The sequence below is a fragment of the Coffea arabica genome, chromosome 9e, assembly GCF_036785885.1.
Source record: "Coffea arabica cultivar ET-39 chromosome 9e, Coffea Arabica ET-39 HiFi, whole genome shotgun sequence".
Lineage (NCBI taxonomy): Eukaryota > Viridiplantae > Streptophyta > Magnoliopsida > Gentianales > Rubiaceae > Coffea > Coffea arabica.
In genome coordinates this window covers 14,919,750-14,991,838 of record NC_092327.1, presented here as the reverse complement: position 1 = coordinate 14,991,838, position 72,089 = coordinate 14,919,750, and the positions used below count along the sequence as shown (strand labels likewise).

Sequence of the window (72,089 nt, the reverse complement as noted above, 5' to 3'; positions counted from 1 at the left end):
AATTCGATACCCTAATGTGGTACTACACCTATCTTGACACTTTCGATTATCAAAAAAAGGAATTTTGGTTGGCAGATGGGACGCTATAACAGCATAATATTCCTGACACATTTGAATGCTACGAGCCTATCCCCACATTGAAAGGGACGACACTCATCCGAGGTGTGAGGAAAGGTAAAGTGTCAGTTTAGATTATCTATACTGACATCTTTAAATGCCGTTAAAGGTCATTTTTGTTGTAGTGTGGCGCTCAATGATCAGTAGATTGTTTGTAGATACAATTATGCTTTCTCAGCATCAATCTCATGGGTTACATGTTCTTTCAACTACCATAGATTGGTGCTTGTACGATGATAGTCTGCAATTGTCTTTCCCATAGAGTGTAGGTGGGAATTGATAATTTGAAACACTTTGATTCGCACAAATTGAGGTCTTGATCTTTCTCACTGTATATTCTCAGATAAGAAATCCTCGAATTTAAGCCATAATTTTTGTGGATTTTTTACGTAGCAATGAACCAAAATTGCTGCAAAAAATGGCACAAAAACTCAGCATTTAATACACTATCACTTCTTGAAAGCATGACTCAGCTGCATTGTCAGATTGCAATAGACTGAGCATGTTTGCTACTTCCTAATAAGTTTTGCATACATAGCCATTAACAATCCTTCAGTCTTTGAAAGAGGCTTGTTTCCTGACATGTATCAATAACATTCTCAGGTCATATCAGTCTTTTCAAAATATGACCAATAACCCATTTTCTTCTTTGTTGTGCCTAGTGCTTTGATTGTGGGTACGATGTCAAACGTTTCGAGATTTCAACATATAAGCAACTCAAAACTTTTGCATCATCATCATGCTTATTCATGGCAAAAAATTCTATAAGCATTGTTTTTTTCAGCTGCTAGGTTATTAACAACAATTTGCAGCGATCTGCTGTCGGAGAACATTACTGATTGTTTTTTCTCTAAGTGAAATGGAAATGGCATTACTGATAGGTGTATTTCCTTCAAATCAAATGTATAGGTTCTCCATATTGTTTCAAGTGCAAAGACCTATCGTGCACTAACAAAGCTTTTGATTTCGTCAATTACTTCATAAGGTTGGTTGTTTGTCAATTTCTACATGCCTGATTCTATCATAACCTTTATAAATGTGTTTCAGTACCGGCACTGTTGAGTATATTTCCACATTAATATGGAAGTTGAATTTTAACAATAAATAAGGACTGTAAGGGACTACCCACTGTTGTCAAGATGATGGTTATGTCACAGTTATTAATTGCTATCATCTCAGTAGCGATACACAGGAAATGAATTATTACCATAGATTGTAACTCCTGCAAGCTATTTTGAGTAACTAGCTGTAATATCCTGTATTTTTCTATATGTGTTATTCATTATGGAGATTTAACAGAATAAGCAATTATTAAGTATTTTAATGCCATTAATTAATTGGTACTCTGTAATAATAAAGTTAGTAGGGAGACTGCTGTTAAATGTTTCATCTCACCTAATTTGTCTACTTGTCATGATTGTATATGAATTAAATTGATTACTATATTAGCTAGTCACAAGAATCAACTCTATACATATGTATTATAACCTACCATAATAATTAGTGAAAGAATGTAATTACAAGCTAATTTATATTGATTATAATTTTTCCTTCTATTCAGGCTAGACAAATGTGGTCACCAAGTTCAATAACATTCATCTTCCTTCTTTAAAAAAGATGAATAGGGATACAAACTGGACTACATACCATCTTCACCCATTAATTTCCTTAGTTCAATTTAGTTGATTATTTTGGAAACATGTAGATATACTCCACGAATCAACACAATTATGTCTTCTAATCTAATATAGTTTTCCTTAGAATTGATTGTAGTAAAACTTTATTTGGTGGAGAATGTGTATATAAGCATTTATGTAGGAACCAGATACCATTTTCATTTTACTTGTCTTGCAAACCTACAATCAAAAGGAGAGAGTGGGTAAAAGAATGAGAGTTCAGTAAAGAGAGAGGATGCAAAAGGAGAGATGAGATCTGCTATCATGATAATCTATATATATAAAAAAAGATTACAATCTTGCAAATTTAAGTTCTTTTATAAATGATAGTGGATTTTGAAATGTTGTAAATTTAACTTCTTTTATGCAAGTCATAAACGGTAGTGGATTTTGATACGCTTTTCTAGAACAAATCTGGTCATAATAATTGTTAAATGTAGCAATTATAATATATTCTAGTTATATAAAAGCATCAAACTCTATGAATTCATCGTTTAATGTTTGTATTCATGATTCCTCAAATGACACTGGCTGGTTGAAACGACAAATATTAGTGGTGCAGGTCTTATATGAGTTTGGGCATTTAGACATGAACTTCTCATTGTATTCGTGATTAGCCAAATTAGTTTTGGAACGTTATCATAGCTTTGGTTAGAAAAAAAAACATTTGTTCATGAAATGTCTACATAAATTCCAAAATGCATGATTAATGTGAATATGAAAGCTCCTATAGATCACTTCATTTGATCAAAAGTACACATTATGCAAGTGATATTTTGTTCTCTCTAAGTAAAGAGATTGTTGGACTACAGCCTCATGTTTTTAGTCTGTTATCTTGTAAAAAGCGGGAAGGAATTAACATGAATAATTGGTGGTTTAGGGAAACTTTTGGGGCTGCTTTTGCCATAGTTTGACTCCATTCTTTCCAAACTGATTTAGAATGAAAAGGGATTGAACTATCATGGTTAGTGACCGATTTTCAGTCCTTAGGCTACTAGTATTGCAGTGGTTTAAGGTTATTTTTATCTACCCATGCTAGATTAATGGTGGTGGTGGTTGTGCCCTACAGAGAAAAATGAGTTTTAGTATATTATTCTAAGATTTTTTGAAAGGCACAACACTATTGAAAAGAAAAGAGTATCATAATGACACTGACGACCATACATGGTTTATGTCATTTAGGAAGTCACACTAAGTTGTTTAGGTTTTCAAAGAGAAGCACCAAAATGATATGGCATCTATGGAAACAACATTCGATGATATTTTGGGAATTTTCCAAACATAAATGTTCCCCAAATTAAGTGACTTTCTACTCTTATTGATTTTCTCAAATTTAGGACTTTCTTAAGAAATGACTTTCTTAAAACGGTAGCTTTCCTAATTTCAATTAGTAAATTTCAAAAAATAAGGACTTTTCTAAATGAGATTTATTTCAAAAGTTAAGAAATTCTTCTTTTTTCTTTTGAAAAATGGTAACATTCTATTGTAAGAAACTTACCTACAAGGGATATTTTAAACATGAAGACTTCACTTGTTTAGGAATGTTTTAATATCTAAGTCATCTCTAGAGGATGCTTTATGAAATAAGAAAATGTTCTTTTATATTAATAAATGATTAATATATATAATGCAATAACGTTATATGACTTTTTCTAGGGTTCGAAGGCCAGGATGAAAAACCCCACTAGGGTTTCGTATTATGCTAGTTGAGGTGGGTGGAATTTACGTATTTGCATTTTCTTAAATATGCTTTTGAAATGTTTAATAAAGTGCTACTGTCCTCGTGAAAATGAACATTGTATAGCTATATTTGTGGCACCTAAATGCGGTGTTTTGGAACTTGGACCGCAACAGTCAATTGAACCGGTTGAACCATGAATCGGGTGGGCATTTGGTCCGAATTATCCTAAAAAACTGTCAAACAAAAACTCGGTCAAAAATCGGGTTTGACTAGAAACTGGAAGAATCGCTTGGAATCGGGTTTTTTTTCCATCTTTTCCTTTTTTACTTTTTTGGTTTCCTTTTTTGATTCTTTCTTTTAACTAATCTCAAATCTCTTCTCATATCCTACAATAAATCTCTCTCAGATAAGTCCAATGGAAGATCTAAGTTCAAAAAGGGATAAAATGTAAAAAAAAAGAAAGTAAAAAATTCATCTCTTAAAAGATTTCAGAAGAAATTTAACACAAAACAAAGAATCCAAATTCATTAACCACAAGACTATAAATTCTTCATGATTCACACCTAAGCTTTCTTGAATACAAAAACAAATAGATTATCACTCAAAGCAAGCAATTTTTTCCCATTTTCAATAAACACGCCAATGTCCACACCCAACTTCGCATAAACTACAAACTCCAGGACAATATACAATCTTGTATCCATTCACACTTGTGTATCTCTCTATTTTGAACCAATTGCTCAAAGTATCAGCTCCAGGATGGCCAATTACCCCATTGCTCATCACATCTCTCCGCCCTATATTTTTATCAATTGCTCCAAGTTTCCAGACTGTTGATTGCACACAAATGGTTGCTGCATTGAAGACAATACTGAGATAAGAAGACAAACTTATGCTCTATTGTCTGTTGTCTATAGGCAATAAACTTAGTGGAAGACCATTTGAGGCTTCAAAACTTTTCTTGCATGACATAAAACGGGACAGATGCATGAACTTATCAGAGGTGACAACTCAAAAGAAAAATTCATGCTATTGTAGAGAAGTTGGAATATGAAGAAGAAACTAGGGAGATGAGGGAGGCGGCACCATATGAGAGAAAACGAGGGAGAAAAATAGGAAAAGTAGGTTTAGGGTTAAAAGTTTTATCAATTTTACGGTTTGATTTCTAGAGTACTAGAAAACTATTAATACATCTGGAGACATTCTAGAACATCTAGCTACAGCCCTAAATTCTTGTATTACTTTTCAAATAAGCCCTCAAATTTGGTTCTAAACTTGTTGAATATGCATAAAATAGTAAATTGCATAAATTGCTACTTAATTATACTACCTTATTTGTATTTTCTTGTAAAGTATCTTAGAAATATCAAACATACATTGAACCTACCTGTCTTAGTATCAATATGTTTTTAGAAATTTTACATAATATATTAATTTTTAAAATTAAATATATTTATGATATCATGATAATGTTATCCGTTTCTTAGATGGGTTCGACCATTGACCCCTGATCTCGACCCAGTTGATGGCTGGTCCGAATTTCAAAACATTGCATAAATGTTTCTTGTTATGAAACATATAGGAGTATGAAATGTTCATGCTCATACAATATTACTTGATTTTGTTTGATTAAATATGAATGTCAATGTAAGAACTCTAATGATCACCGTATAATTGGTAGGGGCTATAGTTCTGCTAATGTCAATGAAAGTAAGGTACAATATAAAGTAAAGTAAAGTAAAGTAAAGGGTATTTTGAATGTCCCTTTGACAACCCATTCTAGTAGGGTCAATCATAGACTGAGTACTCAGTGCCAATGAAGGTGTATAGCTATTAAGAGTTGGTAAATGTTTAATGAATATATGTTATACCAATGTGCGAAGAATTGTTTCTCTTAATATAATCTATATGCTTACTACATATCTATTTGCAGATATGTGAATATGTATGTGTGTGTGTAGCATATTTGGTCTAACAAGAACGATATGTTTTATTCACTGAGCATAGTGATGCTCACCCCACAACTTTAACATTTTTATGCAGAGAAAGAGTACGTTTTTGAGTTTTTTGAGGCTGATGGTGATTAGGAGAGCCGGATTACTATTAGAAAAGTCGAATAGATATTTGTCTCTGGATTATTTATACTAATGATGAGCATGTATGGTTCACTAGATAGGTTATTTGTCATTTTATTTTATTTTTTTTGCTAAGTTGTTAGAAATAAGCTCTGCACTAGACTACTTACTACTTCCGCAATTAAAATGTAATGGTTAATGATGCCTTGTATCTTCAGGAGCTATTTCTTAGAGACATGATAGCTGTTGCATTCCAAGTAAGGCAGGGGCTCAGGGTCTGGCAATTTTAATATACATAATCCTACGATAATATCAATTCAATCACTATCAAGCACATCGAAAAGGTAAAATGCTAAGCCCATCCCACACGCCACATTAAAAAAGTAGGGTGCTATAGACCAATACTTAACTTGAGTTTAAGCACTCAAGTCCAACTTGGGATATCCATTTAGGATTAGCAAGGAAGAAACCCAAATAGTTGGCCTTGATTGCTGAGACTCTGGTCTCGTTGTAGGCCTACAAGCACAAGGTATGACACAATCTTTGCAACAATATGCTTGAGCATGCACAAGCAATTCAGATTTATAGCATCACAAAGACCATGTATCATGTATCTTACAACAAGGCCATGTAGGTACTTGCAACGATTAATATCCGGTAACTTAGCAGGGACTACTCCATCATAGGGTTCAGGAGATTACATTTTCCAACTTTGATCCAAGATAATGAGAAAATGAGCATGAGAAAGGTCTCTTTATTTGAATTCAATCACTTATGTATACGCAACAACTTTTTCAAATATATTTTTCTTGAAAAGCTCATCCTTAAATTCTTCAAGTTTTACACTAAAGATTCATGAGATTAAATCTAATCGATTTTCAATATCATTAGTCGATAATAGTTCATTCTTGATTTTAGCCCAATTCTTATTGCAAGTTATAGTTAAGAAAATGTCAGGCTTTTCATATCGTTGTACCAATGTCATTGCATTCATATATCTCTGTCGCATGTCCCGATTTTCATTGATGACTGATGTTGGAAGGATGATGCATTTTCCAACATTAGAAGATGAGAATTCACCTTGGGAGAGGATGTCAAGAAATCCCTGGTAAAATTTCGACTGCAGGCAAGCCTAATTGCCATCATTCCTATGAAAATCCAATCTCGATTATTTTATATTGATATACATATCAACAAAATATTATTGTAGGAGCCTTCCTACACGTAACAAAATTGACCGACCTTTTTCCCTGATACGGAGTTTATAACAATAACATCCTTGGCATGATATAGTAGTACCTTTTTTTTTTCTGGTTGGTAGCTATAGTGTAGAATTCAAAATAACTATGGGTCCATATTGATTATTTGTTTTTGGGAATATTTTTTGAAAAACATTATTGTAGCAGTGTATATGAAAAAACTTTTACTGTAGATTGTTTGGTATTTTTAGGAGTGCTTTTAACTATTTTTTGAGGTGTTTTTAGGGATGTATTTTGGAGTATTTTTAGAATTTAAAATTTTTTGGGGTATTTTTTTTAAAAATCAAACTAATACCACCCACCACCACCCCTCCCTCCTCCTTTCTTCTCCCTCTTCCTTATTCTTCCCTTTCTTTCTCTTTCCTCCTTTCTCTTCCTCCCCTCCCTTCCTCCCTTTTCCTCCCTCCTCCCTTCCCTTCCCTTCCCTTCTCTTTCCTTCCTTTCCCTCCTCCCCCTTCTCTTGCTGAAACCTCTCTCCTCCTCCCCTCCCATTTCTAATCGTGAGAGCTCTAGTTGCAACCAGACCTGAACAAAGCTCTCATGACCAAAAATGTGAGGGGAGAGAAAGAGGTGTTCTAGTCTGGGGGAGGGAAAGGGAAAGGAGGAAAGAAGGGGGAAAAAGGGAGACGGGGAGGATAGAAAGAGGGAGAAGGAGGAAGGAGAAAGAAATGGGAGAAAGAGGGAGAGGACTGTGACAGCCCCACCTCCCCCTAAGGCGAACCAGAGGGTTCGGCGGGCCGCCTGCCCAACTCTCGCCAGGACTCAGTCGTTCACTACATTCCTCAAACAGATTACATGATAAATCTCAAATATTACATCACATTCTCCAATACAAATATCTTAACACTTTGTAAAATAATATCCCTTAACACAAAATTCCAACAAGTTGTCAAAAATATAATGCATTTACCGCACTAGCGGGTCCCACGTCCAAAATACGCTCTTAATTTCTCAAAAACTAACCGATACCAGAAAAATCATTTTAAAACTATCTTTGCTCATAAACTTTATCTGGGGAATTTTTCTAATAAAGAAAATGTAGAAAATGCGGGCGATTAAATAAAATAAACCCTAGAAAAGTAGAAAATTTTCGGGTTCTCACACTCATTCTTTTCGGGGCGTCACAAACTCCCCTCCTTAAAAGAATGTCGTCGTCGACATTCCCTCTTGTACCAATCAAGTCAAGACATCCCGCAAAAATCACTAATATTTCAGACCAAACCCACAGTCCGGCATCCTAAACTTCAAGCCTAGGATACACTACAGAGATCTGAAGCCTAAGCTCTGATACCAACTGTGACGCCCCCGCTTCTCCTAAGGGCGAACCCTACACCCCGAATATTAGGAGGTTGTTTGTAAAGAAAATACTATTTCTTTGGATTTGATTTAAAACCTTATTTTGTTTTAAAAGATTAGAAACCCTAATATTTTAATCAAAAACCCTAGTTTACTTGTGACTAACCGGATTTCTTAAATCCCTCATATTTTAATTGAAACCCTAATTTTAATCACTGGAATTGTAAAATTCCTCACGTTTTTCTTAACAATGCCCTTTATTTGGAAATTATTTATTTATTATAGCCCTACTACCCAGTCATTCCACAATAAGTGTAAATGAACCTAAAAAGTAGGGTTTCACTTTTCGGTTTCAAGATTGGAGCAAATTAGGGTTTTCACATTTTTCCGTAGTGTGCCTATTCGGTACCGAGTAAGGATCAAATTTGGTAGCTAAGAGTGACTTTTGGATGAGGAAATATTATATGATTAGAAGTGATAATAATAAGTTAGTGATTAGAAATTAAAAACTCAAGTATATGCGATTTTAGGACAAACGGCTTGGACCGACGGGTGTCGCGCGCTACCAATTGAACACACCACTTGATCCCTACTTTATTACCTTAATCTTCTTATTTTATTACAGCTAATTAACCCTCAAAATATCTCATACATCAGCCACAATTGTTGACTTTAAATACCAAGAGAGAGAAGGGAAAAAATGAATGGAATTGGTGGCGACAAGTGGCGGTATTTCATTGGATGGTTGACTAACTACTTTACACCATATTTATCACCAAAAATCAACCTATTTCCTCCATTATTTCTGCATATCAGCCGTGAGTTGAGGGAGGAAAAACAAAAGAAAAGGAAACTTCAATCAATCTTGGTTTGAGCTTGAATGAGTGAAAACAAGAAAAACTAAACCGATTAAAGTGTGAGTTGTGATCTTGGGAAGCTAGGGGAAATAAAAATTCCAAGAGAAGGTGAAGTATTACTCTTGCAAGCTTCTTTTGTTGAGGTACAAGGTCTAACCCATAGCTTTGGTTCTTTTATTTTTGATTAAGATGTTATATAATTCATGTTTTGGTTAGATTAGTTGTGATACAAGTTGTTGGGATGATTTTAAGGTGATATATGTAAGTTAGGGTTTGATGATTTCTGCCTATATTTGCTATATGGATGATATATGTTGTATCTAAGCTTATATAGGAGGTTGTGGTGGTGGATTGAGGCAAGAAATGAAGAAAGTTTCATTGAATCCCAAAATTCCCAGATTTCTGGAAAATTTCAGCCTTGTTCTGTCCCGGTTTTATTGCACCATCTTAGAGGCCTAATTAGGCTTGGAATAAAACATTAAAGTTGTAGAGAATGGTATTTTAAAGGTGACTGCAAAATTTCATCTCAATCGGAGCAACGTAGCCAGTGAAAAGATCGAAATACCCCTGCTGCCCTGTTTCTATCCGAACTTGATAATTGCTTCTGTAATTGGTTAATTTGGTTGGGAATACTTCTGATTTGGTTGTTGACGTCTTCTTAAGAAATGTAACCTGGTGTCTTATCTTTCGGTTGGGTTTGGAATCATTTGATTTGGACTGAGGTAGCCCGAGTTATAGCCAAAACACTCGCACCTATTTTGTACCCTGGAATTGCATACGTTCTGAATTTTGCTTCTGACCTTGCTTTATCCGTTTTGATAACGTACGAACTGGGTGTTGACCCCTTCATAAGAAATATAGATCTTGGTTTCAGCTTCGAAACGGTATAAAGTTCATCCAAAACTGAGTCCCGTAGCTCCAGTTATGACCAAAACAAGATCGGTTGTCAGAACTGCCTTCGAATTTGGACAGTTTTGACAGGAATGTTTGGACCTATTTTTCTCCATGCTCTGTATTGATTCAGCTTTTGGTCCAAACATGAAAGTTATAGCCTTATGTCCTAGCTTTCTAACTCCTTTGGAATTTCTTTATTTGGATTTGTGAGCTGTGAGTTATGGTCCAGCAAACAAACCCTGTTCGTAACCCGAACACGTAAATTTCTGGTACTATTTTCCATAATTTCGACCTGCTTCCATTCAGATCTAGATTAAGGTGTCTTCATGAGAATTGTAGCCCTTCCTCATAGCTTCGAAATGGTATCTCCCTCACCTTGATCCGATATTCCTAGCCTAACTTTTGATCAAAACGGTTTGAGATGGCAGATTTGGCCATTTCCGTTTGCGGTTCCGCGCGCGCGCGTGCGCCCATTTTGCCGTTTCAGCACTTGCATGTGCCGATTTTGCCGTTTTGCTTGTTTTGGGCATGTTAGTGGCCGTTTGTGATAATGTGTGATGCAATCTTCTATTTCAGACAGTGGTGAGCTAGGGGGAGCCGGTGGGGCCCACTACTAGCGAACACGCACGAAGTGATTTTTTCTTGTACTACTTTTGTATTTTGAGTAAGTATTCAGGCCGTTTATGTGTATAAACTGCTTATGTGTTTTGATGTGAATAAAAGGGGAACTTAGGCGAGGGTGTACTTTATCACACTCGACCTAAACCCTAGTTTGTACCTATGTTTCTTTATGAGATGTGTATACATGAATTATTTTGGGTTTGAACCCCTTGAGCTTGTAGCTCGGGGTGACGTTTGTAAGTTGGGGTTGATCTTCCGACCTAGATGGACTATTCGAGCCGGTCAGGGCTTGGTCGAAGCCAGTCCAACTTAGTCTGAGCTCACCAAGTTTGTGAATCCGGTTCACCGAGAATGTGGACCAAGTTTGTGACCCGAGCTTGTGACTCAAGCCCAAGTTTGTGATTTCGTTCGCCCGGGCAAGTTTGTGAGGTGACTGGCCAGTGAGGGTGATAAGGTGTTCGGTGGGTGTACAAGTGGAGTTCTACGGACCTTATTTATGGTCGACGGAGTGTCGACAGGAGATCACGCATGGCAAATGACTTGGCTTTGGAGCCAACCTGTATCCTTCCTTTGTATTGTTACTTTTGCACTCGACTTGACATTTTGTGGAATAGCTGTTTTGTGAGGACCCGTAATTTTCTTAATTTCTAGGTTCTAATTTCTTTTAATTATACGTTTTTCCACCTTTTCTTTATTCGAAAAATTGTGCAAATAAATTTTATGAGTAAATATAGCTTTTAAATGATTTTTCTAGTATCGGTTAGTTTTTAAGAAACTAAGAGTATATAATGGACGTGGGACCGACTAGTGCGAAAAGTTCGGGAAAATTCGGCCAATTAGGTTAAATTCCGGATACTGTGTGAAATTTATCGGGTGTTAAGAGATAAGTAGAGGATGTGAAGTGATTGATGTGAGAGGAAAAAGAAAAGATAGGATTGCATTAATGGAGGTGACAAGTGTCACCATTGTATTGGAAATAGCTTATGATTTACTATTCATTTTCTTGACTTTTGACCAATTGCTTAAATATCTCAAAAAAAAATCACACAAAATTCATTCTTGTCTTCAACCTCTTGGCCGATTCTCTCTCTAGCAAAGAAGGAAGAAAAACCTCTTCAAAGTTTGGCAATTATCTAGCTCAAATCCTCCAAAACACTTGCTTGATCTAGTTTCTACTCCATAAAATCCCTCCATTTGGTGCTAGTGAGTGATTTGGTGAAGTTTTTTGGAAAAGCTAAGGTGTCCTACAACTCTCCCTCTCTTGTTTACTAGGTGAGTGGTATATGAACTTTCCCCTACACTTAATGAAGCTAGAGTTGTGCTTAGTGGAAGCTAAAGTGTTGAATTTTGTGATTTAATTCTTGTTTTTGGATGAAATGGTGAAGTTTACAATTTATTGGTGATTTTTCTGGTTTAATATGATCATGATGTTGTGGCCTTGTATGATGATTGACAATGGCCTATAATGACTCTAGTAGGTGTGAATTATTGATAATTGCAACCAATTTTGGGTTTGGAAGGAATTTGAGGAAGTTAGGGTTTCATAACCCCCTTTTCTGTCCGGTTTTGTATCATATGGTTAGAGGCCGAATTGGCCTTTGCTTAAAACATTAAAGTTGTAGGTATTGATGTGTTTGAGGTACCTGTAAAATTTCTGGTCATTTGGAGTAGTGTTGAGTGAGATATGTCGATTTTAGTGTTGCTGTTCTGGGTTGATCAGAATGTGCGAACTGCGTCTGAAATGGGTTGTTTTGGCTGGGATTGTTTTGGATTTTGTTGTTGGTGTCTTCTGATGAAATGTATCTTGATCTCCTAGCTATCATATGCATTTAGAATTTCTGCATTTGGACCTGTATAGACTGAGTTGTGCTGATTACAGCATAGTGTGATTTGTAAACCTGCAATTACGGTTCTGGTTTGGTATTCTGCATATTTGACCTAGTTGTGCTAGGATTTGGACTGAGTGGCCTTCTACATTGTTGTAGCCCTGTCTTTTAGGTTCGAGATGGTGGGTCTTACACCCTCATCCGATAAGCGTAGTGCAATTTGTGCCATTACCGCATAATGAAGGTAAAACTGTTTTTGTTGTTATGGCCAAGATGGCTACATTTCCTGATTTTCTGGCTTGCTATAATGCTTATATATGCATATGAAACCTTATTGGGGTTGTGGTTGGCATGGCTTTATGACGCGTTATCGAGTCTCATTGTACTTGTTTGTGTGTTTTAAGGCTTACTTTTATTCCGGTCATTTCCTAGTTAACTTTTACTTTGGGCCTAGTGAATGGCTTTTGGAAATGAGGTGAATTTTGTGTGAGATGTTGGGACTGATTCGAGGGAATAATGAAGCCTTAATGGCTGGAAAATTAAGAAATTTAGGGGAAGTGCTGCCCGATTTTCTAGGCCGTTTGGTTCTTTTAAGTTGGATTTGCCTTTTGGTAGAAATAAAAGGGCTTTTGGGTTATTGAACCTAGGTCTTTATGCTATCTTTTTGTTCCCAAAAATCATGTTGTGTACCCTTGCATTAGTAATTATTTGGCGAGGCATACGACTGGTAGTCGAGCCTCATGTGCATTGTGTTTACTCGATTACGGATGTGAAACATTCAATTGGTTTATTTTGGTTATTTTAGGGTTTCTTGGCGATTAAGGCCAATCTGAAGTAAAAACTTTTGAAGTTGAGCCGGTGAGTGTACCACTCCCCTCCATTGCTGTTTAACTTGATTTCTGCTCTGTAATCTGTTTATTTGTTCGAGACGAGTGTGTACTTTATCACACTCGTTCTCTTGTCTGTTCATATGCCAATTTACTATGCAAAATTTGAATCTGTTATCTGTGTCTGCATCTGTTCGGATTTCTATGACCTATGAGCTCAATCCTGTGGCTAAGTTATTCGAGTCGGGCCGGCAAGGGCCTGGACGATTAGATAACGAACCACGGTAGTCTGTTCGGGGATCTTTGGGTAATGAGACCCTTGATTCCGGTATACTCGAGTATTACCATTTCTGTTCGGTTACGGTGAGCGGGCCCGGTAAAGGGGTGTTTGGTGGACGGAATTCGGTGTAAAGAGGGGTCTACGGACGTTTTGGTTCTATATACGTTGACGGAGAGTCAACCGGTTTGGATCAAGTACTGCGCTGGAAATTTGGCTCCTGAGAGCCACCCGTATCCTTCTGATTTGAATCATTGGTTCCTTTGCTTTACATCTGGCATGTGTATCTGATTTGTTAAATGTGAAATGCCATGATTTTTCTGCTATATGTTTGGTACCTCATTGAGCGCAAGCTCACCCCTTTCTGTTCCTTTTGTTTTCCTTACAGGAAAATAAACCCTTTTGGTCTGGATTTGACAAATGGCTGCCAAATTGAGCTAGTTGAACATATCTTTTGTATAGCTCATGTATTAAAACCCTAAGTGTACTTTTGGGATGTTTTCTCTTTTGATTTGGCAAACCGTGTATATGTATTAACTTTTGAAAACTTTTGTATGTCATTTTGGATTGAAATTTTGGATTGTAATCGCTAAAGTTCAGATGTGAATGTTTGCGTGTTCTTTCGGTTGGGTTCTGACGGGTCGGTTACTATCATGGCCGACTCCGGATTTCTTTTTTTCTTTTTGGGTTATTTTTTCCATTTTGACTTGTTTACGCTCGTTTGTAAGTTCCGGATCGCAATAGATAGTTCTAGTCTGCATCGTTAGTCCTGGCGAGAGTTGGGCAGGCAGCCCGCTAACCCCTTTGGTTCGCCTTAGGGGAAAGTGGGGCTGTTACATGTGTGACAGCCCCACCTTCCCCTAAGGCGTACCAAAGGGGTTAGCGGACTGTCTGCCCAACTCTCGCCAGAACTACTAAAACGGTAAAACAGTAACTCAAGGTGTTCGGGAATCTACTAGCGCGCTTAACCAAACCAACAAACGAGAAACGGAAAAATTCGAAATCCAAAACGTAAAGCAAATAGAGCATTGCCACGTCACAAACCACCAAGGCCCAACTAAAAACAGGTAACTTTCAACAATCCCCAAAAGGTATATATACAAGCCAAATATATTACATAGAACAGGAGTACACACACATTGTTACAAACCACATTCGTGGGTTTACAAGCAAAAAGGAAACTTTAAAATCCAAGTACAAATAAAGTTTCCAACTATTGAGGAGCTATACAAAATCTTTCAACTAGCTCTACGCAACTCATCTTCAAACTCAAAAGTCCAAAAGGTAAATCCCAGTAAGGAAAACAAAATTCACGGAGTGAGCTTTCGCCCAATGAGGTACCGTCACGTAAATAGATCGGGATCACATAAACACAAGAATATTCAATCCAAATACATACGTCTAGTAAGCAAAAGTAACAACACCCAAGTATCAGGAATAAAAGGATACGGATGGCTCTCAAGAGCCCTTTTCCTCTTTTGCCATGCTTGATCTCATCTCATTGACTCTCCGTCAACGTATACCAGGTAATCATGACCGTAGACTCCTCTTTACTCCATTTATCCGTCCACCTCACTTTCCCCTTACCGGGCCCAAACACCAGACAGTACAGAGTTGGTATTACTCGAGTATACCGGAATCAAGGGTCTCATACCCAAAGATTCCCAAATACAGTCCCCATGGCTTGTCAAATGTCCCCGACCAAGTCCTTACTGGCTCGAGTCCATTGACTTCCAATGAGGTAGAGCTCAGAGTGAACAGTAAAGTTGGTATCCAAGCGATACCAAATCCAGTACAGTCAATAATATTCAAGTAATATCATAAACAGTCAAGTAAGCTTAGTATAATAACCAGTCAAGGAGGCTAGAGAGTACGAGAGTGGTAAAGTACACCCTCGCCTCACCTAGCTCAAACAATCATCACAACTAGTCCAAACCACAGAATTCAAGTACAAGAAAGCCACGGAATAACAAATATGTGAGTAGTACACTCACCAAGTTTAACAAAGAAATTTCACAAGTTTTCGCCCGACGTGAGCCTCGGATCACCGGCACGCCCTATAACAAGCAAGAAAGTACAATGAAAACTCAAACACAAGTCGAATACCTTTTTCTAGGAACTATTAAGGCAAGACCCAAATATAGCTTGGAAATGAAAAATACATAACATTTAGGGTTAAAAGGAGAAACAAACCCAAAACCGTTCATTTCTAATCCATCTCAACCCAACTCACAAGAATCTAATACCCTAGACACTCGGACAGCATTTCCCCTAAAATTTCAGCTTTTCCAACCTGCAAGACAACCAATAAAACTATCCAACACAACCACAAGCACCCAAACAAGTCATAAGCCATTCAATATACTTCATTAGGGTCACAATACCCTTCAATTATAGCCAATTAGAAGGTCAACAATCAACTATAAAAACCCCCAATTTGAAACCCTAAATCTGAAATTTTCCGCACAAACGGAAATTGTCCGCAATTAACCACAATTAACGCACAAGAGAGCTATAAAATGCCATTTAGAACCATCAATTCCAGCTCAATCATCTCAATCATAGGAAAACAGAAAAAATCCAGAAAAAATCAGAAAATTAGGAAACTTCACTCCAATCCACCAAATCTTCCGGAAAATCACGTATATAACTACTATAAGGCACCAATTGGCCAAAATTAAAACCAAAAGATGAGTTCCAAGCAAGATACCTTAGTTCTTCAAGAAAGGTTGTAGCTTGTGAAGTTTGCTTCCAAACCAACACCACTAAGTTCTTCAAACACTCCTAGGAAGATGATTTTATGGACTACTTTGGGAATTAATCGGTTAGTTTTCAAGATTTGGCAAGAATTTGTAGATGAAAGGTTGAAGAGTTTTTCTCCTTTGCTCCCAAGAAGTTTCGGCCAAGACAAGGCTGAAATGAAGAGCTCTTGGTCAAAATTACACTTTAAATCAAGTAAGGTAAGTTTGGTCAAAAGTTAGGCAAGGTTGGTCCAACCAAAATTGGACACTTGGCACTTTGTCTTGCTAGAGTTATCTTCTTGTCTCCTCAGTATTAATTCATCTAGGTAACCTCCAATTATCTCCTAACACCTAGTACTTAAATCCCTATATGCAATATTTAACCGAATCGGCCGAATTTCTCTCACTAAATGCACTAGCGGGTCCCACGTCCAAAATACGTTCCAATTTTCTCACGAACTACCTTATACTAGAAAAATGATTTTAAAACTATATTTACTGATAAAATGTTGATAAAAGTAATATAATAAAGAAAATAAAAAAAAACGGGTGCACAGGAATAAAATAATAAATAATTAAAAATAATTAATTTTTTTTTTCTGGGTTCTCACAACATGTTTCTTTAAATGTGAAATTTTACACTTTTACCCTGTTTACTTACTAAGCTTCTAGCTTACCCCGTTTCCTTTGTTTTCCTTAGCAGGGGACGACGCGGGGAACGTCTTGGCACCTTCATTAGTATAGTTAGGTTTGATTGTAATAGTCGGACAGTTAGGATGTTTGTTTTTTTGTTTTGGTGGTTTGTATAAGGACCCTTCATAGGGTCTACCTTCTGCTGGTTGTTATTCTAATGTATTAGAGTGGTTTGACTCGATACTTTTGAAGATGTAAATAGAACTCTTTTGGCGTTAGATATATAGTGAATAGTACGCTTGTGGGTTTATCTAGTTTTATTGTTTTGAAATTTTGAATCCTGGCGCGAGCTAGGCAGGCGTCCCGCCGATACCCTAGGGTTCGCCCTTAGGAGAAGCGGGGGCGTCACAAGGACGAGAAAGGAGAAGGGAGGAGGTGGTGGTGGGTGATGGCGGTGGGCAGTGGTGTGTGGTAGGTGGTGGTAGGTGAAAGAAGAAAAAGCGTATAAATTATTTATTTATTTATTAGGTATATTTGAAATTGTGTGTGTTTTCAGAATTATTTTGAAGTGTTATTACATACTCTAAATACAAAAATAGTTTTTGACAAAAAACTCCAATCCATATAGACCCGATATGTCAAGAATTAAATGGATCAAATAATTTATAGTATGCTAAAATGTTATAAGAATTTAATTAAGGCAACTATGAAGAACGTTGGATACTACCTTTGCTCTCAGCATTAATGACCTCATTTGTTGTTGCCATAGTAGTTGGAGTTAGAATAGTTTTTCCTTGATAGGTTTGCCTTTGCTGTATCGTCTCTCGATTCTGTTGCATGCGTTCAATGCTTGGGAGACGGGGAGGATAGAAAGAGGGATCGAGAAGGAGGAAAGAGAAAGAAATGGGAGAAAGATGGAGAGGATGAGAAAGGAGAAGGGAGGAGGTGGTGGTAGGTGATGGCGGTGGGCAGTGGTGTGTGGTAGGTGGTGGTAGGTGAAAGAAGAAAAATCGTATAAATTATTTATTTATTTATTAGGTATATTTGAAATTGTGTGTGTTTTCAGAATTATTTTTGGAGTGTTATTACATAGTCTAAATACAAAAATAGTTTTTGACAAAAAACTCCAATCCATATATGTCGCGCCCCATTTTTCGTGATGGAAAAAAGGTGGTATTTATAAAAGATGTGCTTTTCATTTAAAAATAAGGAAAAAGGACCAAAAATGGGACTTTAAAAAATGCGACAGTTTGGGTCCAAAATTTAGTCAAAAAGGGTTTTTAAGAAAAAATAGGAGTCGCCACTTGGTATTGAGTTTTGGTGTGCCAAGTCATCTAAAAAATATTTTTTGATAAAAATGAAATAAAATAAAACCCATTTTGACAACTCCAGGTCTTTGAAAAACAAGAGAAAATAAGTTTGGAAGTCACGGTTGAAGAAAGGGAAGGCAAAGGTTCAATTAATTCAAACCTAAGGCACCCTTTCAACCTAGTGTAGACACCAAATTTTTGGTGTTTTATTATTTATTTATTTATTTACTATTCGTTTTTATTTGTTCTATTTTTATTTGTATTTACTTTTAGTTTTAGTTATTTTATCCATTTTTAGCTAGAATTTCTCAAAGGAAAAAGAAAAGTGTTCAAAAAAATATGTTTTAGTTGTTTAGGATTTAGTTTCATTATTTAAAGAAAAAATGGAAAAATGGAAAATGAAAAGATGATGAATTGGAATTTGCACTTTGTTGTTTCTAGTTTATTTTTCATCCAATGTTAATTAAATTGTTTTTGTTATTTATTTTTACTATTATCAATTTTAATTACTTAAAAAAAAAAAAAAAAAAAAAAGGGAATACGCGATGGCAAGCTGCGTTTTTACGCAGCTTGCAAGTAAGGGCTCGGGCAGCCCTTGGCTGCAATTTTAGAGGAGACAATGGGAGTTTTAGGGTTGGGGTGGCCCCATATAAATAGAAGATGCAGCAGCAGCCGCAAGGGGAGAGAGGGCATCGAGGAAAAGAAGAGCAAAAAGAAAAAACAAAGGAGGATTTTTCGAGCGAGGGTTTCTGGCTAAACCAAAAGAAGAAAAAGAAAAGGGCAGCCGCAAGAGAGGGAGCTTCATCGTGGGGAGAGCTAGCAAACGGGAGAGATAAGAGGGAGAGCCGAGAGCAAGGGGAGGAGATAGCCATTTTGAGAAATAGAACCAGAGGAAAACAGAAAAGTAAGATCCGGAGGGCTTGGTGAAATCTGAGAAAAGAATTGCAAGAAACTTACGGAAAAGGAGGAGCTTTCGGGCAGAGTGAGGAACCAAGAGCGACGGCCAAACGAAATCTGGTGCTGTTCCTGTGGCGAACCAAGAAACTATTGAAGCTGCTGAGAAGTTGTCATGCCATTTTCAGCCGCGGACATCGAAAGGGAGAGCAAGGACTGTAAGGTTTTCATTCTTTTTTATTAGTTTTCCTCTGATGATTGAATCTTCAAGCTTGCTGTATTCTCTGTGCGCTTCCTTTGGTTTTTATAGTCTAAAGTTGCTTCTTTTATTTACTCCTATGCCGTTTGATGGGTTTGCTGATGGGTTTTGCCCTTGAGCATGTTTCTTTCCCTAAAAGTGGAAAACTTGCTTGATGAAGGTTGTTTATGCGTGGGTTCGGCCTGAGATAGAAGTTTTACAATTTATGTGAGTATGTTTGATAGGTCTCAGTCGAACTCTAGTATAATGATAATTGTATAAGATAAGCTGCAAGGCTTGCGGCAGGAAATTGCAGACGGAAATAGTGAAAAAATGGCATGCTCTGTGCCTATTTTTGAAATGTTCGTTGTTTGTTCGGATGTCAAAGCTCTCTGTTTTGTTGCTGAAGTTTAGCCTAATCAAGGTCTATGATTTGTGGTCCAGTCATGCATGACTGTTTTAAGTTTTTTTTTTTTTGCTTTCCATCCTTGCTGCATTTTAAGTGCCTGAACCGAGAAGCTTATAATGTTTGCGTCACTTGCTATTTCTTTTGCTGCATTTCGACCTGGTCATTTCGGTTTAGAGTGTTTGTTAACAACTTGGGATAAGAGCTGTAGTATTCGGTAAAATTGATAGGTTTCATGGGCATGAATATGTTCTAGCTGAGAGGGAAATATTGAAGAAAGAATGGTGGCTGGAGTTTGTAGAAATACATGAGTTACTTCGCATCAGTTTCTGTTTAAGTTTTACTTGTTTGATGCTGAAGTTGTGGTTGTTTGTTGAAATCAAAGTTATACATTGGTTTGAGAGAGTGTGGTTGAGGATAGCATTGGGTTTTCTGAAATCTGTGGCCAAAATTCAGCAAGGGGAAGCTGCTGCATTTTTTTTTCCTTTCTTTCCTTTGCCGCGTTTCCTGTCCCTTGATTACTGGTTGAGTTTTTGCACTTCAGTGTCATGTTTGAGGGAAGCAAGGGAAGGTTGAATGCTGAGTTTGCATGTTGAAATGTTTGGAGCATGTTCGAGCACTGAGATTTCTTTTGCTGCATTCTGTTTCGGTTGCATCCCGTTGCTGCATTTTGTTTTTTACTTCGGGCAGCTATCATTCCAGTTTCTCTGTTTTGATCTTTGCAAGAGAGGTGGAATGGCTGGGTTGATTTACAATTGGAAAATTTGTGCCTTGTGATTGATATTCATTGGTAATGTTAAAGATGGCATTGGAACACAATAGGTTGCAACCAAGGTATTAGCTGGAATTTTGCAGAAACATAAGATTTACGTAGCATGCATGAAATATATTCTAAAATTTACACTTTAACCCCCCAAGTTCCTTTTAGTTTCACTATGACCCAACCAATTGAATAATTTCCTCAATTTGGTCCTTGACAATTTTAATTCTACAACTTCATTGCTTGTTTGTTTTAAGTAATTACTATGTGTTGTTTCAATTGTACTTAATTCATAACTTTAGGGGACTTTATGATCAAGTGAGCTTTGCTTTGCACATTTCTTTTAATTTTTCTTAAATAAATTGGTACCTTGACCATTTCTTTATTTTGGAGGATAAATAAGTGATTTCACTTCATTGGGCCCCAATTTCAAGGGAGGTACACTCTATCCCTCATTTGCACTTCATTTGCCCCTATGTGCCCCTACGTGTTATGTGGATATGCATGTCTATTTCGCTTTCCTTGCCCTTCTTTAATTCCTTGCATTTATTTCATTTACTTTTGCTTTTTATTTAAGTTATTCATTATGGGGTATGTGTACACCTCTTGGCTTGTAATAGATAGGGCCCGGAGAGCATTTGGTCCATTTCCCCTTCCCCTTGGTTGCTTTTGTTATTCATTATGGGGTATGTGTACACCTCTTGGCTTGTAATAGATAGGGCTCGGAGAGCATCTGGTCCACTTCCCCTTCCCCTTGGTTGCTTGCTTTTGTTGCTACATGTTTAATTGCTTTATTAGGCTCTTGCATCTAGTCGAGCATGCTAAATGCTATGTGCTATGTGTTTACGAGTATTTTGGCATGTCTACTTGCTTTCATAGCCATGAATGAATGGAATGGATGAATGTACGTTTCCGCTAGTCCAACGCTAGTCGGAATTCATAGAATGGGCTAGTCCAACGCTAGACCCTTAGGGATTTCCCCTCATTAGCATATCATTTGCTTGTTCACTACATATCATGCATTTTTCCTTAGTTTTATCATCTGGCATGCTCCTCGAGCCCCTTTTCCCCTCATTTTAGGATTTTTGCATCTCATACTAGTTATAGGGTTCATTTTGCTTGAGTGTCCCTTTCCGATAAGGAAAACGAGCGAGTGTGGCTACTCGATAGCCTTAGCACGCTAGTTTCGCCTTCTAATCAAAGGGAAAATCAAGTCACGATTTAGGTCTCCCCATACCCAATATGCATGAATTCCCTAGACTCATGCATTCTCAATCCACTCTATCATTACACTTTCACTTTTGTCTCATTTGCACACATGCACCTTTTTACCACTTTCACTCGCACACGAGTACTTTCATCTACATTTTCACACCTTCACTCTTATCTTATTACTTTTATCATTTTTCTCACTTCACACAAACTCACACTTTCACATGGCATGCATTCCACTCATTTTTCACGTCATTTAGGTTTAGGTGTGACCTCTCCAAAAGGATCATTATTGGGCTTCACAATTAATGTGATTGGCACCACTCAACCTTTGAAGAGAAATTTCCCCCAATCCCCCTAGGTCTAGGTTTTTGCATTCATATAGACATATCCAATACGCGATACATGCCTTGGGTAGAAAAAATTAGGGAAAATTGGTTTAAGTCACGCAACTAGCCTTGGCTAGGTCGAAGGGGTGCCTTGGATTTTTATCCTTGCCTTCCCATCGTCAAATGTGACCCCCGATCCCTCTTTTTGGTTACGTAGACCCAAAAGTTCTTTAAAAAGGTTTATTTACTTTTTTTATTCAAAAACAAAAAACCATTTTTTGGGTGACTTGGTACACCCTAACTCTATACCAAGTGGCGACTCCATTTTTCAAAAAAAAACCCTTTTGAACTTTATATGGCCAAACCGTCGCTTTATCAAGTCCCATGGCCTTTATTTTCATTTTGCACACATTCATACCACACTACACACACCACACTACACACACCATCATCACTCACATCATTCAATCAAAAAGTGGGGCGCGACAGTTGGCGACTCCACTGGGGACTTCCTAAGTGGGTCCGAGCATTTGACTTAACCATTCGTTTCCTTTTTCTACCCTTTTTATGCATAGCGTTTGGATATTAGGGTTGCATTTTTCCTTTTTAGGACTTTTTGCCTCGCGCACGTACCAAACTACTCCCCACTCACGTATGTATGATTGGTTGTTTGGATGTATATTTTACTCGTTTTATCTCGCGCTTTGCATTGCATTTGGGTGGGGGATGTACCCTAGAGCCTCGCGTTGGTTCTTGATCCCTCCCCTCCAAACGAGCACTAGCATACGCACATACGCTTTAATTATTTTTACCCCTCATTTATTTTTCTTTTAGTGGCTTGTCACGCCACTCCACCTTATTAGGATTTTAGGCGACCCACTTGGACATGTGATCGTATCACGACGTGTGCGTAGCATGATCCGAGGGGTCACTCGATCTTCCGCTTTAAACTTTAGGTTGATAACCTATTAGTTTTTAGTCGAGGGTTGAGGATTTTTTAGATTCGCCCAGATGGGTAGCCGTAACACGACGTGTGCGTAGCAACGTCTGGGGAATCGCTCGAGCCACCGACAAGGAACCTTGGGAGTGATGACCCTTGTTTTCCAAGTCTGAAGGCTCGGGGACCTATGACTTATCGAGTCTAGATGCATTAGCTAACCCCAACCTCATGCATCCATATTAGAATTGCCTAGGGTAAAGTCGACCTTACCCTGTTAGGGACACGATTCACGAGGGGAGGGATCCAACCCCTCTTTCCCTTTTATTGCTTCATTTCTTTGAATTGATTTCGTTGCTACAATGTGTTATGTGTATTTATCTGGCTGAACTAACTTTTCTTGGTTTTGTGTCCCCATTGCATTCACAAACCCTAGCAAATAAGAGGTCTGGCATGACCTTCTTTTAGAACCTACCCTTGTAGATAGGTTATTGCACGTTTAAAGATTTTGGTATATTGCATTCATAGATTAATAATTGCATAGCATTCTAAGCCTACTTTGGCGTATAAAAGGTCCTTTTAGGTCATAATATCATGTTTTATCGCTTTAATAAACTGGCATCATGCATAAACCCTAGAAGGGAATGCCATTTAGGGGATCCCGTGTTAGGAATAAGCCACCTTGTGTCTCGGATACTTAATCCAAGGAGACTTGCACGTTTACATTTTGTACCATCCAAAGGGGTAGTGCACAAGGTAAGGTAGGATCCGATCATTTTCATAGAGTGATCTTTGGAATATGAGCATCTAATAATCACTTTTTGGCCATTTTATCAAATTGGTAAAAATCCCTTGCACAAAGGACATTAATCTGAAGAAATTCACAAATCATTCCTCACTATTGAGACGATAAATAAATTGAGGCCAAAATTTGATTTTTAGAAGCTCATAGACTAATGCATCCCAATAATTTTGAAATCACCAATGGCCGGACAATTCAACCAATCCATTTTGTCAATTCATTCAATAAATCATCAATTCATTTGACCAATTTACCCTTTTTAGGGTCACTTGGTCGATTTTGAATAAATCATTCATTTGGCCAATTTACCCATTTTTAGGGCAACCGAGCCGATTTTGAATAAATCAAGTTTCGTTCAATCTATTTGATCAATTTACCCTTTTTAGGGTGATCTGATTAATTTTGGATAAATTAAATTTCATTCAATTCATTTGACCTGTTTCCCTTTTTAGGGTAATCCGGTCGATTTTTAATAAATTGTCAATTAGGATGTCAATGTCGAATTTCAAAATGGAAAACCTAGTCGATTTTGAGAAAAGCATCCATTGCATCCAGCCATTTGATCAGTTGGAGTTTTGACCCGTGCTTCACTGAGAAAAGTTCCAATCTCTTCGATAGGAAGTTCGTCAAGGTCAAACCCGTGTGTTTTTGCAAATTCTTATATCGATCAAAAGTGATCAATCCATTCGGACATTGACCTCATTTTGACAAAGTGTCTCTCGTCACTCCAATTGACCAAATTTTTCAAAATTATTTTTCACTCAATGAGTTGATCAGATCCGTCAGGTATGGTATAGTGCCTACCCTAGAGGATTGCATTTTCATGCTAGGCCTACCCTTGGCATAAAAGGGTTCCCCCATAGGACATGCATACCGATTTTATATTCTTGTTTACTAACTCGGGGTATTTTTCTTTTGTTTCCCCCCTCCCCTGCATTCATAAAAAAGGTTTCAATAAGATGAAAATATTTCCCTATATTGGATAACAATTTTTTTTGATCCGATAAAGTTTGGAAAGTATTATTTGATTCTTGGGCAGATCCAATAATGGAAACCTGAAAGATCCATCTGAAAGCTCTAGGCTAAGAGCTTCTAAGAGATTTCATAATTGCTTTCAAGGAAGATTCTGTATATTTGACTTGTTAATATATTTTTTTGTCAAAAGAGAAGGAGACAAAAGGGATATATATGTGGAGCTCTTTAGAAGCTTTCTATTCTCATTTGTATCATAATTGAACGAGAAATTTTGTTTCAAACTTTTTCAGCAATAAAATTTTTGGACAATTATTGTTTTGTGTATATTCATGTACATTTCATTCTTTATTGAGCTCATTAAGAGATTTCATGGTGAATTTTAAGAAATAAGCTCAAATTGAGATTTTTCAACCTTTGGCCTGAAAACTCACAAATGTACACACTAGATTGCTGATCCGAGTTACACAATAAGAGTGCTCAAAAATTGAAAGAGGTCATTCAGAAGGCCCATGAGATACCTTTTCTCCTGCACTTAATCCCAAAATAAAGTCAGTCACATTGATTGATAAATTGGGGCAACTTTTGCTTGAAAATATCCGCGGTGTCTAACCAGATTCAATTCACATCTAAGTGAAAGCAAAAATGTGCATTATTCTTGTTTGTTTTGAAAATTTGGAATGATACTTCGAGCATTCGTTTCTCTACCTATACACATTTTATCATTTGTTCTCCCATTGGAGCCTTTGAAAGAATAATTTCGTTTCAAATAAAAGCCCTAATGATCACTACCCTATATTGGAAAATTTTCAAATATCTAAAAAGGGAATGGATTTTCAAATGATCATTTCGTTACTTTGGTTGTCATGAAGTGTAAGAATGATACTTTGGCCATCGTTTCTATAATCTAAACACTATTTATCCCTTGCATCCTCATTTGAGCCAAAATTGGAGGTTCTTTTCAAAAAAAAAAAACAAAAAAAAAAAACAAAAGCAAAAAATGCAAAAGAAAAGAAAAGAGGGAATCACAAATTGGAGAAGTTTGAATTTATCTGGGATTCAATTTTGGAAAAAGGAAAAAGGAAGGGTTTTGTCCGACGAACCACTTATGGACGAACAGAAGTCATCCTCAGTCAGTTAATTCAGATACATGCAAAAAATTTCGCATTAACGAAAGGTTCCTTTCAGCGTTATTGTAAGGAACAGAATAAAGGTCAGGCCCTCTTCTTTTCCAATCAAACATTCTTTCCCTAGTTATCCCTTTTGAGCCTTCAGAATAAATTATTTCGTTTGGCAACCCGTGAGAATCGCAAACCCCACACTGGGGCAAGTTTGAGTTGAAAAGGAAAATTTCAAGAAGTGAAAAGGTGAAAAGCCACAAAATCAAAAGACAAAAGAGAAAAGAGAACCTCAGTCCACAAATAAACTGGGGCAAATTTTGTCAAATTTCAAAAGAATGGCAAAAGGCCAAAAATCAAAGAAGAAAGAAAATGAAAGAGAAAAAGCCTCAATTGAGCATAAACTAGGGCAAATTCTGATTTAACCCTAAAATAGGGTTGGCGCAACAATGCGATCTCAGATTCTTCAAACCACTTTCGAAATCCGCTTTCAAGCCTTAACTTTGTTAAGCACCCCACCTGACCCCATTACAAAAGCCGAAAGTCCTGACTTTTATTTTTTTGCAATGGCCCTGTCAAGAAAATTTCTGATGCCGGAAAATTTTAGCTGTATTTCTGAATTACTTGAGCATGAGGTTGACGCTACTCACCATGGAAAACCCACCAGATCAAAGAAAAGAAAACGGAAAAGAAAAAAGGAAAAAATGAAATACAAAGGATTCGATGGTGAAGTCCCTATTGAGTGATCAAACAAAGTTCAGAATCTTCGAGTTCAAAATAGGGGCAATTTTGGGAAAATACGATCTTCGGTGCTATGTCCTTTAAAGTGTTATTCTTTAGCTATCGTTTTCAAGCCAAATTACAAGCTAATAAAGTCCATAGTTGACTTATTCCTTCATGACAATCCAAAGTGAGGATCATACTCATAAGAAATTCATCAAATCATTTGTGATCATAAGGGTATAACCCGTTTCTACATGTTTAGCTATCACCTCTGTCCATACGTTACAAGCCTAAAAAGCTTGTATGTTGACTAAGTTTTCTTGAAATAAGGGTGACAAACTCTCTGCTTTCACTAAGATGTGATATTGATGGGATTACGTACAATTTGGAAAAAAAGAAAGACAAATCTTGACCTCCCATTTCCAAATCAGAAATAACACCCACTTGATCGGTCCTGAAAGATGAACCAACTGGAAATTGTGACCCATTACCCAAAACACCAATGCCAAGGTGAGGAAGAAATCTTCTGTGATCTGATTTTATTTCAAGAAAATCATCATGAAATTTTCTTTTAGGAAACATAGTTTCTTACAATGTTCAAATAAATGGAAAGTCATCCAGACAAGTTTTTGCAATTAAATGGCCCATATTGGGGCAAAACTTTTGTTATGAGATTTCGTGAAAACAAGCCCACACAGGGGCAAATATTTTTGTTAGTCCAATTGAGGATTTCGCCCAAGAATCAAATGATGCATCTTTCAAATCAATCACGCTGCTCTTTTCATGAAAATGTGAATGCATGTCATATTTTGGTAAGCCCCCTGTGCAGGTATTCATTGTTGAAATCAACGAAAGAGCATCTGGTAATGTGGAAGGCCGATGCCGAAGAAAGAGAAAAGAAGGGAAAAGGGCCCTACACTGGGGCAAATTATTTTTTAAAAATGATTCTCTCGAAAAATCAGAAAAATTCAAAACGTCAAAAGTCAAAAATCAAGTTCAAATTCTTGTTTCTTGGAAAATCAAATTTAATTGCTTGTTTCTTGGCAAATCAAATTCAATTTCTTGACCAATTGGATGGCAGGATTGGGTTTTATCCCACTGACCATTCGCAAAAGCACGTTGGGACCGGGTTTCATCCCGCCAATCTCGGCAGGACCGGGTTTTATCCCGCTGACCGCTTACTTCGGCAGGACCGGGTTTTATCCCGCTGACCGCTTATCTCGGCAGGACCGGGTTTTATCCCGCTGACCGCTTACTTCGGCAGGACCGGGTTTTATCCCGCTGACCGCTTATCTCGGCAGGATCGGGTTTTATCACGCTGACCGCTTACTTCGGCAGGACCGGGTTTTATCCCGCTGACCGCTTATCTCGGCAGGACCGGGTTTTATCCCGCTGACCGCTTAGTTCGGCAGGACCGGGTTTTATCCCGCTGACCGCTTACTTCGGCAGGACCGGGTTTTATCCCGCTGACCGCTTATCTCGGCAGGACCGGGTTTTATCCCGCTGACCGCTTACTTCGGCAGGACCGGGTTTTATCCCGCTGACCGCTTATCTCGGCAGGACCGGGTTTTATCCCGCTGACCGCTTACCTCGGCAGGACCGGGTTTTATCCCGCTGACCGCTCTTACATCACGTTGGGACCGGATTTCATCCCGCCAACCTCGGCAGGATCGGGTATTATCCCACTGGTCGATCATCATGGCAGGTTCGGGTTTAATCCCACTGACCAATTCTTTACTGGGGCAAATCTGTGGATACATGTTCAAATAAAGTCTTATGCAGTTTTCTTCATACAATCCCATTTAAATTTCTGTTTGGGTCTATCCCATTTACATTTTCTGTTCGGGTCTATCCCGTGGGTCTATCCCATTTAAATTTTTGTCCGGGTCTATCCCGTGGGTCTATCCCATTTACATTTTCTGTTCGGGTCTATCCCGTGGGTCTATCCCAATTTTAAATTTCTGTTCGGGTCTATCCCGTGGGTCTATCCCAATTTTAAATTTCTGTTCGGGTCTATCCCGTGGGTCTATCCCAATTTTAAATTTCTGTCCGGGTCTATCCCATTTTACATTTCTGTCCGGGTCTATCCCGTGGGTCTATCCCATTTAAATTTCTGTCCGGGTCTATCCCATTTACATTTTCTGTTCGGGTCTATCCCGTGGGTCTATCCCATTTAATTTTTTGTCCGGGTCTATCCCGTGGGTCTATCCCATTTACATTTTCTGTTCGGGTCTATCCCGTGGGTCTATCCCAACTTTACATTTTCTGTTCGGGTCTATCCCGTGGGTCTATCCCAATTTTAAATTTCTGTCCGAGTCTATCCCATTTTACATTTCTGTCCGGGTCTATCCCGTGGGTCTATCCCATTTAAATTTCTGTCCGGGTCTATCCCATTTACATTTTCTGTTCAGGTCTATCCCGTGGGTCTATCCCATTTAAATTTTTGTCCGGGTCTATCCCGTGGGTCTATCCCATTTACATTTTCTGTTCGGGTCTATCCCGTGGGTCTATCCCAACTTTACATTTTCTGTTCGGGTCTATCCCGTGGGTCTATCCCAATTTTACATTTCTGTCCGGGTCTATCCCGTGGGTCTACCCCAATTTTAAATTTCTGTTCGGGTCTATCCCGTGGGTCTATCCCAAATTTAAATTTCTGTTCGGGTCTATCCCAACTTTACATTTCTGTCCAGTTCTATCCCGTTTTAAATTTCATGTTCGGGTCTATCCCGTTTTAAATTTCATGTTCGGGTCTATCCCGTTTTAAATTTCCTATTCGGGTCTATCCCGTTTCAAATTTCATGTTCGGGTCTATCCCGTTTTAAATTTCCAGTTTCGGGTCAGTTCCGATTTCAAAAGGGGTCAGTCCCCATTTCTAAAAGCGTCCATTGTTCGAGACGTGTTCGCCGCCAAATAACACAGGTAAGTATTTGGTGTCTACTTCTTTGTCTCAAGTTTTTCCAAAACTCAGACAAAGAGGGGCAAACTGTAGACACCAAATTTTTGGTGTTTTATTATTTATTTATTTATTTACTATTCGTTTTTATTTGTTCTATTTTTATTTGTATTTACTTTTAGTTTTAGTTATTTTATCCATTTTTAGCTAGAATTTCTCAAAGGAAAAAGAAAAGTGTTCAAAAAAATATGTTTTAGTTGTTTAGGATTTAGTTTCATTATTTAAAGAAAAAATGGAAAAATGGAAAATGAAAAGATGATGAATTGGAATTTGCACTTTGTTGTTTCTAGTTTATTTTTCATCCAATGTTAATTAAATTGTTTTTGTTATTTATTTTTACTATTATCAATTTTAATTACTTAAAAAAAAAAAAAAAAAAAAAAAGGGAATACGCGATGGCAAGCTGCGTTTTTACGCAGCTTGCAAGTAAGGGCTCGGGCAGCCCTTGGCTGCAATTTTAGAGGAGACAATGGGAGTTTTAGGGTTGGGGTGGCCCCATATAAATAGAAGATGCAGCAGCAGCCGCAAGGGGAGAGAGGGCATCGAGGAAAAGAAGAGCAAAAAGAAAAAACAAAGGAGGATTTTTCGAGCGAGGGTTTCTGGCTAAACCAAAAGAAGAAAAAGAAAAGGGCAGCCGCAAGAGAGGGAGCTTCATCGTGGGGAGAGCTAGCAAACGGGAGAGATAAGAGGGAGAGCCGAGAGCAAGGGGAGGAGATAGCCATTTTGAGAAATAGAACCAGAGGAAAACAGAAAAGTAAGATCCGGAGGGCTTGGTGAAATCTGAGAAAAGAATTGCAAGAAACTTACGGAAAAGGAGGAGCTTTCGGGCAGAGTGAGGAACCAAGAGCGACGGCCAAACGAAATCTGGTGCTGTTCCTGTGGCGAACCAAGAAACTATTGAAGCTGCTGAGAAGTTGTCATGCCATTTTCAGCCGCGGACATCGAAAGGGAGAGCAAGGACTGTAAGGTTTTCATTCTTTTTTATTAGTTTTCCTCTGATGATTGAATCTTCAAGCTTGCTGTATTCTCTGTGCGCTTCCTTTGGTTTTTATAGTCTAAAGTTGCTTCTTTTATTTACTCCTATGCCGTTTGATGGGTTTGCTGATGGGTTTTGCCCTTGAGCATGTTTCTTTCCCTAAAAGTGGAAAACTTGCTTGATGAAGGTTGTTTATGCGTGGGTTCGGCCTGAGATAGAAGTTTTACAATTTATGTGAGTATGTTTGATAGGTCTCAGTCGAACTCTAGTATAATGATAATTGTATAAGATAAGCTGCAAGGCTTGCGGCAGGAAATTGCAGACGGAAATAGTGAAAAAATGGCATGCTCTGTGCCTATTTTTGAAATGTTCGTTGTTTGTTCGGATGTCAAAGCTCTCTGTTTTGTTGCTGAAGTTTAGCCTAATCAAGGTCTATGATTTGTGGTCCAGTCATGCATGACTGTTTTAAGTTTTTTTTTTTTTGCTTTCCATCCTTGCTGCATTTTAAGTGCCTGAACCGAGAAGCTTATAATGTTTGCGTCACTTGCTATTTCTTTTGCTGCATTTCGACCTGGTCATTTCGGTTTAGAGTGTTTGTTAACAACTTGGGATAAGAGCTGTAGTATTCGGTAAAATTGATAGGTTTCATGGGCATGAATATGTTCTAGCTGAGAGGGAAATATTGAAGAAAGAATGGTGGCTGGAGTTTGTAGAAATACATGAGTTACTTCGCATCAGTTTCTGTTTAAGTTTTACTTGTTTGATGCTGAAGTTGTGGTTGTTTGTTGAAATCAAAGTTATACATTGGTTTGAGAGAGTGTGGTTGAGGATAGCATTGGGTTTTCTGAAATCTGTGGCCAAAATTCAGCAAGGGGAAGCTGCTGCATTTTTTTTTCCTTTCTTTCCTTTGCCGCGTTTCCTGTCCCTTGATTACTGGTTGAGTTTTTGCACTTCAGTGTCATGTTTGAGGGAAGCAAGGGAAGGTTGAATGCTGAGTTTGCATGTTGAAATGTTTGGAGCATGTTCGAGCACTGAGATTTCTTTTGCTGCATTCTGTTTCGGTTGCATCCCGTTGCTGCATTTTGTTTTTTACTTCGGGCAGCTATCATTCCAGTTTCTCTGTTTTGATCTTTGCAAGAGAGGTGGAATGGCTGGGTTGATTTACAATTGGAAAATTTGTGCCTTGTGATTGATATTCATTGGTAATGTTAAAGATGGCATTGGAACACAATAGGTTGCAACCAAGGTATTAGCTGGAATTTTGCAGAAACATAAGATTTACGTAGCATGCATGAAATATATTCTAAAATTTGCACTTTAACCCCCCAAGTTCCTTTTAGTTTCACTATGACCCAACCAATTGAATAATTTCCTCAATTTGGTCCTTGACAATTTTAATTCTACAACTTCATTGCTTGTTTGTTTTAAGTAATTACTATGTGTTGTTTCAATTGTACTTAATTCATAACTTTAGGGGACTTTATGATCAAGTGAGCTTTGCTTTGCACATTTCTTTTAATTTTTCTTAAATAAATTGGTACCTTGACCATTTCTTTATTTTGGAGGATAAATAAGTGATTTCACTTCATTGGGCCCCAATTTCAAGGGAGGTACACTCTATCCCTCATTTGCACTTCATTTGCCCCTATGTGCCCCTACGTGTTATGTGGATATGCATGTCTATTTCGCTTTCCTTGCCCTTCTTTAATTCCTTGCATTTATTTCATTTACTTTTGCTTTTTATTTAAGTTATTCATTATGGGGTATGTGTACACCTCTTGGCTTGTAATAGATAGGGCTCGGAGAGCATCTGGTCCACTTCCCCTTCCCCTTGGTTGCTTGCTTTTGTTGCTACATGTTTAATTGCTTTATTAGGCTCTTGCATCTAGTCGAGCATGCTAAATGCTATGTGCTATGTGTTTACGAGTATTTTGGCATGTCTACTTGCTTTCATAGCCATGAATGAATGGAATGGATGAATGTACGTTTCCGCTAGTCCAACGCTAGTCGGAATTCATAGAATGGGCTAGTCCAACGCTAGACCCTTAGGGATTTCCCCTCATTAGCATATCATTTGCTTGTTCACTACATATCATGCATTTTTCCTTAGTTTTATCATCTGGCATGCTCCTCGAGCCCCTTTTCCCCTCATTTTAGGATTTTTGCATCTCATACTAGTTATAGGGTTCATTTTGCTTGAGTGTCCCCTTCCGATAAGGAAAACGAGCGAGTGTGGCTACTCGATAGTCTTAGCACGCTAGTTTCGCCTTCTAATCAAAGGGAAAATCAAGTCACGATTTAGGTCTCCCCATACCCAATATGCATGAATTCCCTAGACTCATGCATTCTCAATCCACTCTATCATTACACTTTCACTTTTGTCTCATTTGCACACATGCACCTTTTTACCACTTTCACTCGCACACGAGTACTTTCATCTACATTTGCACACCTTCACTCTTATCTTATTACTTTTATCATTTTTCTCACTTCACACAAACTCACACTTTCACATGGCATGCATTCCACTCATTTTTCACGTCATTTAGGTTTAGGTGTGACCTCTCCAAAAGGATCATTATTGGGCTTCACAATTAATGTGATTGGCACCACTCAACCTTTGAAGAGAAATTTCCCCCAATCCCCCTAGATCTAGGTTTTTGCATTCATATAGACATATCCAATACGCGATACATGCCTTGGGTAGAAAAAATTAGGGAAAATTGGTTTAAGTCACGCAACTAGCCTTGGCTAGGTCGAAGGGGTGCCTTGGATTTTTATCCTTGCCTTCCCATCGTCAAATGTGACCCCCGATCCCTCTTTTTGGTTACGTAGACCCAAAAGTTCTTTAAAAGGGTTTATTTACTTTTTTTATTCAAAAACAAAAAACCATTTTTTGGGTGACTTGGTACACCCTAACTCTATACCAAGTGGCGACTCCATTTTTCAAAAAAAAACCCTTTTGAACTTTATATGGCCAAACCGTCGCTTTATCAAGTCCCATGGCCTTTATTTTCATTTTGCACACATTCATACCACACTACACACACCACACTACACACACCATCATCATCACACACATTCAATCAAAAAGTGGGGCGCGACACCTAGTCTAAGCTAGTTACGAGGTTTAGTAAAAATTTTCTTAATCTAACTTTTAAATTTATCATATTTGAATGTTTCCTACATGGATGCAAATCTAAATTTATAAAAACGTCGAGAGGGACAAAATATCCATTCAAGGGTTTAATTGATACCAATCGCATTGATTGCGAAGGCCAAAATAATTCCTTGAAGGTGTCATAAGTATGCGAATGATGAAATTAAAAGAAAAGAAAAGAAAATTAAATCCTTAAACTATATAAGAATGAGTTTAGGGCTTGAATTTCAACTGCAAGGGTGGGGCTTTTTTGGAAATATGAAAGTGGTTGAAGTGCAATTAGAGTATTGAATATGAGTCATTATAACTAATTTTAGTTTTGTTGTAATTACTTGAATGTCCTTTTAAACATTTAAAGCTAGGGGTAAGTTTGATATGTGACAGTGTTTGATATTCGATTAAACATTTGGTACACTAGGAGGCATAAACCGCGCGGTGCGCGGTGGTATAGAAAGAGAAGATGCCCAGGCAAGTATATGATGTGGAAGGAAAGTAATGGAGGAGGATATATTAGCTTAGGTTAATGGGGGTTTTTTTTTAATGGTTTTTGTTATTTTTTTTGGTATATGGGGTTTCTTTAATGGTTTTTTGTTTTTTTTTTGGTATATGGGTTAAATAAGAGCAAAAAAATAAGCAGTAATAAACTGGAGCTTTAGGAAGATTGGAGCCGAATAGAACAAGATTTATAATGGAAACAATTTCCGTAGAAAGAAAGCTCTATAAAATAGAGCAAGACACAGAACTACAATTTATTCTCAAAGACTATCGCAGCACTTAGTAACCCAACACGGACTAAGTTAGATGAACAGTGAAATTAAAATGCCACGGATATAGTTTTTCAATGCCTTTTTTGTTGAATATGATAACAGCAAAAGAGGTGGCCGACTGTGGAATAAAAAGCAATATGTCTCCAGGGCAAAGAGCATGATCGACTGCGAAAGTGGCCCAATTTTTGTCGAGGGATCTCTGCTTCATGCCAATGCAATACGTTTTATAGCCGCTTGTAAGAATTACTGTTGGTGTTGTGTTTTCATGTAGCCGAAGGTCAGCAAATTGTGGAAGGGCCTATTTTAGGGGAAAAAAACATTTGTTAGATCAGCTAAGAATGCAGGTGTAAATAAATAGTATAAAGGAAAGTATTTACCAAGCTGTGCTTAGAACGGTTTGTATAAAACTGGTAGAAAGAAACAAAGGATGTCCAATCGTGCTGCAGAAACTGATTTATGGAGGAGGTGATAGTACATGAATCGGGCTGGTGTCTCAACAAGGAACCAGATGCTTCAACATTAGATGTAATGTTTGAAAGCATAGGCAGAGGAAGTGTCCATGGCATGAGAATATGTGACTGGGAAGTGCAGAAAGCCATGGAATCATAGGATAATTTTCCCTTGATTCTAAAGAAGACCATGTCATTCTTGTGGAGTAAATTCTTTGAACAGTACAGTTCCCAACCTTCTTCAAAGTATCCATCCTTAATTTTAATATTCCAGCAGCGTATGCCATGATACACTTTAATTGTTATGTCATCTTGGAATCCAATTGAATCAAAAAGATCAGCAGAGATTTTCTATAGAAGGGGAAACAAACAGAGTTAAATCTATTATGTGAGAAACGAATAGTTGGAAAACAGGTTTATTCTTATTTACCAACCTGTTTGGTCCTATTTGAGCAGAAAAAAACAAAGCACCATGGTCGTCCGACTGGTATGCTTTCAAGGGAAGCGATGGTTGTATCTATAGACAAGGTTATAGTATGAGAAACGAAAGACACTTCAAGCAATAAATATAAAAGATGCAAGATATGAGTATACCAGTGGCTGTAAAAGCTTCAGGTGGAAGATTGATTATGTTCTGCAGCCACTGAGTAATCGAGTTAAACGAATATAAAGATGGTTCTCCTGTATAGCTTAGCACCTGCGGATAAGCCGCAAGGAATTTTTTTTTTATATAACACATGTTCTGTTCCCCAGGATTTTCAACCATTGTTGCAGCATGGATTGTTGCTTTGCTGAAAGTACAGAGAAAGAACCTGGTTTTGCTGTCGTGGGGAATGGCAACCCATTTCCTGAAAGGATTTTTTTGTGTGGTCATTGGCACGTTGGGAAGCACAATAAGAAGAAAGTGAGTAGGGAAAATGCTAAGGGGCGATATACAATAAAAGCTGCAGCAATGTTAGAGAAGTCTGAGTTTGTAAAGTGCAGCTGGCCAGGCATTTGTATGTCCTTATATGCTAGGGGAGCTTTTTGGATTTAATTATAGAATAGTTAAAAGGGAGTAAATACGGTAGGTAGATGAAAGCACTTAGGAATAAATTTTCAGAGATGTAATGAATGGCCGTGGCTAAAATGGTAGCATTTGTGTCCATCTTTATGGTGTTAGACCTTTAACCTAACTGGAAATGGCTCGGGTATAGTTATTGAAGCGAAAATCTGCCAAAACCAAACAGAACAAAGCTGGAAACTCCAAGAGTAGAGAAACATTAATTGCGCAAATGGTTATATCTATCAAGGTAGGAAAGAACCAAGCACGTTCCTGATGAAATTAATGGACATCTGCGCTGCTACACTGCAATGGAGTAAAAGGCAACTGTAGTTTTACCCTGGTTGCACAAAATCTTGGAAACAATAAATAGTTTACGGCCATCCAGAATGTATTGAGAAAAGAAAAGGTAACGAAACTTCTATAGCTTGGCAACAAAAGCTAGCAGCTTGTAAAAGATTGTTAAAAGTGCTTAGGACGATGAGATTAATAACATAAGTAGCTTCATGAGCAAACAGTGACTTGCTTAGCAACTGTTGCCATCTGACAACTATTTGTTGCGCTGCTTCTTTGAAGTGGCTTCCTCAGATTCATCAAAACTACTTCGAAGACAGCGGCGTGTTTTAGATGGCAATTCTTCTTTCTCTGAAAAAAAATAATAATTTGACAGTCAAAATAATATTTTAAGAAAGCTAGTATGAACAAGAGTTCAAACTACATACCTGGAGGTAAAGCAACAGAAGAAGTAGCCTGATCATTACTATTCTGAAGGTAGCTCTCCTTGTCTGCAAAAGGAAAATATAAGGCCAGTGAAATTAGTTATTACATACATGGAAACAGCTATAGCAAAAGCATCACATCTACATCAAAAAACTTAGAGCTTCAAGAAGCGCACCAGTCCCAGATTTCGAACCAACATGCATCTGATTCTCAGCAGAGGCAGTCTCAGCATTTTCTTCAAAATAATATACAACAGTGTAGTTCTGATATGATCCATCATTTCTTGTGCTTCCTGGTTTAAGTTGTACTATGAACATTTTATTCTTCAAGGCTTCATGGGTCCTAGCTAAAGGCAGGTCTTCATTCTATTAAGGAGGAAACAAACTGCAGGAATTAGAGCAAAGATATGGCATGGTCTGATATACATATATTGTCTATTTTTTACGTATATAAGGCCTGAAATTAAACAAGGGAAAAAAACTGCTCATTTAAACCTTGTTGAAGGAATCTATTGCTTGTAAAGCAGTAAATCCAAGCAATGCCTCGGCTTGTTCACCAAAAACTGATGCTGTAAGCGTGTCAGTTTCATCAGTAAGGTCAATATCAAAGCGGCATCTGCAATAGTTACATGTGAAAAAAAGATAAATATTTATGCAAGACATTCAGCAGGGTTGGAGAAATTCAGAAACTGCTGTAAATATCTTTCCTTGGCTGAGCAGATTGCTTTTCATTGCAATGGTTGCAAGTATAAGTGCATCCATAGTCAGCTGAAGTTATGCGACGGCACTTTACACATGCCATATACCAATACTTTTGCAGTATGTGTTCAAAAGAGAACATGCACTTGACCCACGAAACCTTTGAGGATAAGAATAGTGTTATCTGATTTATAGCAGGCGGTAGAATGAAATGGAAAGTTACTCAATAAAAGACAACTGCAGCTCACCTTTTCAGTTGGCAAAACATCTCGTATAGCAGTTAGTTTTTGTTGAGGGCCGTAGAACATTTTAGGAGATTGGTTACTATACGGCTTATCACGGCGGAGAGCAAGTAATTCCTTGTCATTCCTTGATGCCCTATGCATATATAATAACAGAGAGCAGAGCAGATAAATAATCAGTGGAATCGAAAACGTAAATGTACTTTTTTTTTACGCTAATGATTACCAATTTTTTAGGCTTCTAGCATCTCCAACAGGTGGATCAACAACAATTACTGAGTCATTTCTTGTTGACAGTGCTATTCCTGTTAGAACAATTACAACAAGGTGAGTTTAATTAGTAAAACAATACTATCTGAGCATGAACAAAACGGATCAAAGATTCTATATACCATTGTACGTGACAACTTTAAGTCTACGGCATATAACAACTGGATGCCTGTTGCGGTGGTCTGTAAGTAGCTTCCCTTCATTCTCGACAAATGCATTCCACAAAGATAGCACAGTAGGGACCATCCTAACATGTAAAGCAACAGGAAGAATATTTTTTTAGATAAGACTCATAAACAATTTTGTATTGAGACTGAAAGATTCTGAAGCAAAGACAAAATGATATACTCTTCATTCACAATAAGAAATCTCTGGACAAATGACTCCTGCGAATCATTTTTAATTGGAACAACAGGCATTGCGTCAACAACTACGGCCATAATATCTGATAAACGATGTAAAGAAGTAATTAGTTAGGTTTTCAATCAAAGTTCTGGGATTGACTACAAAAGAACTGATCAGAAGCAGAACGCATACTGACCAACAGTTTGAGACTTTGAATCAGCATAACTGGCTAAGTCTTTAAAGCTTATAGGAGCGAACTCGGACGGCAAAACAATGCTCCCCTGTTCATTAAGCTCCTCAACAACAGTTTGTGTGCTTATCACCCACTGCATCGTAAGGCCATTAGTTTGATACCGCTCCTCAATTTCTCTGACATCAGCATTTGATATCAGATACTTCTTAAAAACATGGAGTTTTGTTCCCATCTTTTCAATAGCAGCATTAAACATAATTCCCTCAACTCTGGATCCCTGGTATTACATTCAAAAGAATATGTTAACTCTGTATACTATTTTAGTTAAGCAAAAATATAGACCAATCAATTCATCACAAAGTGTGGTTCATACCTGTTCATCAGCAAAAACAAATTTCTGGTATCTTGTGGGAGACTTTTGTGAAGAAGCAACGTGCATCTTTTCCTGAACAGTAACGTGGGCTGACCATCCTCTCATTCTTGGTCTGATATCAGCAATGCAGAGCAGATTCACCATTCTACTAAAAAAGAAAAGTTTTAAGTAAGTATAACTGATGAACCTGTAGTATTGGGACAATTGCCTCGGGTTTCCTTTGAACTGGCATTCTTAACTACAGCAACAACTCCTCCTATTAGCTAAGAAAACATTACAATCAAATGCTTAAAGATACAACTTTTTTATGCTTAAAACAAAGCAGGACAATCCACTATACTGCTGATTAATAAAATCCCACATTGCAAATTAAGATTTACTTCAAGGTCAAAGAACAGTTGCATACAAAACTTAACTATTTAAATGATGAGGAAAGTACAATCCAAAAATAGAGCATTTAAGGGAGTAAATTGACAAATGGGAAAAACAAACCAGAAATAAAAGCTACTGCTTAGCTAACGTAAGAACTTCATCAAAGACCACATTTCTAGTTTTGCATTCAGTGACTGTGTCACGATATGTTGCTGGCACTATTAGGACTTTAACTGCAGATGAACTTTTTGCACGGGAAAGGGCAACGTATAGCTGGCCATGAGAAAAAACAGGTTCACGCAAGTAAATCCCTACATCATCCAAAGTCTGTCCTTGAGACTTGTTTATCGTCATGGCAAAACACAATTTGATAGGAAACTGAGTTCTTTTAAAGGGTATGCCATTCTTTTCGCCGTCGGAAGTTTGGAGAGGAATCTTTGGCAAGAAGACTTTTTTACCGCAGTACTGACCCACTGCAATCTCTGCACAAATAGTGTTGTGCCGGAGCTCTCGGCATATAAGCCTGGTGCCATTACAAAGGCCTTCCATTGGGTTTAAGTTTCTGAGAAGAATAACTGGACAGTTCTCCTTTAAGATCAGCTTATGAGGGGGTAACCCCTTTGGACTTAAAGAATTGAGAAAGTCTTCATAGTCGCCTTGATCTTTCTCATTTAAAGTTCTATCAGAACTTATATAAACATGCGGATCTTTAGGAAACCTATCAATAATGATCTGGTTAACATCATCAACAGCATTGTTTGTTGGTGATAGAATACACCGATTAATCATCTGATATGGATCTGAAGCATAGATGTTTAGATCACCAAAAACAGATTCTATTAACCTGGTGATTAAAACACAAAGTCAGAACAAAATACCGAGGGTCAACTAAAAGTAACCTATCACATAAATAAATGATATAGTAACACTATACAGAAGAAATATAGTCACCTGTTAAGAGAAGCTTCCTTTCCATCATAAGGGATGATCATATCCTTACATAAAGATATTTTGCCGTCTTTGTCTTCTGGTTCACGGCCCTCGCCTATCCGTAGCAAGAATTCAGAGAAAGCACGATCCATAACAGCCCTCATATTTTCAGTTAAAGTAATTTTCTGCAAAGCACTCCAGAGAGGGGAGTTAACAAAACTTGACTGAACCAAAACATCTCTAGTTGCATCTCGAATCACAGGTAGGGTCTGCCGGAAATCACCTCCGAAAACCACTACCTTGCCACCAAAAGGATCATCGCTTTCCATTATATCTCTAAGAAGCATATCAAATGCTTCGATTGTTTCCTTCTTAGCCATTGAAGCTTCATCCCACAATATAAGTTTGGCCTCTATAAGCAACTTAGCAATAGAGCTTTGCTTACTAACTTGGCAAGCCTTAGTTTTAGATATGTCAAGAGGGATCTTAAAGCGCGAATGCGCAGTCCTCCCACCAGGAAGAATGGAGGCAGCAACACCGGACGATGCTACAGCAATGGCTATATAGCCTTGAGAACGCAGTGTAGCAAGGAGTGATCGATAAAGAAAAGTTTTCCCCGTTCCACCAGGGCCGTCGATGAAAAAACTTTGGGCTTTGGTCGAGAAAACTTGTGCCATGATAGAGTCATAGGCACATTTCTGACCTGCATTAAATTTTGAAGACATTAGCAAATCCTCCTCTGCGAACTGAACACTTCTCTCAGCTTCAATTTCCTTTGTAATCCGCTGATCCAATGTAACACCAAGATAATCAGAAACCAAGTGAAAATCATTTACACTTTTACCCATTTGTTCCAAAAATTTGCTGAGCTCCTGAAGAACCAACATTCTGATGTATTCAGAAGAATATCCAGTGAGTGAACTATGTTTTTGATAATCCCTTGATAGTTCAGTTTCATACTTTTCCCACAGGTGTTTGGGGTTTGATGGGGAGCAGAAAGCTAGCATCACAGCAAATAAGCTTCTGAGCGAAGAAGGCATCTGGAAAGTAGCAGCCTCATCAAGGGTGTCTTCGATATACGTATCTGATTGTAACAATCCCATTTGGAAAGCAGCTTCTCTGTAGGAATTCATACGTATGCCATTTACAGTCAACAAGTGGTCAAATGAAGCAGGTGCACAGACACAAGACAAAAGCAACCTCAAGAAATATCTTTCTCCTTCTGCTGGGCTAACAGTCACCAATCGGCCAACAACTTTTCGCCGTTTTCTTTGAGACCAACGCTTCTTGGCTGGCTTCCATACAAAAAACTCAGGAAATTGTTTGTAAAGCAGCTTGAGCTCCTGAGCATACTTATTTGTTTGATTCATATAAAAGAACTCAGTCAGCATTGTCTTTGAGAAGTCAACATCAGCAACCAAATCAGCAAGATTAGTTTTTCTGTGAAAAGAAACCATTTGCTCTCCAGGCAGATGGACCTGTAATGCGTAGACGCTCGGGGTCATTTCATTTAAACCAAACCGAAATATGCGCCAAAAAGCTTCTGCAGCAGCGACCCATCGCCCAGACTGGAAGTCGGAAATCTCATCAACATCTTCAAAGGTTTTGTCAGAGTGGATATAAAAGCTCACACGATCATGTCCTTTATAAACATATTTGTACAGATACTTAACTAACTTAACAGTGGAACAGATTTCCACATTCAAGTGGCAGTCAAACAATGCTAGAAGGTATGGATTATATGGAACAACCCATCTGTTATCTAACAAATGATCCCTTACTCTTACACAGCGACCATCCATCCTTCTCCTATAATGAGGATAACCATCCTCTGTATAAGTTGTGTAGTCAGTGAAGCTCTTTGGATAATGGTTCTTGCACACTCCATCTTTCATACAAACATTATCTTTTTTTAACGAACCACATGGACCATGCAACATGTGTTTCATAACCAGAAAGTGCAAATGAGGTTGCTTCGCAGGATCAGGTATTTCAGCCGAAACTATCATGTCATAAGCTTCAGGATTGAGGGGCTTATATTCTGGTTTCAAAATGATCAACATATGAGCATGAGGAAGTCCTCTCTTTTGAAACTCAATCACATACACACAAGCAGCAACTTCACCAAATATTTTCTTTTTTGTGATTTCAGCCTTTAATAATTCCAACTTTGCTCTAAACACTCTTGAAACTAAATCAGGTCTATCCTGAGCTTCTTCTCCGTATTTGAGGTTGTCCTGTATTTCCTTCCACATCCTATTACAAGTCATGGTAATGAATATGTCAGGTTTACCGTACCTCTGGACCAAAGACATAGCATCTATATACCTCCGTCTCATGTCCCTTGGACCACCAATAAAGGAAGATGGAAGGTAAACTCTTCGGCCAACCTTACTACCTTCGGTCTGACCAGAAGAGATGCTATCTGTTACACCTTTAAGAATTTCAGTTCTAATTTCTTTTTGTTTTTTCCTATGGAATTCAAGCCTAGAGGTCTCTATCTTAACATAAATATCAACGGCGAACTGCTGCAAGAGTCTCCCTGTGTGCAAGAGCATTGACCTATCATTGTCTCTAATCTGCAATTTGTAGCAATAATATTCTCGAGCAGAAACAGTGTCACGTTTCTTTTTTCCCTCCTCAGCAGCTAAAAAATGAAAAACAAAAGATAAGAAATTTAATATTTTTAAAAACCAATTAACCATTGAAGAAATTATATATTGGTAGGACAAGTTTAAAAGACTTTTAAACAAGACATGAGGACAAACATAAAAGAGTAAATAACAGGCAGCAAAAATGGCAATAAAAAAAATAAGCAGAATTAAGTAAAATTCTTCCCTTGAGGGGAAAACTGAATGTAGGACAGCAAACGAAGAATGATCTTCAGAAATAAAGATACCTTCATTTTCCCTTTGAATAAGACCAATAGCTGTTCCTATTTGAGCGGCATCAACAAGACCACCATCATCAGTTTCCTTCCTCTTTCTTTTATCAGTAGTGGTGTTTCTTGGAATACCATAGTGCCAGCCAGCTTCACCTCGAGGAAACAATAGCGGATATTGCAGAGAATCGTAGCACGCAAAATAGTGCTGAATTCTATGGCTTGTATTTGCATGAGTATAAACTTGTATGTGGGCGCCCTTGTCTAAGGCTTCATTGTCAGTCTCTGTCCATATTGCAGCAACTTCTGAAGACGTTGGCATGTTATATAAACGCTGATCAAGCCCTGGATTGGAATTAAGAAATATACTATGGTCATCCAGATTAGGAAGTTCTCTTAGCGACTTGAAAACCTTGGTATAAGGATTCTGTTCAAGAATACCCATTAGGAGTTTAAGAGTGCTGTCACGTAATCTTGGAGAAGCATCAAGTCTCTTCGACAGTTCCTCCTCTTGATCATAGAAGTATAGCTGGATACCAGTAGGAGGATGGCCATTTGGCTTCAGACTATTCAGAAGGTGATAAATTTGGCCTTGTACACGAAAAGTGTAAACTCCCTTAGTATTCTTGGTCAGATCCTTATCATATTTTGCAGCAAAAGTGCTAAAGGCAAGATTATTATTGTATGTGCGGACATTCTTCCGGAAATGAACGCAGTCCTCATCTGTACCAGAATAGAGCCGGAAGAGGTCGTAAGGCATCACAGGATGAACAACCGAAACCTCACCACCTGAACAGCAAAAATTCGGAGGTTCCAAATGGAATCGCTTAGCACTGCAGTGTTGACACATTGGCGCATCAGGGAGGACCAATGTTTCAGTTGGAATCTGTTTCAAGCGAGAAAAACTGCCTTTTTTGGTCCTTTGTCGCTTACCTAACAACACACAAAACCATATACTAATCAAATTCAAGGGGGGGGGAAGGAAAAATAATGTGACCTGTAGCACTTGAAGGCACAGTTAGAGTAAAATATATACTAAAACTAACCGCTATTTTGGAGTTGTGTGCTAACAAGAATCTGTTGGATGCCGTTTTGTTTAGAGGAATCAGATGGTTCAACATTGATGATACAAGTTCCTTCTCCAACCAGGGAGTCAGTATACGCTGGCACAGCAAGTTCATAAGAAAAACTCATAAGAACTGAAAACATTTATAAAAGAGCCATTCAGATAAATAAGCAAACGTTTGTTAAGAAACAGAGTTTAAACTGAGTATCGCACCTTCAGGCACACAAGACTGCCCAGGAGTAGTAGCTAAAGAAGAGGGCAAAGCAGATGAAGGCAAAGCAGATGATGATGACTGGAGTTTTGTGGATATGCTATCAAACAAATCAGCTAATTCATTATTGTCAGGAATAGGGTTTGGTGCAGAGCTGCACGTCTCAGGTGCAGAAGCATTCAGAATTTGCTCTGGGGGAGGCTTCTTGGCAAAGGCCCTATAGTTTTTCTGACAATGTTTAACTCTGGGGACATTGCACACAGGAGTAGAAGCCGTGGGTGGAGCAACGTGCTCTGTTTTTTTCGCAGCATATAACTCCCTCCTGTGCTGGCGAATTTTATTTTTTTGCTCTTCTGGCATAGCTGAATAGCTAGATTGCTCAGCAGTATGCATGTTACCTGCCTTTTTCCTAGCATACCGCTCCCGTCTTCGCTGCAATAACTCATCCTTTTTCTCTTTTGGCATATTAGCATAATGTATACGTCTAACGGTATTGCGGTCCATGTAGAAACTTACTATAGTATTTCATACAGCGAGGCAAAAGATCAGAGGGTAGCTATTTTTTGAGTTTATGAGAGAAACACGCTGCAACATTGCATATATTAAGATAAAAGATAAACAGCTAGCTATTTTGAGCCGAACATCTAGCAAGTAAATGCATAAACATAAGCATATAAATGCACAAACAGAAACATCTCCACCTAAACAGAACAAGTAAAAAGGCAACTGGACAGGTAACACTCAGAATAACACACCATCAGTTGAGCCTAAGGCATGGAAAGAGAGGAATGAACTAATGAACCTAGTCAGAAAAAAGCATATGCAGAATAAGGTAAGTAAGCACATTTCTACTGAACAATACCTGAAGGCCTTCAAGGGATCGAAAAAGAGCCAGAGAATGATAAAAGGCAAGTCACAGTAGAGCCTCAAGAATACTTGAGCTATCAGGAGCTCTCTGACGGGGGAAAAAGAGAAGAGAAGGCTAGTGAGAACAGAAAAACAGAAGCTGGAAAGTGAGTAACTTCATGCCTAGAAATATACACACACATTAGGAACATTATTATGGCCAAGTAAAACAAGGAAATAGACTAATTAACTATTCAATGGCTTAGTAAAAAAAAAAAGAAAAAGTCTTAACAAAAACGGTAAAAAAACAAAAACAGTAATAGCAGAAATATTTTCATTCATAATGACCTAAGAAAAAGGCTTTTTATGCCAGCTCTCATAACCAACAAATAGATTGCTTAACAATACAATGGCTTAGGGGGGGAAAAAAAACCTCAGCTATGGTGTGTAAAAAAACTCAAAAAAGAACAACGCATGTAGAGGTAGGTATGCAACACAATGAAAGAACAAAGATTAGGGGCTCATTGTTAGAGTAGCAGGCCATAGAGCAACCTAAGGAAAATATGGAAACACACGGAACAGGTAAAACAGGAAACAGAGTACGTGCAACAGCTCCAATATGTTCATGCATATACCAGAGATATGTTCATGCATATTTTCAATAGAGAATGAAGAGAGGCATACCAGTATCCTAGGGAGGATAAATATATCCCTGAGGCAAAAGAAAAGAGATGAATGTGCAAGACTCTAGTTAGCATCAGCAGGTAACTACCAGTAGCAGCAGAGATATTTTCATTCATATGCAATAGAAAATGAATAGGGACATACCAGTATTATAGAGAAGATAAGTATATTCCTGAGGCAAAAGAAAAGAGATGAATCTGGAGGATTCTAGCTTTCACACCTAACTCCAACGTATGAGCTAGATAAGAAAAAGAAAGTTTAAAAGAGCTGTTGATAGTCTAACATTGTCTTCCGGACCACATCAGAGGCAAACAATAAAACAACAGCATCAGCAGGCAAGTACTAACTGAAGTCCATGTTCTAGGCTATTAAATGACTTAGTTACTTTGAAAGAAGGGGACATAGATGCAGCATTCAGTAAAGAGCAGAATGCTTTACTGAAAAAGCTGCCTAACTGCCAAAGATTCAGGATACAGAACGTACATAAGATGGGCAATAAGCTTTGGTTCCTTTTGTTTTTTTTGCTTGATACATAGTCGGACATTTCTTGCAAGGCAAACAAACTTTTACATGGTCAAAGGTTTTTTGACCTTTTTAAAATGGTTTTTTTATGAAATTAAGATGAGCAGATTATTTCCGCAAAGCTTTTTTAGCTAGTTCATCTTGTGCAGTACAATAGTTTCTTTTCAGGAGGCAGTTTATGGAAAAAGGACTGTGCTTGACCTCTTTGATTTTTTTTTTTAATCAACAAAAGTAAAGCAATCAGTTTAGCTTCGTGAAGACTGTTAACAAGCTAATATATCATAGCTTAGTAGTTTGCGCTTCCGAATTGCCTCACCAGGGAAACATTAAGTAGTGTATAGCTCAGAATCTTATTTGCTTCGACAGTTTTTTCTTGGAACAAATAAATTGCTCGGGGATCGAAATTCACAAAGGACAGCAAGATACAAAAGGAAAATACTGCATGGTGCCTGATAACACATATTTTTTTTATTTAAATAGATCCAAATTGTTCAATAACAAAACAGAAATCAAACAAAAAACATAGTCTAAACAACAGCCAGGCCATGAGAAAATAGCATGGGCTAAGATCCAAATGTACAGAATGCCTAACCATCAACAAAACAAACAACCAACGACACAACAAATCCACCATGACTTGGCCTAACTGTAACAGCCAAAGAGAGCTCGATATAGCATAAGATATAAGCTATACATCCAAAAAAAACAAACAAGAGAAGTTTACACTAAAAGCTAAAAAGAATTAGGCAGCTTGTGCTTCAGCATCATTCACGTCATAGGAAGCGACGATTGTATAGCGAGCACCCTTTGTAACCCTAAAAGCATGGTCCGAATGCTTAAGATAAAACAACATTACTCTTCCGTTAAGTGCACTCGCCACACGATCAGTAAGATGCACATCCTGGCGACAAAGTGAAAGCCATGACTTATTCTCATAGCCAAAAAATCAGCAAACAACATTACACTTTAGAAGCATATGCACAACAGGGAAATAGCAGTACCTCCTTATCAGCCTGATATAAACGGTGAGAATTGATACCTATTAACTTCTCGGCCTCATCTCCCATGGCTATTACATTCAGTGAACCAGTGCCATCCTTGATAGCAAGAGTCACACAAGCCCTTATAGCACAAACGAATAAGCAATTCATCTAACAAAAGAGGACTCAAAAACAGCAAAATAAAATAAAAAACAGGAACAAATAAAAAAATATAAAAGAGACTACCATAAGAACACCATACCTAGGGAAAGTATAAATGTCTCGGCTGCAATAGCGGCACATGATACCCCAGTTCAAAGAAAAATCATTAGGAAGATAGCAATGTGGACAGGCTAGATACCATAGTCTACCCTTTCTATACTCAAGAGAAACCGTGCCTCTTATCCATGCAGTTCCTATGTCCTGTGGTGGGTAACATACAAAGCAAGGGAGGAAAAGTTATGGGATACTCAAGGTGGATATGAAAACATTTATAGAGAAAGACTATGATTCCAGCAAGAATGTAATAGCAAACTCACAAACTTCGTCGCCTGTGCAATGAATGAGATCTGACTTATACGGCTAGAAGCAACTGGTGGGACCAATACACATGAATTAGCATAACTCCTCTCGTGGACCATTTGCGTGAGGTCTGATTTATTAGCTTGAAACCTAAACAGATTACAGTAATTTGATAAAGCAAAGTAATAGCAAAAAAAAATAAAAAAATAAACAGAGAACAACGAACTGGCAAAAAAAAAAGAAGGAACAAAACAGCAGACCATGCCCGGAGGTTCCCAGCTTCTTGCACAATTGGGGAAACCAATATCACAGACGAAGACTGAGTAGATAACGATAAATCTGGAAAAAGGATTGAGTGACCCAGAGAACAATGCTCAGGCAAAACCAAATGGTAAATTTTAAAAATAGTATGGATAAAAGATGAAAAGATATTTATAACATATAGAAGCTTACAGTTATCGGTAGTCACCCTAAGACGGATACATATCAAAACCGGATTCTGTGCAATATTAGCCATTATGTCAGCCCCTTCTATGGCTTCGAACTCATTCCAAAGAGTTAAAATAACAGGCCTAAGCCTTAACACAGAGGAACATATAAAAAATACTCATTAGCAACCCAAATACAAAAGATAAACTCAATAAACAGAGGGGGAAGAAAAGCAAACACCTACTCATAGTTAACAATAACATAGTCACGTGCGACAGATGGGCCTCCTTCAAAATATACCTCTCTAGCAGGAAAGGCACACAAAACAATTCCCATGATATCTGTGAAGCCACAAAAAAAAAATTAGAGAAAAACAAATGTATAGGCACAAGGAATTCAAGAACAAGGGGAAAAACAACCAACAAAATATAGAGCTACCTATGAAGTTTTCTGTGTCGGCAACAGCGTCACACGAAGCAATAGAGCGTAGGCGAAAATAGCATGGGAGTTTTGGAGGGTCAATTTCGATTAATTCATCAATTACAGTGTCATTAGTTAAAACCCAATAAAAGCGATAAGAACCAACACTCAAAGAAGAGTCAGGTATCTCATAAACACGGGCTTTTGAAACGCGATACTTCTTAAATGGCACAAGTACATCACTAACACGATCAATATTCTCATCAATCGTAAGTGCAGTCACCTTAACACCCTAAAATAAACAAATCCACAATCAGCAAAAGAACCAAAAAAAATTAAACGAGAAACAGCGCAAAACTGCACCTGGAAATCAGAAAAAACAAAGTATCGGAACTTCTTTGTTAGCTCACTGCCACAAGTTGTCTTCACGTGCGATGCCTCAATAAGCTGAACTTGAGATGTCCAACGAACCAGACAAGCATTAACCTCAGGCAAACGCAACATTCCATCAGCATGTTCAGACCACATAGTCTAAAGAAAAACGCTAATCAGGCCCAAATGAAAAAAAAACACGGGAAAAAGAGGAAATCAAAACGATAGCATAAATACAAAAAATCAGGCAAAGAAAGACGTTAATCAGGCCCAATGAAAAAAAAACACAGAAAAAAGGGGAAAGCAAAACGATAGCATAAATACAAAAAATCAGCCAAACAAGGAGCCACAAAAAAGTAGAACTAACGATTACATGAATGCAGATATTCAAGCAAAATACGAGCTAATAAAAATAGAACTAAAAGACAAACAGAAGAGCAGGTCACCAAATATAATGGCAGGTTAAAACCTGCAGTTCAAAGAAATATAACAGGGTGGCCTTGCCTAGCCTAGGTGATGATGAACTGAATTGCTTTTCACCTCAACATTTTTAGATAATTTTCTCCCACCACACAGATACATACATACATATATACAGTGCATTAATGATTCATTTATCCAGGCCTTGTATAACTGTTTATATAACTGACACATATTAACAGTAACAGGCATATCCAGGCAGATTTTGAATGCTAATTAATTTCCAAGATTCGACAACCTCAATCAGGAGGAGCTTTATGGGGAAAAAAACACAAATAGGCAACAAGAGCTCCAACCTTTCAATCAGTCATTTTTTTCGCTTGTTTATTTGTAGCAAGACCATTGATTTTTTTTTTTTACTCTAACTCACACTTTTTTTAAAAAAAAAAAAGAGACCAAAGAATAAGGAAAAGCACTCTATTACTCAATCAATAGGGCTAAAAGCAAACAAAAAGTTACATAACACCTGAAACAGGAAGGAAATCTGATAGAAACAAACAAAAACACAAGCCCGGAAGAAGATAAATGCAACAAAAGAACAATTAACCTGGGGAAAAATTTAAAAGACCAACGAAGAGAGAACTGGAGGGAAAGAAGGAAAAAGCACAACAGCCAGGCACTACAACAAATAGCAAAGGGGAAAAAGAACGGGAAAAGGGGAAAATCTAAGAATCAAGAACAAGGGGGAAAATACCCCAGCAAAACACAAAAAAAGCGTAAAAGGCAATGCAAAAGAAAAAAGGATCTGGCCCAAAATGTAGAAAACACAGAGTCAATGAAAAAGCTAGTTCCGAGCCTAGCAAAACCTCTGGGGGAAGAAAAAGAAGAACAGGGAAAAAATGGAAAAAAACAGAGCAGCTAGATGAAAAGCTTTGCTTGACTAAACCCCGGTGGAAAAAGATATTAAGAAAAAGCACTCTATTAATCAATCAATAGGGCTAAAAGCAAACAAAAAAGGTATATAACAAATGAAATAGGAGGAACATCTGATAGAAACAAACAAAAAAACAAGCCCGGAAGAAGATAAATGTAACAAAAGAACAAGTCACCGGGGAAAAAATTTAAAAGAACAACGAGGACAGAACCAAGAACAAGGGGAAAAATACCCAAGCAAAACACAAAACAAGCGTAAAAGGCAGTGCAAAAGAAAAAAGCATCTGGCCCAAAATGTAGAAAACACAGAGTCAATGAAGAAGCTAGTTCCGAGCCTAGCAAAGCCTCCGAGGGAAGAAAAAGAAGAACAGGCAAAAAATGGAGAAAAACAGAGCAGCAAGATGAAAAGCTTCAGCACCGAGGGATGAATCTCTCAGAAGCAGAACCAACTGTATTCAGGTAATTAGAAAAACAAGACTACACATTTGCTTGACTAAATCCCGGTGGAAAAAGATATTTTAAAAAAAAATCATAAACAAGCATTCTAGGGGGAAAAGAGAATACCGGGGAAGAAATGGAGGAAAACAGAGCAGATAGCCGGAAAAAATGCAGTGCCGGGGGATGAATCTCTGAGATCCAACACAGGTAAGCAGAACTAACTACGAACGGAGCTAATGTTGAACTGAGGGGGAAAAAAGTAGCTGGAAAAGTAGCACCAAAGCGAATAATGTTTGGAGGGCAAGAAGCAGGGCTCAAACCCATTAATGCTCGAGCTGAAAGGCTGAAAAAGCCCGAAGAGTAAAAGTAAAAGTACAACCGATATTATTTATGGCCGTTAGGTACACGAAGGCTAGCTGGAGAAGCGGCCAAGGGAGACAGCCTATTTTTTTCTGATGCACAGCAGCGGCGAGTGTCATGCAACAAGACGACGAAACTAAACTGTACCGGTCAAAGTGGGCAAAAAAGATATCAAATTCTACGACGTCGTTGCATCTACCACAAACCACGCACAACGCACGTGAGAGGACGACCAAAACGAAGCCGACCAAAGAGGCCTTCGGCTGTTATTCTATATATGTTGATGGGCATAAATGATTGATTTTTTTTTTAATTTTTGAGACACAGTGTAATTAAGCAAAAAGTTGAGGGATCAAAAGTGAAAATTTTCAAAAAATTCATGCAAAGCTTAGATGAAGCTTTTTCTTCCTTCTGCAACGTTTCTAGCCGCAGCTCTGTCTGCAACTTTCTTGCCGGTGGCAATGGCTGCTCGGTGACAGACCGCTATCGGGCGCCAATCGTCGACGATTTTTCGGTTATCAAAAAATTATCAAAATATACACTCCCACTCAATTTTTCGCGTAGATTTAATTTTCGAAGTTAGTTTTTACAAAAAATGACCTGAATGTGGCGAAAATGAAAAAGTCAGTCCAGTTTTTATATTTTTTAAAAATACTCAAATCTTCATCAAAAAACATAAAATTTACACTACAACACTCCTTGTGATTTTTATAACATAACTATCAACTGAAATCAATAAAAGTTACAACAAAAATGACAAAATTAAATCAAAACAGTCCCTAAAAATGACAATAATAATAATAATAATGAAAAAGCAAAAGAAAAACACAAATTGACAACTACACATGCATTTAATCTAATTAATTAAAAAAAGAAAAACTAAAAAAATAAAAGAAAGAAATACCTAAACAGAGGTTGTATTTTCTTGGCTAAAGTTTTAATGCAATTTCCAGCTCCAATTATCTAGTTGCTGCCTCCCTTTTTGTCGTGCAAGGGTGTTATCCAATTGCGAGCCTTTTTCCTCTTCTACTGTCTTTTCTTTCTTCTGTCCGATGCCAAGAGAAAGAGCCAGTGGAGACCGAGGACTTGTGTAGCAAATTTGGAGAATTCCTTTTTCTTTTCGTTTGATGCCTTGCAGAGAGCGGAGAGGGAGAGTCCAGAGAGAGAGAGGGAGAGTTTTCTTGTTCTGTGTTTCTGCCCAAGTCCGAGAGAGGGAGAGAGTGAGTCAGGGAGAGAGTTTTTCTTTCTTCTCTGTTTTGTCCGTTGAGAGCTCCAGGAAAGCCGAAGTCCGTTTTTTATTTAGGCGGAAGAGTGCCTTTTTGTTCCCTTTTTCTTCCTTTCTTGTCTTGCTTTTTCTCTTCTTGGATCCGTTGAGAGCTCCCTTTTCTTTTTGCTTTCTTTGGTCTCTATTTTATTTTTTCTTTTTCTAAAACAAACCTGCAAAAATGAGAAAATTACACATTAAAATACAAGAAAATAAATATCTCATTAAATATAAAAAATTCAAGAAAACATTAAAAAATTTACAAAAATTTGGTGTCTACAATATAGACCCGATATGTCAAGAATTAAATGGATCAAATAATTTATACTATGCTAAAATGTTATAAGAATTTAATTAAGGCAACTGTGAAGAACGTTGGATACTACCTTTGTTCTCAGCATTAATGACCTCATCTGTTGTTGCTATAGTAGTTGGAGTTAGAATAGTTTTGCCTTGATAGGTTTGCCTTTGCTGTATCGTCTCTCGATCTGTTGCATGCGTTCAACGCTTGGGAGACGGGGAGGATGGAAAGAGGGATGAGAAGGAGGAAAGAGAAAGAAATGGGAGAAAGATGGAGAGGACGAGAAAGGAGAAGGGAGGAGGTGGTGGTGGGTGATGGCGGTGGGCAGTAGTGTGTGGTAGGTGGTGGTAGGTGAAAGAAGAAAAAGCGTATAAATTATTTATTTATTTATTAGGTATATTTGAAATTGTGTGTGTTTTCAGAATTATTTTTTGGAGTGTTATTACATACTCTAAATACAAAAATAGTTTTTGACAAAAAAACTCCAATCCATATAGACCCGATATGTCAAGAATTAAATGGATCAAATAATTTATACTATGCTAAAATGTTATAAGAATTTAATTAAAGCAACTATGAAGAACGTTGGATACTACCTTTGTTCTCAGCATTAATGACCTCATCTGTTCTTGCTATAGTAGTTGGAGTTAGAATAGTTTTGCCTTGATAGGTTTGCCTTTGCTGTATCGTCTCTCGATTCTGTTGCATGCGTTCAACGCCTCGGCGCCACCGCAGCTCAGCGTTAGTAAAAATAAGAGGATACTGCAGTGAGTCGTGGCAACCGATATAATGCTTTATAATCTGTATCTTGCTATTCTTGCCACAAACCTGAATATACTTAGATGTGATTAGATCTGACATACTAGATTCAATCCATATGGCACCATCTTGTGACACCGTTGGTTTATTGAATACACAGTGGTCAACCACTAGTTTTCAAGAACAATCTTATAAGAATCTATGTTCCACAAATTCTACAAAACCAAAGAAGATAGCGGAATATGGATTCATTTTAAGAATTTCTTCAAGTTTTTCAATCAAGCTCTCTTGAAATCAATTAGAAATTGATGATTGATTTGATGTTGCGTGATCGGTATCAAAAAATAATAGCTACACATTCCATACCTTCTCACTCTCTGGACGAATAAGTGAGTTGATATAATGATACATTTTCTCTTGGACATGAAATATATAAACTCCATTATAGTTTTCTGTCAACACCTTGTCGATTATAGTTCACCAAATCGCCTGAATCCGAATCAATGCACAATAGGATCGAGCCCCACCACTATAATACCGTTACTTGAAAAGTTGATTTATCCATTACACTAGCAAATCATCCAGACTTGGGCGATATTACTCTAGTTGACTCGTAGAAATGAAAAATCAGTGAGACTTGTCCTGAGACTGGGGTGAGTCCCGTTGGTACCGAAAATTAATCATGACTTCAAGTTGCAGAGACCAAAATACACAAAAATCATTGGACTCATTAAGAATAGACGAGAGAGGATTTTTCACTAAAATCATTTGCTTCACCTACTTGGTAATTGGTGAAAGTTATGGTAATTTTTTAGCAAAAAAGAAAATTTTTTTTGATCATGTACAAATTTGATAAGGGAAAGGTAAGAAAATAAGAAAACAGAGATGGAGGAGGAAGAAGGAAGGAGGACGAAAAAACGTGACTATCAGCTAAAGAAATAGGCCAATTTGTTTAAAAATGGCACAAATTTGAATAGTAATGGAGTTTCATAGTGGCTCATTTCAACCTGAGAACGGCTCAGAAATATCTAATTTTGGTCCAAGAAATTGGAGGATCTTTTTTTTAACAATCAATCTCACTAATTAGGTCCCATTTTTTTCTTCGCTTGCTAAGCTTGTGTTATACGATACTCTCTGTTTTGGATTTATAATTTAACATTTTTTGGAATTTTTTTCACCCACTTATAGAAGCCATTAATTATTGAATTATAATCGTATTGTATTGTGTTATATTACGAATGATTATTTCTATCTTATACTTGGATTTAATGTATCTTAAAATGGTGTATTTGATTCTTAAAGATCAAATTTTTTGCATGTGTGATGTGAGTACGGAGTCTATCAAACTGAGTTAGATGCAGGCACATCCAACATGCATGAAGTCTTCTGGTTCGCATGGTTCGAAGTCAAGAAATTGTCCCAAAATATATTGAGGGACTTGAGAATGAAGATTGGAGACGTGTGTGAGGACCCAGAAATTATTTTTTTACTTTATTTTATTTCATTGAATACATTTTTTTTAAGTGAGTTAAGATTTTTAATCTTTTCCTCCTATAAGTTAGTGTATGCTAAATTCGTAGTGCATTATAGAAGTAGGACCCACTAGTGAGTTGCGTAATAAATTTAGCGAACAAAAATGAATATTTTGCTAGAGGGGTTATGTGATTAGAAGTGTTAAGAGTAGATTAGAGAAAAATAATATAGACTAGCCATTAGAGACAAAGGAAAGACAAGAAGATAGGCGTAAACCCTAAGCCGATACTTGTCGGAAATTCATTCATCCTTTGACCAAGACTTTCTTTGGTCTTTATCTTGAAAATTTTGGACAAAGCACACTTCATCTTCTCCTCCATTTGGCCGAGCTCCTCACTCTCAAAAATAAGAAAGAAAAAAACTCAACTTTCTTCCTCCATTTCTTGCTTCAAATCTTCCCTAAACTTTGGTTGATTCTTGAAACCTTGCTTGAATTTGGAAAGAAGTCTTGCTTGGAGGCAACTCTTGGAAGAAACTTGAACTTGTTGCTCGGTTGAAATTGCTAGAAGAGGTATTGGCTTGAAACCCTCTCTTTTCTTCAAGTTTCTAGTAGATTTGTAGCTAGAAAGATTGGATCTTTGATGGGTTTCTTTGAAACTTTGATTTAGGTAGATTGTGACGCCCCGAAAGAATGAGTTTGAGAACCCGAAAATTTTTATATATTTTCTAGACATTATTTTGTTTTCTTGTCTATAATTTTATTGTGACGCCCCACATCTCCCTAAGGCGGACCAAAGGGTATCCGCGGACGCCTGCCCAGCTCTCGCCAGGACTCAAGCAATTCCATTCAATTTAAAACCGAATTAAGCACTTCGATGAGAGCAACATGAATACAATAATGCGGAAGCGTTCAAGCCTAATAAGTCACTTAATGTATAACCAGTACATCGGGTAATCATGAAACGACTTCAATTCAAAGTACACATCAGGGCCCAAACATTTCAAGTTTACAATTTCCAAAAGTACAACCCAAACCAGGGCCTAGTCAAAATATATAACAGGAGTCTTAACAAAATTACAACGGATGGTTTCTCCATATTTCTCCAAGAGTCGGTCCTGTTAAGGAAAACAAAACTATAGGGTGAGCTAAACGCTCGTGAGGCCAAGAACACACATGCAAGCACGTAATCAAATAACAATCCCAACTTTAATAAATAAAGCCATGTCTTTTCAATAATCAATCTCTCAAACAGGAAAAGTAATCAGAAACAATTCAAGGATATAGTAGCTCTCAGGAGCTAAGTTCCACTCGATCTGTCGATGTCATTCGTATACTTTCCCGCATTGACCCTCCTGTCAACCGGGTCGGTATTTCCATTTCCGTAGATCACCACTTGCTTTCCTCCGTCCACCGTACACCCCAAGGGCCCACAAGTCTATTTTTTAGGGCGATACTCGACGAGTATGCCAAGCAAGACCTCTTATTAGGTCGAGCTTATAATCTCATGGCTCGCCCAAGTTCCCGACCAAGCCCATTGCCGGCTCGAGTCTAAGGACGGCCTATGAGTTTGGGCGTCCCCCATTCATTTGGTAGTCGAGGAGATTCACTCCAACGACACAAGCATTCATGACATGACATTGCATTTCATTCATTCATTCAATACATTTCATTCATTCATTCATTCATTTGAAATTAGAACGAGTGCGATAAAGTACGCACCCGCCCTTATTTTTAAAACTCCCAACAAGTATCACAATAAGCAAGTATCAAATTCATACACTTGACACTCACCGAGCAATTCAATAAGAATTATTTTCCGGAAGTTCAAGTGTCCGCGGTGAGATCCTCTTGAAGGTCTCCTTGCGCGCCTGACAATTTAATGGCGAATAATCATACAATTAACCCACTTATCAGGAAGATTGTACACTAGTACAATCTAAGAATTATTTTGCAAAAAGGAACCTCAATTACACGTAAATCGAGGTTCAACTTGCCTTTTATTAGGTACAATATTATTTGAGTTTTTATCATGAAAATCGTAAGCAAAACGTTTTAAGAATATCGAAAGAATAAAGAGTTCTCGAAAAACTCTATTTCTTTGAAATTGGAAAATTTTCCAGTTTTATGATGAATCTTTGAAAAATCGTAACTCGCTCGATATAAGTCGAGAATTGGAAAACTTTATACCGTTGGAAACCTCTTAGAGAGTACTATAAGTTCCTAGAAGACACTTTTCCATGAATCGAAGTGGAAAGTGGTCAAAAATGAGCTTGAAGATGCAGGGTTGGTTCACAAGGCAGAATGAAGTTGGTTTTTGGCCAACTTTGAAAATTCGGCACGATTCGCACGTTGCAAACCGGCCTCTGAAATTTTCAGCACAATTAGTGTTGCAAGTGAAGTGTATGACAAAACAAGCGGATCAAGAATCGGAGTCTCGAGCACCGAGATACGGTAGCCCGAAGTTGAGCAAATTCAAGACTGGATGAGAATTTTCCAGATTTGAACCTCTAACTTTAGTAATTCAATTGGTATCGAAACGAACTTGAATCGGCACCAAAATTAGCAGTATTTCAATACTATATGGAAAGTATCTCTCTATCGATTTTCGGGGAAAAATACCTTCGGCAAGGTAGTTAATGAGCCAACCGAAGTTCAAGAAAAATCCTAAGGCAATCTGCCTTGGACTTTCATTTTCCAAATTTCCAATCGTTTAACCAAGAAAGTTATCCAACCATGGTTCATTTGTGAAATAAGGGTCTAAGATACACCCATAATATCTTTGGTAAGTGTTTAATATCAAAAACATCAACTAACAAGTTCACTCCAAGATTTGGTTCCAAACCAGTCCAAACATCATGGTTTTCCAAAACAGAGCAGTCCACTTGTTTCAGTCACAAATCAGTCAATATAGCTCGAAATCGAGCATGGCTTACGCCGTTGGAAAATACATTCATAGAGTTAAAATATCATAGAAGAAATCGTTTCCAAATTCGGCACCCATCTGGTTCAAATTCGGGCATCAAGTTGCAGCCTGAACACTTCATTCCAGATGAACAGAGTGACAGGACAGCGAACTTAAAACATTTGGTTCGGCCTGCTCACAAAGACTCAGAACGTGCATTATATACCAAATTAAAGCTAGGAATGTCTAGTTTCAAACGCCACCAACGGCACATGATTTCGACATCCGAGGACAGAGTTATAGCCAAAATACTACTGCTGGTCAGAGCATACGCGAATCAGTTTTCCAGATTTGCTGGTTTCTAAAAAAATTCATTTGCCCATTCAAACCTCATTATTTTTCAATGAAATTTTTCACACATCTAATACATCCTACAAACATCCAATTCAAGCAATTAAACCATTAAAAATTGGCCTGGAAATGGCCGAACATGGCAGGGGCAAAATCGGAAAGTTTAGCTTCTTACACCCAATGAAGTTTCCACTAATTACCCATCACTAATGCATCATTAAAATCACTAAACCAACAATATAATCACCATTAATCATCACATCAGCAACAACAACCCAAGTGTGGGAATTCCAAGAGCCCACAATCACATTTTTACACCATAAACAAGTAACTAAGTGCATGCATGAACTTAATCTTGTCATATAATCTCCAAAAGATAAGAATCCAAGGGTTGATCATTACCTACTCCTTTGGTTTGCAAGGTCAGAATTTTCGGCCCTCTTGAAGCTCCAAAGAAACCGTGAAAGCTCCCTTCCTCCTTAGCTAGATGTAGTCTCCAAGTGGTTTGCTAAGAGATCTCCAAGTTTGGTGTGATTTGGGTGGATTTTAGTGCATGGATTGAAGATGAAAAATGAAAACAATGGAGAGCTCTTCTCCTTCTTGTTGTTCGGCCAAGTGAGGTGAAGAGAGAGAGAGTGCTGATGCAATTGGCTTCCAAAGGAAGATTCTTTGTGTGGTGCAAAATGCACCTCAAAGTCAACTTGAAATAGTGCAATTTAGGGTGCGTTTGGACTCGATTTTTCTCGCGCGTTTGGTTCACTAGTGCACTAAACCTCCAAAGCATATATATTCTTGTAATTATTATTCACTCTTAATTGTCCCGAAATAAGGGTCTAAAGTCCTTCAATTGAAATCGCGCGTGTGAAAACGCGTACCGTCACATTTTACCGCTATAACGCGGAACTTTCGAAAAATTCTTATAACGATTGCACTACTAACTATCACTTGAATATTTATTCATAAAATTACCTATTTTAGGACCCTAGTACAAGTCTCCAATATTCCAAGCTTATTGTGCTACTACGCGGATAAAATCTCCAAGTACTATTCACTATTTTTACGAAACGCGCTCTAGGAAATTAATTTTTGAAACGAATCATTTTAAAAATATAACGAAGTTATATTACCATGTATTTAGGTCTAATAAGACTAGAAAATATTCCTTGGAAATAAAATCCAATTAAATAATTTATTAAGCCATAAATTAGGCATAAAATAATAGTTTTTACGAGTCTTCACATTTATGCCTTTCTTCAATATATTAATTTCCTATATATTTTTATAAGGGAATATAGTTTTCAAATCATTTCCTTGATACAAGTTAGTTCACGTTAAGTTTGAAGTGTATACCGGATGTGGGACCCACTAGTGCGGTAAGTTCGATAAATTCGGCCAACTAGATTAAGTTTTGTATACTGGGTTTAATTTATCAGATGTTAAGAGATAATTAGAGGTGACTTAGATGGTTTAATTATGGAGAGACAAAAGGATAAGCTTTAAGCTAAAAGGTGACAAGTGTCACAATTCAATTCATCCTTGGACTTTTGACCAAGATATTTTTACTTTCTTAAAGCTAATTTTGGCCAATTTATTTCTTCATTTTTAGCTCCTTTGGCCAGCCCTCTCAACAAGAAAAGAAAAGAAAGCTCTTCAATTTCTAACTTCCAAATTTGCTCAAATCTTGAGTTCCAACCAACCAAATCACAAACTACACCATACAAGTGATCATTAGGGAAGGTTAAAGGTGTTGGTGGAGTTGTTTTGGAGGGGGAAAAATTAAGCTCCTACCTTTCTTGTGGTTTTAAGGTGTTTTACCAAGAACATCCTCTTTACTTCAATTAATTGCTTATTAGTGGTTTTTAGTTGTGTTAGATGTTCTTTTGTGGAAGATTAGCACTTGAATGCATGAATTCCAGATTAGGGTTTCATTTTTCCCCAATTCTGCCCGGTACTGTTACACCTAGTTAGAGGCCGAACTAGCCTTAGCACAAAACATAAAAGTTGTAGAGAATGATGTTTTATAGTTTTCTACAAAATTTCAGCTCAATCGGAGTAATGTAGCCTGTGAAAAGACCGAAATACCCCTGCTGCCCTGTTTCTGTCCGAAAATGAAAATCAGCCTCTGTAAGTGGTTAGTTTGACCAGGATTATTACCGAATTGGTTGATGATGTCTTCTTAATAATTATAGCCTTGTATCTTAGCTTTCAAATGGCTTTGGAATTACCTGAATTGGAGTTGTGTGTGCTGAGATATGAGTGAATAAAGCAGGACTGCTAGTTGATTTCTGCAGTGAATTTCGAACTGGAAAATCTGGAGTTGTTTTGGTAAATTTGACCTAGTTAGGGTGGGAACTGGACTGAGTGGTATTCATGAAAGTTGTAGGTTTATGTCTTGGATTCAAAATGCCATAAGATTCGTTTCAATCCGATAAGGGTAGCTTCAGTTATGGATATTGTGCCGAAAGGTGTTAAACAGAACTTTTATACGTTAATTGCGATCGTTGCGAAAAATTTACGTTTGAGGGAATAAATTCCGGTTTCTAGGGTTTAATTGGGGGTTTTTGTAATGGTGGATCTTAAGCTTCTAATTAGCTTTTATTGAGGGATATTGTGGCCTAATTGGATATATTTTATTGCTTATTAACCGTATGTGTGATTGGTAATATATTGTAGGTTGGAAATGAAGCATTTATTGGAAAATGCTGTCCGAACTTTGAGAATGTATGATTGTTTTGAGTTTGTGATTTAGGGCTTGGACTCGAGCAAGGTAATGATATATGATGGATGGTTTCTGAGCTGTGGAGGTGAGTGACCTCAAACTATTTCGAAAGCTATTTATGAACTGTTTCTTGTATTATTTACTCGACTGCATATCATGCGTGCTTGCATGCAAGTTCATGACATGATTTGGCTTAACTGAGTTCTTGGGAAGTCTGTGCTGAACACCACCGTCTCCACTATCTGTTTACTAGTTATTTGGAGCACGATGGCTCTTCATTCCTGTTTATCTGTTATCTGAGCTATTTGAGCATTGGGTGTTTAAGCGCAATGATTTCACTGGCTCACGAGAGCAAAAATACGTACATTTGATCTTGGAATCATGAAATCATCGAAATGCATTATTGTGAAATATATTTGATTACTGATTTTATTGGTTACTCACTGAGCTTCTAGCTCACCCCAAAAATATTTTATTCCCCTCCACAGGGCTCGTGGCGAAGGAAGGCTTGTAGTACTTATTCACGTGACTGGATGACATATATCTTGTACAGTTTGGATTTGGAATCATTTTATGTATAGTTTGGGGAATTGTTTCCGCTTCGCTTATGACATGTAATTATTGGAGAATTTGATGTAAATTTGAGATATATCTTGTAATTTAATTGAGGACTGTAGTGAACGACTGAGTCCCGGCGAGAGCTGGGCAGGCGGCCCGCCGAACCCTCTGGTTCGCCTTAGGGTGAGGTGGGGCTGTCACATAGATGACTTGAGGAGAATTTCTGTTTTGAAAGCTTCTTGCTGGCCGAAACTTTTGAGTGCCGTTAACCCTTATTTTTCAAAACTTTTGGGGCAAATCTTGCTCCACAAACTTTGTTAGACATTAAACTTTGATTGTGAGTTGGATTTGAACCGAAAATCATGAGATTAAGTGGGAAGGTTGAGTCAAGTGTTGCTGAAAATTTTTTCCGCAGGAGACTCTGAGCAGTTTTGGGAAATCTGTTATATCTTGGTGTAGAAAAATCTGAATTGAGTCCTGTTTTTGCATATGAAACTAGACTCATAGCTCTTTTAACCCTGTAAAATTAATGGTTTGCTTCACTTCCTATAAATACCAGCAAAATTTTCAAGTGGGCTGAAAATCCAAAACTATCCTGTTTTTGCACTCAGTTGAGCAGTGAATTTAGGCTGAGATTAGTCAAGTAATGGCTTGAATTTTATGAAGGTGTCTTGATACGAACCCGCTCGGAGGTATGAACTCGTATCCCACGTAGCTCCCGGATCTAGACGAAGAAACCAAGTTGGTGCGCGGAGTAACACTCGGATCCCGAACTCTATGAGGCGAACCTTGGACTTAACCTCAACCTACACACACTCGAGAAGGTGAAATGAAGTTACAAGTAGAAGAATGCCACAATCAAGGTGTGTACTTGATTGACAAGTTCAAGAATACTCTCGAGCAATTCTCAAGTATTCAAAAGGGATTCTCTTAGACAAGAGAAAAGTGTAAACACTCAAATTTCTGATTTCTTATTCCATCCCTAAAACCGTTGGAAGTGTGGGCTATTTATAGCCTTACATAGAGATGAAAAACTAAAGTAATGTGGAACTAGTTTAGAAATCCTAATGTGAATTGAAATCACTTATTCCCTAAGGCTAAGAAACTGATTTCGGCCCTTTTGTCCTTTGTGGGCTTGACCGAACCTTATGAGGTCATCCCATAAGTAAATAAAGTAAGGTTATGGACCATTAAACCCTTATTACAAACGACTTAACTAAAACAGCAAATGTGACACTTAAACAACTTTGGATGGAGCTCCCCACTCCACCTCGCTTGGCTCAAGAACTTGAATGAGAGTATAGCGGATTGTTTTGTCTTGCTCAAGTTCAGTTTTAACTTGTGAATGGTCAACTCCCTTGTAGGTGGTACAAATTAGTGCTTGCATAGATTCTTTGAGCTTCTTGGCACGTGCCCTTGTCATTGGTCCACTTAACTCCATTTGGTCCATCGTCACAGATTCATGGTCGGCCGTCCCTCTTGCATCATTCCCCTCCTATTGAAGGCGATTTGTCCACAAATCGATGGTGCGCTTATAGGATACAATGTTGGAAAAAGATGAATGACTATGAGCCATGTTGCATGTCATTTGGCCAACCTTATGATGCTTTTGAACAAAGACATTCTCCAAGACAAGAAACATCTTGTATAAAGCTTGTGAAAATTCCAGGTTCCACTCCAAAGCTCTCTAATCAGCCTTTTGTCATGAATGGTCAAATTTGGACCTACACAATAAATCACACAATTAGCATTTGTAGGTATAAAATCACTTGACAGCTTACCATTCACATTCACAAGATAAGGATCTTCGTAGTGTGGAAGTTGGTGATACGAAACTGATCTATCTCTGATCTATTCAATGTCTCTGATCTATCTCCTTTTCTTGCAAACGATGAAACTAATTTGAGAACAAATCCTTTTCAAGAGGAGGGGGATGATATGAACCAAGAGACACCAATGAGTATAATTCGAGTTCCTCTAGAACCCGTGACACGAGCACGAGCTAAGAAGATGCGAGAGGAACTCCAAGGGCTTGTTCGTGAGGTGCAAAGCTAAGAAATTGTCCCCAAGGTCATTGAGGGACTTGAGCATGAAGGAATGAAGGTTGTCCATGTTGTTCGAATCCAAGAGGACCACGAGTGACTCTTCTCTAGTTCAAGCTTGGTGTTAGCCATTTCATTAGTTAGCTTGGAAGTCTTGTTTAGTCATTTTATTTGAGGAATAAATTCGGCCAGCTTGCTAAAATGAAAGAGCTGACCTAACGTCCTAAAATGAAGGAACCTTAGTCATGTTTTAGCCTTTCCATTGCACTTTAGGTTTTCTACTTGTATGGCTATAAATAGCCTACCTTGGGTCATGTTTTATTCGTTCAACAATACAATAAAATTTGAGAGTTTTTCTTAGTTTCTCCAAGGCTTCTTGAATACCTTAGAATTTCTCTAGGTGTTCATGACTTATCAATCTAGAATCGCACTAGATTGTGGCGTCTACTACCATTATACCAAGGTTCGTTAACCACGTGATTAACGGGTTGAGGTCATCCGCTCCAAGCTTGGTATCCTCTTGTCAATCCTGAGTCTAATCTCTTACGAGTTTCATCACAAGATTGGCGACGTTCGTATCATGTCTTCTAGAGAGTTACAGATTTTTGAGTTTATTTTCTAACGGTATAAGATTTATGATTTTTGGACTTACGAAACCTGAGTTATGACTTTTCAAAGAACATTACAAAAACTGGGATTTTTTTTATGAAATGACAAACAAAACTTGGAAGCGTCTTGGAAACATTTTCTGGTTTTTAAACCTAATTTTCTCGATTACTTGCACTCTTGGATCATGGACTTATTATGTATATGAGTTTTCTTTTGACTTGAACAAGAAAACTTGATGTGTTGGATCAAGAACTAGAGGTTGCAATCTTGAATGTTATTAGTTTTTTTTTAAAATGTGTTTTTAGTGGTGAACTCTCATGGTTCACTCAAGCACCAAATTTGATCTCAAGATTCATTTTAAAAGTGAAATGAGGAGTTTTTCTTGAACCTTGTTTGCTGAAAATTTTGGAAGGTTTTGTCCGAATCTTGAATTGGAATTTGTCTCGTTTCCTCTAACTTTAAAGTGAAATTTTGCTCAACATAGCTTGTTAATCAATTGCCCTCGGATGTGCTTTTAAAAGGAGCAACAAGTTTGAATTAAAAAGGGTGAAAAGTGGAGCGTCATGCCAAGAGTTTTGCGGGAAAATTTCACTTGCTTGATGTTCAAAACTTGGAGGATTTGTTGGTGTCTTTGCTAAGAAATAAATGGTGGTTTGGTGAAGTTTTGACTTCATAAGTTTTAGTAAACTTGAACATTCATTTATATATATCAAAACTTGGGCAAAAGATTTGGAGTTAAGGAAGTGAAAGTGGTTTTCCCTCCCACGTGTGTTTTGTTAAACTATTGAGCGGTTTGGCTAACTTTTGAATCGAAAACTCTTGCCACATTTTGACTTACAAATGGAGCGCTTTTGAATCTTCCCTTGAGTGTTATCTTAGTGGTTAGGTGAAGAGAGTTTCTCTCTTAATTTGACAAGAAATTGAGCATGCTTGAGTGAAGGGTTAAGGGGAAATTGTTTGGCAATGGTTGAACGATTATAGGTAATCGTTGATTGTGCATGTCTCAGGTATTCAAGAGGAATTCGAGGGAAACCCCGAGGAGAACATGTGAAAACTTTCTCTTGTCTTGCTTACTTGACAATTGGTGAGTGTTCCTTGCATGTTGTGCTTCCAATGACTATGTGGAATGTTGTAAATGTTTGCTTGAGTGTTAACGCTTTTCAATGATTGTTAAATGGATTTTCAATGGGCGAGTGTGTATTTTATCGCACTTGACCTAAGTGAATGTGAATTTTCAATGATCAAGTGATTGAATGTTACATGTGCATGAATGTAAGCATTTAGCTGAACTGGGCCTTTGCCCTTCGTTGCCAGTCGACTCGAGTCAGAAGCGGACTCGATCGGGTAGCTGGTGACACTGGGACAGTTTTTGATATACTCGAGTATGACCACGAAGCCTGGTGGAGAATTGGCCAGTATATAATGCAATGATTGAAATGAATGAATGAACGAAATGAACACTGAAGGAGTTTTCACTGTTAAATGTTTTCAAATGTCGGAGGAATAAGGGAAATGGTCAGCGACTGAATGATTGAATGAATGGCTCCAAGTGAGCACGTATCCTTCCTATGATTAAGTGATTGTTTCTTGAATGACTATTTATTACTGTGAAAAGTGTTAAATGTAATATTTTTCGTGTTTTACCTACTTGACTGCTTGTTTTGGAACATCACCAGACTTTTAGCGCATTTCTTTAGTTTTTATTTTCCTTACAGGAGTGGAGATCCGGAGCAATTAAGTGTGAACTAGAATGTGTAACCGTCTTTTACTTATTCTTTTGGTAGATAGAATGTATTTTGACATTTGATGTTGTATCATACATTTGGCTTTTGGGTTGTAAATAAGTTTGAATTTTGGTTGAATTGTAGAACTTAAATGTTATTTTAAAGGCTTGAATAGTTAATCTTGAGAGTTGATTGAAGGGAGTGAGTGAGTCCTGGCGAGAACTGAATAGGTGGTCCACCAAATCCTTGGGTATGCCTTAGGGGAAGGTGGGGTTGTCACGGGAGTTATCAGAGCTGTCATTGAGCTCACGCTGGGAGAGGGTTCTCGGATTATGGGAATTGACCTGTATGTGGAATGAATCTCTGTTATTGAGAAAAATTAGATATGTATGTTGGGTAGGAATCTCAAATGTGGTTGATTTTTGCTTGATACTGGCCTGCTTGAGTAGTGAATTATCCTATTTTCAGATTCTTGTACTAGAGTACCAAAGAGTCGATACCTTTATGAGAAGTTGATATCACGAGTGACATTGAAATAAGTCTGGATGGCGAAGGTCAAGGCACAGAGGATGTTAATAGTCTGAATTTGGGATATATTGAAGATATTAGTGAGGTTTAGGACCCTTATTATTCAGTATACATACCTAGTTATATTTCTTCAAATTTTGATTACGTGTAGTGCTTGACCAATACCTGGGGTTTAATATCCAATAGGGTGACTTTCTTAGTTCCTAAGTGATGATAGAATCCAATAACCGAGATACGGGAATTTAATGATGGGTTATGTACCTTGACTAATTTGAGAGACCGAACAGAGAACATTTTAACCGAATATGGGCTGCTTGTAGAGGAGGTAGTACAAGTGAACATAGCAAAGGGAAGTTAAGGGAATGCAGGCCCTAATGAATTTGATCTTGAGACTGAGGAAGGGCAACCTGCGCCGAGGGAGAAGTAGAATTAGTTGATTCGATAATGACCTGGGTTAGACACTCAAGGATGTAGGACGTGAGTGTAGGTAGTTGGGATGACAAATCATTTCTTATTCTATCACTGTATGTATGCTGCTAGTGATGTGTCAATGCTAATGTGTGTCGTATCTGCTTTGTCTTACGCACTTGGTTTTGACCAAGATGATATGTAAAGCATCTTTGTAACTTGATGAATGAAATTGGAATGTTATAAATGTACTAAGTGCATTTCTTTATCTTTGACTGTGTGATTTAAAACTATCTTTCTTTTACTATTATAGTCGATTTATTTTGCTTATGTACTACATAGCTTGTTTTGACAAAAAAAAAAAGAAGGAGAGAAAATGGAGGGAAGAGGGAAGACGAAGTTGTGGACGTGGGGGTAGTCATGGTCATGGGGTAAAGTGAATTCAAGAACCAAGAAAAGAACCAAAAGTGGAAGCAGAGCAACAACATGAACCAAGGGCCAAAATAGGGGATCAAGTAGCGACAGCCATACAACGAATGACTGATATTTTGGAGCGTTTAGTGGAACACCTATTAACCAACCTATGGACCCTGAGATAGGAGAGGATAGGTCCTTGAGCATTTCCAAAAGTTTTCTCCACCGAAATTCTTTAGAGGGCCTGATTCGAAAGTAGCTGAAAGCTGGTTGGAGACAATGATTAATATTTTTTTAGCCTTACATTATATGGAGGAAAGGCAGGTGGCTTTTGCCATCTTCCAATTTGAAGGATCGGCTAGGGCATGGTGGAATTTTATTAGGACAAAGTGGGAGAGAGAATAGACGGCATGGATTTGGGTAAACTTTGTGAGAGAGTTTAATGAGAAATACTTCCCACCTCTGGTCCAAGAGAAGAGATAGGATGATTTTATTAGATTACATCACGGAACCCTAAGCGTAGTCGAATATGAAACCCAATTCACTAAATTGTCCAAGTTTGCTCCTGAACTGGTGGTTACGGAGTAGAGGAGAGTGAGACGATTCATATAGGGATTGAATGTAGAAATTCAGGAGGTTCTAGTAGTAGCTCAAATTAATACATTTACGGAAACCCTTGAGAAAGCCCAGAGAGTTAAGAATGCGAGGGCGCAAGTAAAGGCTTTTCAGGCATAGAAAAGAGGTGCGTCCAGCAGTAAGTCTGAAGAACCTAGTGATAACGTATCACCTTCCAAAGTTAGAAGAATGAACCATTCACCTTACCTACCCTGGACACTAGGAACACTAGAAGAAAGTCCTACAAGAGGAAGTCAGGCAGTAAAAGGACAACAAGAGGGAATTCCTCAAGAAAACCAAATAGTGGCTCCTCATTTGGCCTGTAGATATTGTGGGAAGACAAATCACATTGAGGATGATTGCTGGAGGAAGGGACGAAAGTGCTTGGTTGGTGGTAGTGCTGGCCATCAAATTAACAACTGCCTAAAGAAGTAGCAAAGAGGATCGTATGTACAGCAAGTGGATAGAACTACTCCAAAACAGATCCAAGAAGGAGGAAAATGATCTAGGGTACCAGCGAGGGTCTATGCAATTATTCAACAACCAGTCCCAGAATCCTATAAAGGTTAGAATTTCAAGAACGAAATTCTCTTAAGGGGAAGAGAATGTAAGGACTCAAAAATTAATTTTAATTTATTTTATTTCATTGAATACATTTTTTTTAAGTGAGTTAAGATTTTTAATCTTTTCCTCCTATAAGTTAGTATATGCTAAGTTCGTAGCGCATTATAGAAGTGGAATCCACTAGTGAGTTGCGTAATAAATTTAGTGAACAAAATGGGTATTTTACTAGAGGGGTTATGTGATTAGAGTGTTAAGATTGGATTAGAGGAAAATAATATAGACTAGCCATTGGAGACAAAGGAAAAACAAGAAGATAGGTTTAAACCCTAAGCCGACACTTGTCAAACATTCATTCATCCTTTGACCAAGACTTTCTTGGTCTTTATCTTGAAAATTTTGAACAAAACTCACTTCATCTTCTCCTCCATTTGGCTGAGCTCCTCACTCCCAAAAACAAGAAAGCAAAAAACTCAGCTTTCTTCCTCCATTTCTTGCTTCAAATCTTCCCTAAACTTTGGTTGATTCTTGGAACCTTGTTTGAGTTTGGAAAGAAGTCTTGCTTGGGGGCAACTCTTGGAAGAAACTTGAACTTGTTGCTTGGTTGAAATTGCTAGGAGAGCTATTGGCTTGAAACCCTCTCTTTTCTTCAAGTTTCTAGTAGATTTGTAGCTAAAAAGATTGGATCTTTGATGGGTTGATGATAGGTTTCTTTGAAACCTTGATTTAGGTAGATGACTGTAGGAGAATTTCTGTTTTGAAAGCTTCTTGCTGGTCGAAACTTTTGAGTGCTATTAGCCTTTATTTTTCAAAACTTTTGAGGGAAATCTTGCTCCATAAGATTGTGAGTTGGATTTGAACAAAAAATCATGAGCTTAAATAGGAAGGTTAAGTTAAGTGTTGCTGAAAATTTTTCCCGGAGGGTACTCAGAGCAGTTTTGGAAAATCTGTTATATCTTGGTGTAGAAAAATTGACTCCCGTTTGTTGCATTTGAAACTAGACTCATAGCTCTTTTAACCATGTAGGAGACTCAGAGTCCCGTTGTGACAGCCCCACCTTCCCCTATGGCGAACCAAAGGGGTTAGCTGTGACAGCCCCATCTCACCCTAAGGCGAACCAGAGGGTTTGGCGGGCCGCCTGCCCAACTCTCGCCGGGACTCACTCACTCCCTACAGTCCTCAAACAAATTACAATATAAATCTCAAATATTACATCAAATTTTCCAAGAATTACATATCATAAGCGAAGCGGAAACTAATTCCCAACTATACATAAAATGATTCCAAATCCAAACGGTACAAGATATATGCCATCCAGTCACGTGAATAAGTACTACAAGCCTTCCTTCGCCACGAGCCCTGTGGAGGGGAATAAAATAGTTTTGGAGTGAGCTAAAAGCTCAGTGAGTAACCAGTAAAATCAGTACTCAAATATATTTCAAAATCGTTAATTTCAATGATGTCATGAATCAGTAATCAAATGTACGTTTATTGCTCTCGTGAGCCAGTGAAATCATTGTACTTAAACATCTAACGCTCAAATAGATCCAGTAGCAGTGAAACAGTAAGAGGGAGCCATTTGCTCCAAATGAACAGAGGTGGAGACGTTGGTGTTCAGCACAGACTTCCCAAGAACTCAGTTAAGCCAAATCATGTCATGAACTCGCATGCCGGCACACATGATATGCAAACAAGTAAATAATGCAAGAAACGGTTCAAAAGTAACTTTGGAAACGGTTTAGGGTCACTCACCTCCACGGCTCAGAAACCATCCATCATATATCATTACCTTGCCCGAGTTCAAGCCCTAAATCACAAATTCAAAGCAATCATACACTCTATAAGTTCGGACAGCAGTTCCCCATAAATGCTTCATTTCCAATCTACAAGTAACACCAATTTATCTCGAATTAACCACATACACATCATAAACTATCAAATACACATTTCAGTACAATATCCATAACTGAAGCTACACTTATCGGATTGAAACGAATCTTATGGCGTTTCGAAGCCAAGACATAAACCTACATTTCTTATGAAGATCTCCAAAGCCAAATCATGAAATTTCATGGTCAAAAATGGGAAACTCCACGAAAACAGAAATCTGGGCGCGAAACAGGGTTCATGGACAGTCAAGGGTATTTCGGTCATTTCACAGGCTACAGTGCTCAGATCAAACTGAAATTTTACAGGCAGCTAGTTAACACCATTTATTACAACTTTAATGTTTTAACCTAAGCCTTATTCGGCCTCTAACATGCTCAAATAAATCCGGTCAGAACAGGGCAGATTTGAAACCCAAAGCTGAAATTTCCGCACAAAGCTGAAATTTTCCGCAACCAACTTCAACTAACATATACAAGCTTCATTTTACACCATTACCAGCCATCATACCATGATTAAACCATGATCATCATACAAAACAGAAAAATAACAATAATAAATCCAAATCCATCAAACCTTCACTTCCAACCATAAACAAACCATAATCACACCATATGTTATCATATTAAACCACTAAAGCCACCAATTGAACATTATCAAAGCTAAAGGGAAAGATTCTTAACAACTCACCTTGTAACCTCAAGACAACAAGCAACTTAGCACCTTTGCTTCTCAAACCACTTCACCACTCACCTTAATCCTACCAATAGAAAGATTTTTATGGAGCAAATCAAAGTTTTAACGGTTGGTTTGTGAGATCAAGGCAAGAAATGGAAGAAACAAGTTGAGAGCTTTCTTTTCTTTTCTTGTTGAGAGGGCCGGCCAAAGGAGCTAAAAATGAAGAAATAAATTGGCCAAAATTAGCTTTAAGAAGGTAAAAATATCTTGGTCAAAAGTCCAAGGGTGAATTGAATGGTGACACTTGTCACCTTTTAGCTTAAAGCTTATCTCTTTGTCTCTCTAATACTAATCCATATAGGTAACTTCTAATTATCTTTTAGCACCTTGTAAATTAATATCACTTAATACAAAGCTCCAACAAGTTGTCAAAAATATATTGCATTTACCGCACTAGCGGGTCCCACGTCCATAATACACTTCAAACTCAACGTGGACTAACTTGTATCAAGGAAATGATTTGAAAACTATATTCCCTTATAAAAATGTATAGGAAATTAATATATTGAAGAAAGGCATAAAATTATAAAATAATGTCTCAAAAATATATAAAAATTTTCGGATTCTCACACTCATCCTTTCGGGGCGTCACATTAGCGGACTGCCTGCCTAACTCTCGCCAGGACTACGAAGCTAATCACATTCACCAAACTCGTTTCGAATGATAATATAGTATTCGAGCGCTACAACGACTGATAAAACTAAGAACGAAAACGAAAACGAAAATGAACCGCGAATGAACAGTGATTACCACGTCACTATCCTCCCGGAATCTGGCCGGATTATTGGCCAGATTCTTGGCCAGATAGGGGGCAGTGGCTCTTAACGAACGGGTCAAGAACTCCTGCCAATCCGGCCGCTAATCCGGCCAAAACTGGCCGGATTCTCCTGGCCGGATTGAGGCCAGTTGTCACGACCCCACCTCCCCCTAAGGCGAACCAGAGGGTTCGGCGGGCCGCCTGCCCAGCTCTCGCCGGGACTCAGTCGTTCACTACAATCCTCAATTGAATTTCAAGATATATATATCAAATATACATCAAAGGTTCCCAAACTTTACATATCAACAGCGAAGCGTCCACGCTTCCACTGCGCCACTCTGATCCTTGATCACAATTATTATACAGGAGGAAGTCCAAAGCTAGACTATTACACATCCAATCAATTCTAAACGTTCAATACA

General features: G+C 37.9%; 3 protein-coding genes across 3 annotated transcripts; all 3 read right to left on the bottom strand.

The window, feature by feature from the left end:
* Window positions 1-36,378: 36,378 nt before the first annotated feature.
* LOC140014611 (replication protein A 70 kDa DNA-binding subunit B-like) lies at window positions 36,379-38,813 on the bottom strand. The gene is made up of 11 exons (XM_072065677.1): window positions 38,670-38,813; window positions 38,300-38,573; window positions 38,107-38,203; window positions 37,881-38,005; window positions 37,715-37,793; window positions 37,495-37,624; window positions 37,273-37,334; window positions 37,043-37,163; window positions 36,724-36,913; window positions 36,551-36,613; window positions 36,379-36,473 (listed from the first exon to the last, which is right to left on the bottom strand). The coding sequence occupies exons 1-11, from the start codon at window positions 38,811-38,813 to the stop codon at window positions 36,379-36,381; spliced, it is 1,380 nt and encodes a 459-aa protein (XP_071921778.1).
* Window positions 38,814-39,173: 360 nt separating this feature from the next.
* Window positions 39,174-44,633, bottom strand: LOC113728852 (uncharacterized). The gene is made up of 5 exons (XM_027253213.2): window positions 44,132-44,633; window positions 43,899-44,015; window positions 42,871-43,785; window positions 39,993-42,618; window positions 39,174-39,885 (listed from the first exon to the last, which is right to left on the bottom strand). Exons 1-5 carry the CDS (start codon window positions 44,631-44,633, stop codon window positions 39,174-39,176), a joined length of 4,872 nt encoding a protein of 1,623 aa, XP_027109014.2.
* A 2,185-nt stretch (window positions 44,634-46,818) lies between these two features.
* On the bottom strand, window positions 46,819-50,984 carry LOC113732217 (replication protein A 70 kDa DNA-binding subunit B-like). Its single transcript, XM_027257875.2, has 10 exons — window positions 50,822-50,984; window positions 48,896-49,063; window positions 48,551-48,824; window positions 48,357-48,453; window positions 48,137-48,261; window positions 47,944-48,022; window positions 47,701-47,833; window positions 47,424-47,584; window positions 47,183-47,303; window positions 46,819-47,082 (listed from the first exon to the last, which is right to left on the bottom strand). The coding sequence occupies exons 2-10, from the start codon at window positions 49,058-49,060 to the stop codon at window positions 46,924-46,926; spliced, it is 1,314 nt and encodes a 437-aa protein (XP_027113676.1). The 5' UTR covers window positions 49,061-49,063; window positions 50,822-50,984; the 3' UTR covers window positions 46,819-46,923.
* Window positions 50,985-72,089: the final 21,105 nt, after the last annotated feature.

Bases quoted from the DNA above. Each gene is read 5' to 3' on its own strand.
- LOC140014611 (XM_072065677.1), bottom strand. From the start codon at position 38,813: ATGGTGAATCTGCTCTGCATTGCTGATATCAGACCAAGAATGAGAGGA. The intron at 38,204-38,299 runs GTCAGTATGCGT...ATCGTTTATCAG, and splicing joins TTCAAAGTCTCAAACTGTTG to ATATTATGGCCGTAGTTGTT. The intron at 36,614-36,723 runs GTGCGCTTCTTG...TTCCTTTTGCAG, and splicing joins TGGTTCGAAATCTGGGACTG to ACAAGGAGAGCTACCTTCAG.
- LOC113728852 (XM_027253213.2), bottom strand. From the start codon at position 44,633: ATGGACCGCAATACCGTTAGACGTATACATTATGCTAATATGCCAAAA. The intron at 43,786-43,898 runs GTTAGTTTTAGT...GTGTGTTGTTAG, and splicing joins CACACAACTCCAAAATAGCG to GTAAGCGACAAAGGACCAAA. The intron at 39,886-39,992 runs GTGACTATATTT...TTTAATCACCAG, and splicing joins AAGGAAGCTTCTCTTAACAG to GTTAATAGAATCTGTTTTTG.
- LOC113732217 (XM_027257875.2), bottom strand. From the start codon at position 49,060: ATGTGGTCTGAACATGCTGATGGAATGTTGCGTTTGCCTGAGGTTAAT. The intron at 48,262-48,356 runs GTAGGTGTTTGC...CTCTGTGTTAAG, and splicing joins TATGTTATTGTTAACTATGA to GCTTAGGCCTGTTATTTTAA. The intron at 47,834-47,943 runs GTCTGCTGTTTT...TAATCTGTTTAG, and splicing joins GCTGGGAACCTCCGGGCATG to GTTTCAAGCTAATAAATCAG.